Consider the following 72089-nt stretch of genomic DNA (forward strand, 5'->3'; position numbering starts at 1 on the left):
TCACCTATAGCCTTCCCTAAGGAATGTAGCTATTTGTGGTGTTTATCAATGATCAAATTTTCTCCTTCTCATCTTGGTGAAGAAGTTTTCTTCTCCTTGTTGATCTCAATCCAATCAACTGTTTCCGTAGTGGCAGAATTTCGCCTCTATCTTGAGAAGTTTCCATAAGCCCACTACAAGCTTATTCTTTTCATTGTTGGTTTTCCAACAATTCCATTCTAACCTTCTTGCGAGGATGCTATATCAAATTCATTTGAGGTAGAAGATGTTGTCTTCTACGTTCTTTTCATTCCACTCTTTCATTTCTTCCGGAGGCATTGTGATGTTGCTCTTTTCGACCCATCATCTTGTTTTGTCAAGATCATGTTCTTTTATTGCTTATCCGTTTAGCAGGAGTGTTGTGTCCGCTGCTCAAGTTCTTTTCATCTTATCAAGTCTTGCATCTCTTCTCAACCGGAGTGCGGTCTGAAATCTTTCTTACCCCTTGTGCCGTTTTTCAATAGTTTCGGAGGCAGTGTGTTGTTGAGTTCATCATGTATCATCCCATCTTCTCAAGTTCATGTTAATTCCTTCCATTTTCAGTCAGAGTGCTGCCCAAATTATATCATTCTTAATCCTACTCTATCTTGTTTTGACCGGAGTGGTTTCAAAATCTATCTTGTCCCCTAAGCTCTTGGTTCTCATCATGTTCTTTGTTCTTCTCTGCTAACGCAGTGTTTGCAATCTCGTTCACCTCCATTGTATTCTTTCTTTCGATTTGTTCAACCTCTCAAGGTTTGTGGGTTTCACTCGTTTGTCAAAGAAGCAACTTTGTTTTACCTCTTCCTCTTCCGCTTTTCTCTGGTGCCATCCTAGATCTCGGGACGAGATCCTCTTGTAGCGGTGGAGTGTTGTAACGCCCCGAGACCGACGCTCCAGACGGCTTCCATGTTTTTTCGTTATCGTTGTGCGTATTTATTTGTTTGTTGCATTCATCATCGCATTGCATCCGCATGTTTTCATAAAACTTGCATCCGCTCATAGTTGCCGCGTCCCCCCTTGCTTTCGTTGACCGCTCCGAGACCAATCAGATTTTGTTTCCCTCTTGCCTGGCTTCCTAACCTCTCTGCGCATCCTGCAAACCCTTTGCGTGCGTGTCTGAAACTTCCCCGAACCCAACCCGAGCGGTCGTGACTGATCGCCAGATCATCCTCAGACATCCCTCAAATATCTTCGGTTTCTCCATTGGCCCCCTAGCCTATTTATTCTTGACCGCCCGATTACGATCGGTGAGACCTTAAACCTCCTCCTCTATCTATAACTATAAATAGACCTCTAACCCTAGAATTTAGGAGCCTGTCCCATCCTCCCAGCCGCCGCCGCCTGTCCCATCCTCCCAGCCGCCGCCGCCTGTCCCATCCTCCCAGCCGCCGCCGCCAGTCCTCCTCCACATCGGGATCCCTCCCGATCCACCTGCCCAACCAGAGCACTCCCCTGCCTTCCTGATCCACCCATCGATCCACCCCCACCGAGCTCCACCTTGTTTTCCACACCGGACCAATCCATCGATCCATCTCCCACCTCGACTCCGGAGCACCACCGAGCCCAGCGCCTCTCCTCCAGTTCGCCTGCCGTCGTCTCCGGCGAGCAGGTCTGTCGCAGCCACCCGCAAGGCCACCACCACCTTGCTTCTCCTCTGCCTCGACCGGAGCAAGGCTTCCCCTGCTCATGGCGCCCGAGCACCCCCAGCGCCGGCAGCAGTCCACCCCACGTCCGTCCTCGCAGCCCCACGTCAGAAGCCCCTTCCCAGCGCCGGCAGCAGTCCACCCTACTAATCTTGGCATTAAACTCGATTATGCCTCCGTCTACCACCCGCAAACCAATGGTCAAGTCGAACGAGCCAATAGTCTTATTATGAGCGGCATCAAGCCCAGACTAGTGCGGTCTTTGAGAGAATCAGACAAGCACTGGGTTGAGGAGCTCGACTCCGTACTCTGGGGGCTGCGGACCACGCCCAACCGTACTACCGGATACACACCTTTCTTCATGGTGTATGGCGCGGAGGCTGTATTGCCCTGCGATATTATCCACGACTCACCTCGAGTGCGTATGTACGAAGAGAGAGAAGCCGAGCTCGATCGGAAGGACAACCTAGATGCCCTGGAAGAGGAGCGCGATGTCGCAAAAGCCCGTTCAGCATTTTACCAACAGCAGGCTCGAAGATATCAAAGCAGAGAAGTACGGGCCAAGACCTACAACATTGGCGAACTCGTTCTACGCCTGCCGGAGAAGAAAAAGGACAAACTCAAGCCCAAATGGGAGGGTCCCTTCATAATTGACGAAGTTCGCACCGGAGGGGCGTACCGTCTCTTTTCCGATTACTTTTTTCTTTCTCGCTTTAAAGCTTTTCGTACGGCTAGACCGCACACCCCTGACGCATACATCTTTAAATATGTACGTCCATTGTACCTGGGGGCTTCTTGGACAGAAGCTTTTTATTATTATTCCTTGAGCATCAAGCTCTTCACATATGAGTTTTTCCATATGTACCTTTTCTTCGCCACTATACGCATCGATATGACTTAAGTTTTGGCCAAGCTGGGTTGCCTGGCTCCTATGCTTATGCCCTACATTCCCGTTAGTTCGGCTAGGGCATAAAGGGAGCACCTCTGCGATTGTTACCGCCGGGTCATCCGGATGTGTACCTCAGACTGGGTGAAGCCGAAAGCTAGCGTTCTTAAGGGAATATTCAGTCGGTGAATTAAAGATGTTTTTTGCACTCACTCCATTGTGAACCCCTAGAAGCTATACACAATGTGATTTTCACATCACAATTCGGACATGTATACTAATGCATGCACACCCAGGGAAAGGAACCCTTAACGGAACTATTCTCTCTGGAAGATGTTTCTTACAATCTCAATGTAATATAACATAGCTAGCCGGATACAACTTGTCTGTTCAAGCAACTATGACCCCCTACGCCTAGTTTCCGCGCATACCCCGGTCTATTCGGCCGTGCGGGTATTCAGAAACACTCCGCACCTTCGGGTCCGGAGGTTGAAGTGAAAAGGTCTGCCATGACAAATGCTATACAATTCAGCTAGAGTTACACACATCAAGGAAAGTACATAGTCACTTGGACTTAAACACTTCCTCCCCTACACCGTCCAAAAGGCGGTCTAACTTACAATCCTGTTGGGAATATTTGGCGGCCACCTCTACTTGGTCATATACTAAACTAATGGGAATTTCTTCCCCATTCGACCCTAGCGGTCCGACATGGGCCATGTGATTAGGATCCAGCTTGGTATACCGCGTCTTCACCATGGCCCAGGCCTCTCGCGCACCCTCTCGGCAGTCCGATATCTTCCATAGTCGGATACGCCGCCGCACTCCTTTGAACAGCTCTACAAGCTCCTCCATACTTCCTGGAGGCGAGGTGGATGGCCATAGAGCCTTGGCAACACTCCACATCGCCAGCCGAGCCTGTTCGTGCACTTGCGACAGCCCTTGCAGCAGATCACTTGATGATCCGGACACCTGCTCTTCAGGATGGCCCGTCAATATACCTGCAATCATAACTATATCAGTTCCATTTATCTCTGAACTACTTTAAAAATAGTTTAGACACATACTGAATATGCTGCCCCGCAGCTTCTTGTTCTCCTTCACGGAGTCGGCTAGCTGGGCTCGCACATCTTTCAATTCTTCACCCAATGTAGTGTGGGAATCCTGTAACTTGTTTTTCTCCCCTCTGACTCGGGTCAACACACGCTCGCCTGCAGCGTGTAGCCTTTTCGCCTCTTTTTCTCCCTCTTGGGCGATCTTCAACTTCTCTTCAAGTTGATTGGGCGATCCTATTATGCGATCAGCAACAGTATTAGTACAGTTGGTATACAATTATTGTTCCTCGATGGAGGGGAATGTCACCAGAGGACGCCTTCTTGAAGTTTTCCAGTTCGGCAGTAGCAGAATTTAGCTGCGCCCAACACTGCTCCAGCTTTTGGGCTAGCAGGCCATTCTTCTCTGTAAGGACCTGGTTATACAACGATCCTTAAATCAGTTGTACCAACTGCTTTCAGTCTCGGGGGCTACGGGCATATGGTTATCCTTTTTGGACAAAGAAAAACTTACCTGCACATCTGTCAAATGTTGCTTTGTGGCTTTTTCTAAGCCCATCTCGAGCAGCTCGGATGTATGCGTCGGCCGAGCTGAAGGCATTGAATGCCTCTCCCGAGAACTTGGGGTCTCGTAAGACGGCCCTGCAGCGCCGATGATTCATGGCGCTCTCTACTTCCGAGTTGGTAACGGACATGTCTTCCGAACCCTCATCCGAAGGACAGTCCGGCGTTGTCCCCATAGCGGCCCCCACCTCTCCGGTGGGATCTAAATCCCGGTTGTTGAGAGTGTGACCGGCTGAATCCCCGGACATAGTCCGACGAACCTTTTTCCTAATACAGGACCAACATAACAATCACGGTTGGGTACGACTGCCAAAGCATACCTTTAAACCCATACCTCTTCGACGAAGGACCGGCCTTGTCTTCGCCGACCTTCCTTTTCGAGGCCTTGCTCGGCACGGGAGCCGCTCTTCTTGGAGTCATCCCCGGCGTAGCACGACGTGCTGAACGCCTCCCCTTTGAAGCATGAGACAGTGCGGTGGGTGAGGCAATGCGAGGAAACTCTTTCGAGGGGGATTTCTCCTGATTACTTACGTGGCAAGCTGGAAGAAGACCAGGATAATCGGCGATGATGGCCACTTCTGTGCCGTCATAGCTCACCTGGTAAAACACCCCTTCTTCGAACCCAGGATAAAGTTCCCGGTTGTGGTTCTCCGGTTGTGGGGCAGGGCTATTAAGCCCCTCGGTTACCTTCCGCCAGTGCTGTTTCAAAATAGACGGATTGGGAATTCGTTAAATATGGCCAGGAGAGCGGAGTGAATAAAAGCAAAGGGGTTAGGACTTACCCAGCTGGGAGGGTTGTACATGGAGTACCCGTCTCTGCGATTGATGCAGAGAAATTCTTCTTCCTCTCCTTTAAACAGCTCGGCCAGTATCTTGGCTAGAGCGGCTGGGGTGTCCGGACCTTTCTGACCATAATGGAAGGCATCATCCTCCCCATTGTAGTGCCACATAGGGAGCCCTCTGTATTGAAGTGGCTGAACCCCTCGCACTATGGAGTTCGCCATTACCTCTACTATTGTAAAACCAGACTGGGCAAGCATCCTTATCTTGCCCAGGAGCTGACGAACCTCCGCACTGTCCTCCTCTTCAAGACTTTGGGGACACCAGCTGTGACGTTTCTTCAATGGAACGCTTGCAAATTCTGGGAGACCCTTGTGAACTGGGTCGGGAAGAGTGACGTCTTCTATATAGAACCATTCAAAAGGCCATTCTTCAGATGCCTTCCTTGGTGTGCCGGATAGGTATCCGGTATCGGCGACGCGCCATACTTCGGCTCCACCCACTTCAAATATCGACCCCTGGTGGTTGCGCGGGACAAGACATAACAACTTTCTCCACAGTTCGAAATGAGCCTCAATTCCCAGGAACAGTTCGCACAAAGCGGCGTAGCCCGCGATATGCAGAATGGAGGCGGGAGTAAAGTTATGCAGCTGAAGGCCATAGTATTCCAGAAGCCCCCAGAGGAACGGATGGATTGGAAACCCAACGCTCCTTAGCAGATAAGGGACGAAACAAACTCGCTCCCCCAGATGGATTGGGAAAATCCTCCGCCTGGGTCTCACCGTTAAGGGAAGCTTGCCCTGCTCGAACAGGGATCAGATCTGCAGGGGGGAGGAATCCCTGCGTTTGCAGCTTCTTTAATTGGCTGTAGGCCACTGAGCACCTCTCCCACTTGCCTCTCTCCGAGTCGAAGGAGGAACTGGGAATGCTAGCCATGTTGGAATGGCCTCTCCTAGTAGTCTTTGGGGATTTTTCTCCGTGAGATATTGAATGGATCTGAGATCCGATCTCTTTAAATAGGCGCTCTTCTTGGCCTAAACGGGGTCTTATTTGCAAAAGTACCCTAACCCTCCACATTCGCTCGACACGTGGAAGACGAGGTTATTAAACGCGCAGAAGCCGAGGGGAGACATTGAATCTACGGCCGAATACAATACTTGGAAATCATTAAAGGAGGAACCCGCCTTGCAATGCCGAAGACAACTTGTGTGCCAAACACCTCGCTATTGAAGACTGGTTCGGGGGCTACTAAGGGAGTCCTGGACTAAGGGGTCCTCGGGCGTCCGGCCTGTTATCCATGGGCCGGACTGATGGGCTGTGAAGACATGAAGGCTGAAGACTGTACCCATGTCCGGATTGGACTCTCCTTGGCATGGAAGGCAAGCTTGGGACCAACTATGAAGATTCCTTCTTATGTAACCGACTCTATGTAACCCTAGACCCCCCCGGTGTCTATATAAACCGGAGGGAGTAGTCCGGAAAGGATATACTCATTACCGTAGTCATACAGGCTAGGCTTCTAGGGTTTAGCCATTACGATCTCGTGGTAGATCAACTCTTGTAATACTCATATTCATCAAGATCAATCAAGCAGGAAGTAGAGCATTACGTCCATAGAGAGGGCCAGAACCTGGCTAAAATCATGTCCCCTATCTCCTGTAACCATCGGCCTTAGACGCACAGTTCGGGACCCCCTACCCAAGATCCGCCGGTTTTGACACCGACAATGTGGCACATCGAAGTTGTGCATTTTGGGTATTCAACATATATATGTTTGGCCCACATGCAAAGCTGTGGTGGTTGTCCTCTCGCACCCACTTAAGCGGTTATCAACGATATCGATGCTTTCCATCTGTGGGCCCGCTTGGTCCATCACTTATTTTTGCCTGACAACAAGAGAGGTTAATTTGATTTAGGAGGGGATTATTATTTTTGCTCTAGGCTGACATGCATGATACACTTTGAGCACAAACATATGCATGTGTACGCATGAATCCCTCCCAACGAGTCGAAGTGGCTAGTACAACGACACCATCATGAACCGATCTCGCTCTGTGTGGGGAGCTAGTGTACGATTTTTGACACACGCGCCAGATCAATGTTGTGTATTCAAACATGCATGCATGCATCACCTCCATACATATGCATGTAGTGGTTGCCTTCGAACGATACACTCCCTCGCGTGGTTATCGGCAACAAGCCTATGTATTCGTGGGCCCGCATGGACATCCATGATCACCTTGACCAACAACAAGATAGGTTACCATGGCGGATTCTTCATTTGGTTAGTGTTATCGTAGTATAGGTCATGTTGAGATTCAGATCTAATTAAGTTTGAGTGCATATACTATGCACGCATGCATGCATATATGAATCCCCATCATTGGCTTGAAGTGTGGTGTAACATACATATGCATCGTCAACCTAACCCTCACTCAGTGTGGGGATTTCTAGTTCGAAATCACTGCCGGTGCCACATCAAAGTTGTTCATATGTTACTCAAAAACACACCTCTCCATACATATGTTTGGGCCACACGCATGCAGTGGTTGTCTTCGGGGACTAGCTACTTGCGTGATTATTGGCGAGCTAGCCCATCTCCGAGGTCGCATGGACATACATCACTTTGACCAACAACAAGAGAGAGGTTGTACGACCAAGGTGGATTATTCTTGGTCCGTTTTACGATCCATCTTGGGGAGATATATGCCTCTCTGGCCCGTCGACTGAAAGTGTTTGTGTGTGTGTGTGTGTGGGGGGGGGGGGTTGCTACATCGCACTTTGCTAGGTGAACCTCGGTTGGGGGGCATGCATTCATAGCTTAATTAGGATTCCCTTCGTGGCGACACGAGGGGGGGTGGGGGCTGCTAGCTACTTCACACTTTGCTAGGTGAACCTCGGTTGGGGGGGGAGGGGGGCATGCTCATAGCTTAGGATTCTCTTCGTGCCGACACGAGAGGGGGGGCTGCTAGCTACTTCGCACTTTTCTAGGTGAACCTCGGTTGGGGGGGGCATGTGCATTCATAGCTTAGGATTCCCTTCGTGCCGACATGAGGGAGGGGTGGCTGCTAGCTACTTCACACTTTGCTAGGGTGAACCTTGGTTGGGGGGGAGGGCATGCATTCATAGCTTAGCCAGGATTCCCTTCATGTCGACACGAGGGAGGGGGTCTGCTAGCTACTTCGCCCGTTGCTAGGTGAACCTCGGTTGGGGGGGCATGCATTTATAGCTTAGGAATCCCTTGATGCCGACACGAGGAGGGGGGGGGGGGCTGCTAGCTCTACTTCACACTTTGCCAGGTGAACCTCGGTTGGGGGGCATGCATTCATAGCTTAGGATTCCCTTCGTGCCGACACGAGAGGGGGGGGGGCTGCTAGCTACTTCGCACTTTGCTAGGGTGAACCTTGGTTGGGGGGCATGCATTCATATATAGCTTAGGATTCCCTTCGTGCTGACACGAGGGAGGAGGGGGGCTGCTAGCTACTTCACACTTTGCTAGGTGAAGCTCGGTTGAGGGGGAGGGGGCATGAATTCATATATAGCTTAGGATTCCCTTCGTGCCGACACGAGGGAGGAGGGGGTCTGCTAGCTACTTCGCACTTTGCTAGGTGAACCTCGGTTGAGGGGGAGGGGGCATGCATTCATAGCTTAGGATTCCCTTCGTGCCGACACGAGAGGGTGGGAGCAAGCAATACCGTGCGCTTTGCGAGAGAGGTGCCACATCGAAGTTGCATTTGGTATTTGAAAATCAAACCACCCTTTTGATACATAAATTTGGTCCACATGCAAGTGTGTTCGTGTTCTAACCCTCTCCCGCGTCATTTTTCGCCAAATTTATGAACATTAGAAAAGTCGGATGACGCAACAGACATGTTTCACTCAAACTAACCATGTGCCACGCTAGTGCACCTGTCACGCGCACATTCACACAGTACATTGTGTTCCACGAGGCTCCCCCTCTCAAAAATATCTGCCCGCTTCGAGGGTTTTTCTGTTTCGTAACACACGGTTGTTATCTCCGGACCGTGTGCGATGTTTCTTGTTCCCAATCCCGCCTGCATCGAAAATATCTGCCCCCCTCGAGGGTTTTTCTTTTTCATAACACACGGTTGTTATCTCTGGACCGTGTGCGATGCACTATCATCGAAATTTTCAATAGCCTGACATTTCACTCCCGCGTAGTAAAATTTTCAGTACCCGCGTCATTTCCTCAAACACCACGCGCCCCCTCCACACACACACACACCCAAAACCTCCTCGGGCGTGCGCGCACGCACACACACACACACCCCTCCCTCGCTCAAAACCCTAGCAAAGTCCCCGCCGCCGCCGCAAGGCCTCCATTGTCAAATCTGCCAGTTTGCCCGTGCAGCTTACCCACCGATCACCATACCCAGGCCGCCCTGAGTTTCTTAGATGACGCCTACCAAACGCCCCCTTTCCCACAGATCCCCATCCCCATCCCCCACTCTAGAGCGTCGCAGCCTAAGCCCGGCTACGCTTCTCGTGCAGCTCGAGGAGCGACTGGCCCAAAAGAGGTGTATAGCGGTCTCTTCGCCCGACGTTGCCGAGGAAGCTGACGACCATTACTGGCGGCAGGCACTCAAGCAGCGGGCTAGAGTATGCGGGCATGTCTCGTCCGCCGGCTACGAGATCGAGGTCATCGACAGCGATGCCCTGAGGCGGGCTGTGTCACAGGTTAAGTGGCCCACCCCCAACCCCTCGGGTTCAACCGCCGTCGATCTCATCCATGGCCCCGCGCTGATCTCCTCTGGCTCGCTGTCAACAATTTGCCATTCTACATCGCCAACGAGCCCCTTTTGTCATTTCTGAAGGACACGTTCTGCGACGTTGGCTTGGGATCCACAGCTTCCAAGTCAGACCTCATCGACGGCAACCACGAGGAGGGCACCCTCTCCAGCTCTTCCAAGGGGAAAGAGCCCATCTGCTCTTTGTTGGGGATATTACTACTGAGTATAAACCGGCCATGAGGGGCCGGGTTATACCCATAATGAATTATTCATATTTGAAGCCATGAAGACAAGGAGTATGGCGCTTTACGGAGGAGATCTGACACGGAGGCCCAGGGCCCAAAGACGGATTAGGGCATGTAGATGTAAACCGCCATATGATATGTAACTTGTGTTGTAAGATAGGAAAGGATAGAAACCGAGCCTAACATGTTTATGAGCCGACCTCGTGTAACATCCCAAATTTTGGAATGTTATATTAATTAAATAAGTTTTATTGTTGTGTGATTGATTGAGTGAAATTGGGTGGAATTTGAAACTTTTTGAAAGTTGAATGAGAGGGAATAAAAGGACTTTCCCAAACTTTCTTCTTTGCATTTGATCTCCATGAATTCAAATCCATTTCATCACAAAAACCCTAGAGTGAAGATGATATGACTTCTTCCATTTAATTAAATGAAAAGGGATTTGAATTTCATTTGGAAATATTTCAAATTCAGAAACTTTATGCAACTCAATGATTGTCATGAGAGAAGATAAAATGACTTCTTCAAATTATAAGAAATATAGGTTGGAAGTTAAAAGAATCAAATTGAAAGTCATTTGGAAGTATTTTGAAACCCACCTTCAATTTAGGAGTTATTTGCCTTCTTTTCAAATTATTTTTCTCCTAAAACTAAATAGACGGAAATAAGGGTAAAATGGTTCCCTTCAATGGAAAATTTGGAGAATTGTTTTTTGAAATAATTTTGGTATTTTAAAAATGATTTTTATTGGGTTTTATTGCAATAGCAGCACTGTTTGACATTTGTGAATTTTTGTGGATTTAATTTGAACTTGGAAAATAGTTCCTGTTGTGGGAAATATTTTTTTTGAAAATTTTGACATATTATATGACTATATGTAATTTGTTTTTATTTTGTTTCTTTCTTTTTGTTGTCTGTTCTTATAAAAAAACCAGCGCAGGCCGGCGCTAGCCGCCAGGCCCAGCCATCGCTCCCGAACCGCGGGCCACCTCCACTTGCGCCCCTCTCCAAAGCCAAAGCACTATCGCTCGGACGACCGAACCCCTCTCGCTCTCGCTCGCCTCTCTCTCTCTCACTGACAGCGGGGCCCGTGTCTTCTTCTTCATCAAGCCACGCCCTAATCCTGCACGCGCACAAGTTCGTTCCTGCCAACCCAAATCCTCGCGGGATTCACTCGATTCGTTGCCCCTCGCGCAAGCCCGCCTCCCTATAAATAATGCCCTACTCCTCCTCCTCTGATTTTCCGAAAAATCTCAATATCTCGTGCCCAAGAGCCTCACCTCGATCTCGCCGGAGTTCCGCCTCCAGGAGCTCCTATCACCGACCAACTCTGCCGCCACTGGAGGTTTTCCGAATCCCTATTTTCCTCTGTCCGCTCCTGCTTGACGCGCTTCATATCCCTGACCCTTTTCTCGCGCAGATCCGCACAGGAACGACGTCCTCGACGCCTCCCGCATCTCGCCGGCGCTGCCGCTGCTCCAGCCGTTCGCCACCGTCGCCACAGGCCGCCCCCGAAGCTCACGAGGTCACCCCCAAGTTCGCCTTCATGCTCCGCGCCCCGTTCGACCCTTCCCCGAGTCCGGCGACCACCAGGACGAGCGCCACGACCACGTCCGAACGACGTCGTCGTCATCTTCTCCAAGTCCAGCAACCCCGTCCGGTGAGCATCAACCACCACCGTCCGATCTTTGTTTTACGGCGTAGATTAGATCGGAGTCAATAGTTAGGGTTTTCTTAAGTAGATCGGTTTTATTTATGGTTTAAACTCGGTTTAAACCTGACCGGTTCGCCGGTTTTCTCTTATTAAACGCACGCGATCAGTTTAGTTAAGTTTCGGCCGAGCGTCTTTTAACTACCGATCACCCACCTGTTTAGCCTAGTAGCAATAGGCCACGTAGCTAGTGCCCGATTGTTTTTTTTTATTTTCGTTTCTGTTTTAAAAACATAATAGTTCTGATTTTATATTTCTTATAACTTTTATGTTTTAGATCCAAATTTGGTGTTTCTTTTTGCGTTAGTTTTATAATTTCTTGAAGTTTCTGTTAGTGCAATTGGATTTCATATTTGAGTTGTTTAAAATTGAATTTGATGAAATTTTTTCAAATTAGTAATTTGGCCATAACTTGAGCTTTATAAAATATTTTTGATTGATTCTTTTTGCTCCTGGTCACTAGGACCTTTAACTATCCAGTAGTGTTGAGTATTTTATTTTTAGTTTATTTTAAAATTAGGTTTTTATCAAAACAGTATGGTTTTAGTTATAGTTTTGTTTTAGTCTTTTCTTTATAGTTTTAATTGTTTTTTTCTTTGTCACTTTTGACAAACTCTTAGTTTTGTTCTGTTGGTCAACAAAATAAAAATTTATATTATCTTAAAATTTTATTTTATTTAGTTTTCGTATGAAAACTTGTTTAGGTCATAGTTAGTGTTTCATAAAAGCTTTTTATTTGTTTCCTTTTACAAATAAAATTTTATGAAAAATACTTTCTGTTAACTTAGTTGTTTGATATTTTTATTTTTTGTTAACTTATTAGTTTAGTGTTTTAGTTGTTGTTAAGTTTTACTTAGGACAACTATTTTGTGTTATGTCTTAGAGTTTTCTTTAGTAGTTTCGTGGTGTAGTTTTCCTTTGTTTTTATTTGGTGTCCCTTGTTGATGTGCATTTTATTTGTTGGTTTTTTTATGAGTGTTAGAATTGCTTGCTAGTATGTTTGCTTATATGAATGCTATGTTTGACTATATAGATTTTCAACGGAGTGACGAATAGTTCTACCAAGTCATTATTCTGAGAGCGTTATTATCTTCATCAAGTATTACCAGGCAAGTTCACTTTGACCATGTTTTTCATACCTATGTTTTTATTGCATTTAGTGTCATCTTTGCAACAGTCCCTCCAGTAGTGATATTGAATTCTTGTAGTTGATTAGTATGCATGAGGTAGGAACCCATCACCCTGTTACCAAGCCCGGGACGTTATTTATTTTAATGCTATGCTATAGTAGACGGGGTTTGTTACGAGTGCATGAGAGTGGTGTGAAGAAGGAGGACTCTACGTCGATGACGACAACTCCATGATGGCATCTGCAAGGACTGCATCTTCAAGGCCTCAAGACTTCAAGACTCGGACCTCAAGACTTCAAGACTCGAGACAAGAATTCAATACACACTACTGGGTGAAGGACAGTTGACGGGCACCCTGGAGAAACCAGTGGATGGCCGGGATGCATGGAGAAGCGCCATGACATCTTGCGGAAAGCTTCACCCAGACTCAAAGAGACGGAAGAATACTTCATGCCCGGAAGCTTACCTGTGCAACCGCAAGTCACTATGGGCTCTGGCTTGGTTGACCTTAGTTGTGACTCTGGCTAGGACGGTGCTAGCAGATGTAGAACTACGGTAGGATTGGATGAACACCGGACAGTGGTCAGGGGAACTCTTCGGAAGACCATGTTTCGGTCGTCTTGTTCTCAAACACCCTGAAGTGCGAGAACGTAAAAGAGGGGTCGAATCTTGCGGGTAAAGTGTACAAACCTCTGCAGAGGGTTAAAACCTAATCGATTAGCCGTGTCCCCGGTTACGGACAATTTGAGCCTCTGGACTTGGATCTATCTTGGAACTCTCCACACCAGACTGATAATTTAATTGTGGGCAACTTATGATGATTCGGGCAATGAGACATCGGTTGGCGGAACCATGTCATGATAGAAAACTCCGTAGTACAGACTCCTGATATTCCTTTGATGTAGGGAAAATAAAACCAGCTTTTACGCAAAACAAAACTCAGACATAGATCCACAAAGCCATATTGCATATAGAATAGTTTTATCATCTGCTTTCTCTTATTTTGATCTTGCCGGTCATTCAATGTACTGACCTACACGGCTGCAACGTATCATGTTGCAGGATTATCTCCTTGACGAGTGAGTTTTGTTGTTAGGTTATGGTCTACACTCAACCTGCTGATGGCGTTGATGGGACTCCACACCCGATTGTTTGTTTCCGCTGAGACTTATGAGGTATATATCAGTTTTATGTCATTTATACATGTGATTGCACTTTGATATATACATTGATGTACGGTGTGTGCCAACATACTGATCCAGGGATGGCACAGATACACAGAGGCTTGACCGTCTGAGGTCGGGTCGCTATAGATATGGTATCAGAGCACATGTTGACTGTAGGACGTGACCCTAGAAACTGGAAAGCCCTAGGATAGGATATCTCTAAAACTGTATTTTTAAAAAGACTCTTACTTCTCGTCTTCTCTAAAATTTTCAAGTAGTCCCTCTGACCTCCAATAGCCGGAGTATACCCTTTTCGCTTTTGACCACATGGAGGATCAACTGAAGCCGCTCCAAGAAGTACAAGATATTGTAACACCCCAAAAATTACCATATTTTGTTTATTAAAATTTTGCCAGGAAATTAAATTTTTATTTTCTGGATTTACCTTTTGATTTCAGAACCTCTCTTTTCTTTGATATTGTGAAGTTTTTACCCCAAGTGAAAACCTTCCAAAAATATTATTGGACTTGTATACCCTCTCAAGAAAACATTTCTTTTATCAGTGGGTTTATTTGCATAATTGTTTTTCCTGATCTTTATTCTTCTAAAAATGATTTTTCATAAGTTATGGAGCCTCTTTTGCACTGTAACCCTTTCAAATACTTCTTTAAAATTTCAACCAAAATTTGGGGATGTCATGTGATGTTTACACATCACTTTTATGCAAAAATATCTTTTGGTCATTGGAGATTTTGAGCTCTACACCAAATTTTCAAATCTGGTCCAGTTGGTAATTTTGCACTATAGCCTATTTAAATATTTCTTTAAAAATTCTTCCAAGTGTTTGGAGATGTCAGTAGATGCATATAATTCTCCACACTCCGGTGAAATCCGGCCAAGACCGAGGCCCTAACCCCCTCCCGTGCTCCCATCCTCCTCCCCTCGACCGTGCGGGGCTACCCAGCACCTCAGCCTCGATCGGGAGCCACCGTAGCTCGAAGCCCAAATCCACCAGAACCACCGTCCGCCGCGGAGCTCGCCGCCAGCGACCCCCTCCACCCCGCCAGCCTAGCAACCACCGGGAGGACCGCCCTGGACTGGCGGATCCATCCCCGCCATCAGAACCCCGCGAGGAGCCTCCGTTCGCCGACGGCGATCGCCGGAGCTCCGCCTCCGTTCGGCTAGAAGAGAGGAATGCGGGGACGACTGGTCAAACCTGACCAGTGGACCCAAGGGGCCCACTGTCAGTGACCCACGGGTCAGCCCGCACGGGTTAAGTGGAGGCGTAAAGCCCGAAGTACGTGTCCCCCTCTCGAAAGCGTATTTTGTACGAAACGTTTTCTTTTCTGTTTTATTTTAAAAACAGATTTCGACTGAAACTTTGACTGGCTATATCTTTTTAAATAAAACTCCAAATAAATTAATTCTTTTTCCGACCTCTCTCAAATTCCACCTAGTTGATTTTAAGATTTATTTCAAAAATATCTAGGACAACTTTTTGCGCTGTTTTTAAAGTATGTGTTATTTGAATATTTTTGAAAATAGGATTTTGGAGAGAGAAGAAAACTTTCAAAAAGTTTTTGGGATGCACCCTGCCTCTCCACAACTTGAAGGCAAGCATTTTGAACCCTGGCATAATATTTTTGTGTGTTGTTTGATACGGTTACAACACCACCTTGACATGGAGCATTCGTTATTTTATGTGACGATACAATCATACGCATGAGTGCATAATGAAGATCCTTTGCTGTTAGAAATGGATATGCTTGTGATAGTAATCATCTTCGTATGCCTTTCATGCCTACCGGAAGGAAGCCGGGAAAGTCTCTGTCTTGGGTAGACACGAGCTTGTCTCTAGTTCCTCGTCAAGACGGTTGTGTCCGGTATGGCATGATGAGGTATGATGAGTGGTGATTCTGTCTGTTGGTTGAAACACATTTGCTATGCTAATCATCCAGGGAATACTTAAACCTCCCGAGTCGGTCGTAGATCGAGTCTTGTTCCAGTAACCCCCATACTTGTTTCGTACTACCACTTGTCCCTGCCATAGGTAGGGTACGATTCAGTAAGTTGTCAAACCCTTACCTAGCACACACCATACAGAGAGGCCATGGTGGAAGATACCGGAGGCATCCGGTAGGCATGCCACCTGGTCCGGGGGCATGGGTGTTTCGGTTGTAGCCGAAGGGGTAGCTCCCCTAGTTTGCGCGCGGTATAAATTTTGTGATCCCATGCTAAGTCGAGGTTGTAGCCTCCCCACTTAGAGTTTCGCTTAACGGGTGTCGTGGGTGATTCCAGACACCGGTAAGTTAGGCTGGTGTGTGCGGTTAGGTGTGTTTTCAATTATAAGACCGTAGACGGAATTAGTCCCGATGGACTAAAGAAATCCGTTACCCGTGGGTAAAGAGTACACCCTCTGCAGAGATTATACATCTATTCGAATAGCCGTGTCCATGGGTAAGGACTACAGTCTGGGATGGGTCAAGTGTCGGTCTTAGTGTCGGTCTTCGGAAGAAAAATTACTAAACCAGAACATGGATCATGACTTGTGACTCATGGTGATTATGATCACTATTATTATGGACTAACCATTTACATTATTTGAATTATTGAGTATCCCTGGGACGGTTCTACCTCCTGGATATGCACTGTGATCATTCTCTTATAAGCCCTTTATGTGGTGTCGCTCAGACGCCCGACTGTGGCATGCTTGTTATTTAAATTACTTATAAGCCCTTTATGTGGTGTCGCTCAGACGCCCGACTGTGGCATGCTTGTTATTTAAGTTACTTATAAGCCCTTTATGTGGTGTCGCTCAGACGCCCGACTGTGGCATGCTTGTTATTTAAATTATTTATAAGCCCTTTATGTGGTGTCGCTCAGACGCCCGACTGTGGCATGCTTGTTATTTAAATTATTTATAAGCCCTTTATGTGGTGTCGCACAGACGCCGGACTGTGGCATGCTTGTTATTTCTATTATTTATAAGCCCTTTATGTGGTGTCGCATAGACGCCCGACTGTGGCATGCTTCTTATTTCTTTTATTTATAAGCCCTTTATGTGGTGTTGCTCAGACGCCCGACTGAGGCATGATTTATCTTATTGTCCTTTCGAGGCGTCGCTTCAGACACCCGATCGGTGCATTCTATTTCTACTCTCTGATTGCATACTCATGTTTTATATAAACAACCTGCTTGCGTGCATCATGGATTTTGATTTCGTGACTGACGTTATGATCATAGAATATTTCGGAGCATGATTATCCCTTGTTATATTATACCTGTGTTCATAATGTTTGCGAGTACATTCAAAAGTACTCACTGGCTTGTCCCTGGCTATTGTCTTGGCCAGATTTCTTGCATGGAGAAGAGCGTTGCGATGACAGCCCCGGAACCCATGCAAAGGTGATAGCAGCCTCGCGAAGATAGGAGTTATCCTGGTCAGCTGTTCCTGTGGGAAATGGAGTCCCATAGACGCAGATGAACCACAAACCGCTTCCGCCATCAACCACTAGAAACCAATTGTTGTACTCATAGGCCAGAATGGTCTTGTACTACATATTTTGTTTTTGCTTGGAATTTCTGTATCAAGATTGTGCCTCATCAGCTAACTGTAATCCTGGGGCTGGTGAGCACAAGGGCCGTCTTTTTGGGAAATTACTATCCCGAAAATCCGGTCCTGACAAACTTGGTATCAGAGCCAGGCTGACCATTGGCTAATCCTATCTTAGCCAGGTCGATAAACCTAGGTTAACCGACCCACTAGACCTTAACCTAACCCCGGCCAAGCTTCCCGTGTAAGATAGCCACACAGTGACCCCGACGCTTTTGGCAGTCGGTGCCCAACCTATCAGCCTAGCCTGTCGATCACGCGCCAGTTACCGACACCTAATTTGTCTCATTCGCAAGCGTGTGAAGGAAGACTCCGTCCCCTTTTCTATAAAAAGGGCACGCTAGCCTCAACACAGCACAACACAACCTCTTCCCCCAACTCGAGGCATAATGCCTGGCCCTATTGTGCACAATGAGACGACAGCCACCAACCTTGGAGGTTTTGTGACCGTGCTCGCAAACCTCACCCGCCGTGCCTATGCATTAGAAGAGCCCCCAGAATATGTTGTGTACCAAGGACCCATGAGCGGTGAGAGCCGTCAATTCTGGGCCACTGTACACATCTATGGTAGGGGTCTATCGCCAGAACGCCCCTACAGGTTCACTGGAAGGACAACTTCCTTTGAGCCACAAGCCATCCAGCTAGCAGCTCGAGAGGCTATAGTTCAACTCTGACACTTGTCGCCCAGAGTTAACTGTCGCTCGTTCTACTACTACCCTAGCCGTGACGGGTATGGTAGGCCGCCCCAGGTTGCCAACGGAGATCACGAGACGGACCCTGCATTGTTGCATCTGGTGCGCTATGTAAGTGCACTAGAGGAACTGTTCGATCAGACCACCCTTGATCTGATCGCAGCTCGTGGAGAACTGGTTCGCCGAGCCCCGGCAAGAAGAGAAGATGAGCCCGACGCCGACAACCCAGTCGTGCTATTCGGACAACCGATCGAGTCCTTGAGGACTTCCCCAGCCATCGGCCAAAGTGCTTTGGTGTCCCCAGGAGTGCTTCGTCGCCTTTTGGGAACACGCTCCAACGGGATTGTGGCCAACAACCCCCGCGATGGTCATCATCGCTACCCCGACCCTGCAACCCCTCAACCCGCTCCAGCTATCCGCGACGGTGAAGCCCATGGAGAAGCCTCGGCGTCCGCAAGACCCGCCCACTTAGATGTTAACGAGGTAGACTAAGTCACTCGAGTAGTGCCGAGCCTTAGTATTTTCTATGCCCTGTAAATGTGGGATCTTGTGTCGCCCTAATTAGATGATGTCTTCTTGTGCGCCCCTATTTAAATAATAGCCATGCATAAGTATCTTGGCATACGATTGCATTTTAAATTTCGGGCGTAACCTCCAAAAAACCACCAAGACGACGCCCACAGTGATACGTCACTTTTGTGAGATATGTGTATCTGTGGCTTTGACCCCGACTCCATTGAACAGAACCAACAAGACTAGTTGCCCTTACCGTGAGTAATAACCCAACCACGATACTATATAAAAGGCCACCTTGTGACCTTACCAAGCACCCCTCACCTTGTGCACAACTCTCACAGGCATTTCATTGCCATGCCGACCCCCAGTATTTATCTGAGAACACCAGATGCAACCCCAGGTAGTTTTGTCAAAATATTGTGGGACTTTACCTGCAGTACCATGAGTGCCATCCATCCACCCCAGTACGAGTTGCTCACATCGAGGATCACCCGATCCACCTCGAAATATTGGGCAGTGGTGCACATCCCTCCCACAAACCCAAACCAAGACCCACCGGAAGTCTCCTTTGTGGGGAAATCTATGCCAACTCCGCAAATGGCCATAGAAGCTGCTGCATACGAAGCACTTGCTCGCCTTCGATTTGCGGTGCCCTATGCCAGCGAACGGGGGTATTATTATTTCCCGAGCCGTGCGGCACCCGGAGAAGTAGCATCTTTTCCCGGGACGAATTGAGAGTGACCCGGTACTGGCCAACCTTGCCCAGTATGTTATTGCTCAAGAGCGTTTGACGCACCTGGTAATGGGTTATCTCCAGAGCCTCGCTGATTTAAATCCTCAGATCGCTATTGGCAGACCACTGAGGCCCGACCAGGAGAGACGCATTCATCGACTAGTCAATCCGCTTCCCCTGATAGAAGAGGAGTGTGCCCCAGTACCAGAGACGTTTTCTCAAGACCCTGTCTATTTACCATTTTCATTGTAGACATCACTGCTATGTTCATTGTCCCAGCATTTATTTATGCGTTGCAGCTTATGCGTCGTACCCTAAGTTTGTGCTATGAGTAAACTGTTTGGTTTCAGCTAATAGGAGTATTTTTTTTTCAAAACAACCCTTAGCAAATCTCGAGGACGAGATTTTTCTGAAGGGGGGTAGTGTTGTAACACCCCAAAAATTTAACCATATTTTGTTTATTAAAATTTTGCCAGGAAATTAAATTTTTATTTTCTGGATTTATCTTTTGATTTCGGAACCTCTCTTTTCTTTGATATTGTGAAGTTTTTACCCCAAGTGAAAACCTTCCAAAAATATTATTGGACTTGTATACCCTCTCAAGAAAACATTTCTTTTAACAGTGGGTTTATTTGCATAATTGTTTTTCCTGAGCTTTATTCTTCTAAAAATGATTTTTCATAAGTTATGGAGCCTCTTTTGCACTGTAACCCTTTCAAATACTTCTTTAAAATTTCAACCAAAATTTGGGGATGTCATGTGATGTTTCCACATCACTTTTATGCAAAAATATCTTTTGGTCATTGGAGATTTTGAGCTCTACACCAAATTTTCAAATCTGGTCCAGTTGGTAATTTTGCACTACAACCTATTTAAATATTTCTTTAAAAATTCTTCCAAGTGTTTGGAGATGTCAGTAGATGCATATAATTCAACTTTATGCAAACACCCATGAGTGTTCTTTGAAAAATTTGAGCAAAACATCCTCTTTTGCTCTCTGGCTCAGTTTGGTATTTTCTACTGCAACCATATTTTAACTTGCCCTTTTACCCTTGATTCTTTCTCCTGCTTATAGTCCTCCCTGCAAAACCCTTAAGTCCAGGAGAATGGACCCATTGGAGTATTTTTGGTCCATGAAACTATGCCCTTTACTTTCTGTCCAGAATTGGTTTTCTCAAAAGCTTACACTAACAAGTTTCTGGTGGTTGCCCAACTAGCCTTGCCATCATCACCTACATCTAAAGAGACCCCAGCCTGGAAACTTTGGGCCAGCAGAAGAGATGCCCTAGGTAGCCTTGGCATTTCACCAAACAGTTTAAGTGCATGGCCAGATTTGGCATAATTTCTAGTTTACATTAGGAACCTGCTTGCTTTGCCTAACCAGCATGTCTCAGGGCTCTACACTAGTCTATAGCTCCACACTGTTAAACCCCATGTGGATTAAAGCCCTCCATCACGCGTTGTCATTTCATCGAGCGCCTGGCGTGCGTGCTCTGGCGCGCCCAGAGCGCATGTTTTGCACGCGCGCACCCGAGCCACCGCGTCCCGCCCCTGGCCCTTGCTCTCCTGCAGAGCCACGCCCGTCCTCGTCCACACATCAGAGTGCTCCAAGCTTCCCCCTGGCGCCCTACAGCGCCGCCGTCAGAGCCCCTTGGCGGCACGCCGGCGTCTGCGGCAGGCCCCTGCCATGGACGGCGCCGCCCGAGCCACAGCCGCTCGCCAGCTCGCCTTTGGAGCAGTCCAAGCTTATCCGCGAGCTCGTCCACTAGCGCCCGTCGCCGCCACGTCGTCCTGCAGGCTACAGAACGTCGGTTCGCCGATCCTATCTCCGCCCGCCGCGGAACCGACCTCGACTGCCTATATAAGGAGCCCCCGAGCTCGTCCAGACCCTCAAGCAGCCTCATACCTCCTCTCTAGAGCCCCCACAGTCAGCGATCGACGGGAGGAGGTCGTCTTCCTCACCTCCGGTAGGTTCGGCCGCCGCCACACTCCGGTGAAATCCGGCAAAGACTGAGGCCCTAACCCCCCTCCCGTGCTCCCATCCTCCTCCCCTCGACCGTGCGGAGCTACCCAGCACCTCAGCCTCGATCGGGAGCCACCGTAGCTCGAAGCCCAAATCCACCAGAACCACCGTCCGCCGCGGAGCTCGCCGCCGGCGACCCCCTCCACCCCCGCCAGCCTAGCAACCACCGGGAGGACCGCCCTGGACTGGCGGATCCATCCCCGCCATCAGAACCCCGCGAGGAGCCTCCGTTCGCCGACGGTGATCGCCGGAGCTCCGCCTCCGTTCGGCCAGAAGAGAGGAAGGCGGGGATGACTGGTCAAACCTGACCAGTGGACCCAAGGGGCCCACTGTCAGTGACCCACGGGTCGGCCCGCGCGGGTTAAGTGGAGGCGTAAAGCCCGAAGTACGTGTCCCCCTCTCGAAAGCGTATTTCGTCCGAAACGTTTTCTTTTCTGTTTTATTTTAAAATCAGATTTCGACTGAAACTTTGACTGGCTATATCTTTTTAAATTAAACTCCAAATGAATTAATTCTTTTTACTACCTCTCTCAAATTCCACCTAGTTTATTTTAAGATTTATTTCAAAAATATCTAGGACAACTTTTTGTGCTGTTTTTAAAGTATGTGTTATTTGAATATTTTTGAAAATAGGATTTTGGAGAGAGAAGAAAACTTTCAAAAAGTTTTTGGGATGCACCCTGCCTCTCCACAACTTGAAGGCAAGCATTCTGAACCCTGGCATAATATTTTTGTGTGTTGTTTGATACGGTTACAACACCACCTTGACATGGAGCATTCGTTATTTTATGTGACGATACAATCATACGCATGAGTGCATAATGAAGATTCTTTGCTGTTAGAAATGGATATGCTTGTGATAGTAATCATCTTCGTATGCCTTTAATGCCTACCGGAAGGAAGCCGGGAAAGTCTCTATCTTGGGTAGACACGAGCTTGTCTCTAGTTCCTCGTCAGGACGGTTGTGTCCGGTATGATGAGTGGTAATTCTGTCTGTTGGTTGAAACACATTTGCTATGCTAATCATCCAGGGAATACTTAAACCTCCTGAGTCGGCCGTAGATCGAGTCTTGTTCCAGTAACCCCCATACTTGTTCCGTACTACCACTTGTCCCTGCCATAGGTAGGGTACGGTTCAGTAAGTTGTCAACCCCTTACCTAGCACACACCATACAGAGAGGCCATGGTGGAAGATACCGGAGGCATCCGGTAGGCATGCCACCTGGTCCGGGGGCATGGGTGTTTCGGTTGTAGCCGAAGGGGTAGCTCCCCTAGTTTGCGCGCGGTATAAATTTTGTGATCCCATGCTAAGTCGAGGTCGTAGCCTCCCCACTTAGAGTTTCGCTTAACGGGTGTCGTGGGTGATTCCAGACACCGGTAAGTTAGGCTGGTGTGTGCGGTTAGGTGTGTTTTCAATTAAAAGACCGTAGACGGAATTAGTCCCGATGGACTAAAGAAATCCGTTACCCGTGGGTAAAGAGTACACCCTCTGCAGAGATTATACATCTATTCGGATAGCCGTGTCCATGGGTAAGGACTACAGTCTGGGATGGGTCAAGTGTCGGTCTTCGGAGGAAAAATTGCTAAACCAGAACATGGATCATGACTTGTGACTCATGATGATTATGATCACTATTATTATGGACTAACCATTTACATTATTTGAATTATTGAGTATCCCTGGGACGGTTCTACCTCCCGGATATTCACTGTGATCATTCTCTTATAAGCCCTTTATGTGGTGTCGCTCAGACGCCCGACTGTGGCATGCTTGTTATTTAAATTACTTATAAGCCCTTTATGTGGTGTCGCTCAGACGCCCGACTGTGGCATGCTTGTTATTTAAATTATTTATAAGCCCTTTATGTGGCGTCGCTCAGACGCCCGACTGTGGCATTCTTGTCATTTAAATTATTTATAAGCCCTTTATGTGGTGTCGCTCAGACGCCCGACTGTGGCATGCTTGTTATTTAAATTATTTATAAGCCCTTTATGTGGTGTCGCACAGACGCCCGACTGTGGCATGCTTGTTATTTCTATTATTTATAAGCCCTTTATGTGGTGTCGCATAGATGCCCGACTGTGACATGCTTGTTATTTCTTTTATTTATAAGCCCTTTATGTGGTGTCGCTCAGACGCCCGACTGAGGCATGATTTATCTTATTATCCTTTCGAGGCGTCGCTTCAGACACCCGATCGGTGCATTCTATTTCTTCTCTCTGATTGCATACTCATGTTTTATATAAACAACCTGCTTGCGTGCTTCATGGATTTTTATTTCGTGACTGACGTTATGATCATAGGATATTCCGGAGCATGATTATCCCTTGTTATATTATACCAGTGTTCATAATGTTTGCGAGTACATTCAAAAGTACTCACTGGCTTGTCCCTGGCTATTGTCTTGGCCAGATTTCTTGCATGGAGAGGAGCGTTGCGATGATAGCCCGGAACCCACGCAATGGTGACAGCAGCCTCGCGAAGATAGGAGTTATCCTGGTCAGCTGTTCCTGTGGGAAATGGAGTCCCATAGACGCAGATGAACCACAAACCGCTTCCGCCATCAACCACTAGAAACCAATTGTTGTACTCATAGGCCACAATGGTCTTGTACTACATATTTGTACTTTGCTTGGAATTTCTGTATCAAGTTGGTGCCTCATCAGCTAACAGTAATCCTGGGGCTGGTGAGCACAAGGCGTCATTTTCTGGGAAAATATATCCCGAAAATCCGGTCCTGACAAACTTGGTATCAGAGCCAGGCTGACCATTGGCTAATCCTATCTTAGCCAGGTCGATAAACCTAGGTTAACCGACCCACCAGACCTTAACCTAACCCCGGCCAAGCTTCCCGTGTAAGATAGCCACACAGTGACCCCGACGCTTTTGGCAGTCGGTGCCCAACCTATCAGCCTAGCCTGTCGATCACGCGCCAGTTACCGACACCTAATTTGTCTCATTCGCAAGCACGCGAAGGAAGACTCCGTCCCCTTTTCTATAAAAAGGGCACGCTAGCCTCAACACAGCACAACACGGCCTCTTCCCCCAACTCGAGGCATAATGCCTGGCCCTATTGTGCACAATGAGACCACAACCACCAACCTTGGAGGTTTTGTGACCGTGCTCGCAAACCTCACCCGCCGTGCCTATGCATTAGAAGAGCCCCCAGAATATGTTGTGTAACAAGGACCCATGAGCGGTGAGAGCCGTCAATTCTGGGCCACTGTACACATCTATGGTAGGGGTCTATCGCCAGAATGCCCCTACAGGTTCACTGGAAGGACAACTTCCTTTGAGCCACAAGCCATCCAGCTAGCAGCTCGAGAGGCTATAGTTCAACTCCGGCACTTGTCGCCCAGAGTTAACTGTCGCTCGTTCTACTACTACCCTAGCCGTGACGGGTATGGTAGGCCGCTCCAGGTTGCCAACGGAGATCACGAGACGGACCCTGCATTGTTGCATCTGGTGCGCTATGTAAGTGTACTAGAGGAACTGTTCGATCAGACCACCCTTGATCTAATCACAGCTCGTGGAGAACTGGTTCGCTGAGCCCCGGCAAGAAGACAAGATGAGCCTGACACCGACAATCCAGTCGTGCTGTTCGGACAACTGATCGAGTCCTTGAGGACTTCCCCAGCCATCGGCCAAAGTGCTTTGGTGTCCCCAGGAGTGCTTCGTCGCCTTTTGGGAACACGCTCCAACGGGATTGTGGCCAACAACCCCCGTGATGGTCATCATCGCTACCCCGACCCGGCAACCCCTCAACCCGCTCCAGCTACCCGCGACGGTGAAGCCCATGGAGAAGCCTCGGCGTCCGCAAGACCCGCCCACTTAGATGTTAACGAGGTAGACTAAGTCACTCGAGTAGTGCCGAGCCTTAGTATTTTCTACGCCCTGTAAATGTGGGATCTTGTGTCGCCATAATTAGATGCTGTCTGCTTGTGCGCCCCTATTTAAATAATAGCCATGCATAAGTATGTTGGCATACGATTGCATTTTAAATTCCGGGCGTAACCTCCAATAAACCACCCAGACGATGCCCACAGTGATACGTCACTTTTGTGAGATATGTGTATCTGTGGCTTTGACCCCGACTCCATTGAACAGAACCAACAAGACTAGTTGCCCTTACCGCGAGTAATAACCCAACCACGATACTATATAAAAGGCCACCTTGTGACCTTACCAAGCACCCCTCACCTTGTGCACAACTCTCACAGCCATTTCTTTGCCATGCCGACCCCCAGTATTTATCTAAGAACCCCAGATACAACCCCAGGTAGTTTTGTCAAAATATTGTGGGACATTACCTACAGTACCATGAGTGCCATCCATCCACCCCAGTACGAGTTGCTCAAATCGAGGATCACCCCATCCACCTCGAAATATTGGGCAGTGGTGCACATCCCTCCCACAAACCCAAACCAAGACCCAACGGAAGTCTCCTTTGTGGGGAAATCTATGCCGACTCCGCAAATGGCCATAGAAGCTGCTGCATACGAAGCACTTGCTCGCCTTCGATTCGCGGTGCCCTATGCCAGCGAACGGGGGTATTATTATTTCCCGAGCCGTGCGGCACCCGGAGAAGTAGCATCTTTTCCCGGTGGACGAATTGAGAGAGACCCGGTACTGGCCAACCTTGCCCAGTATGTTATCGCTCAAGAGCGTTTGACTCAGCGGGTAATGGGTTATCTCCAGAGCCTCGCTGATTTAAATCCTCAGATCGCTATTGGCAGACCACTGAGGCCCGACCAGGAGAGACGCATTCATCGGCTAGTCAGTCCGCTTCCCCTGATAGAAGAGGAGTGTGCCCCAGTACCAGAGACGTTTTCTCAAGAGCCTGTCTATTTACCGTTTTCATTGTAGACATCACTGCTATGTTCATTGTCCCAGCATTTATTTATGCATTGCAGCTTATGTGTCGTACCCTAAGTTTGTGCTATGAGTAAACTGTTTGGTTTCAGCTAATAGGAGTATTTTTTTCAAAACAACCCTTCGCAAATCTCGAGGACGAGATTTTTCTTAAGGGGGGTAGTGTTGTAACACCCCAAAAATTTAACCATATTTTGTTTATTAAAATTTTGCAAGGAAATTAAATTTTTATTTTCTGGATTTACCTTTTGATTTCAGAACCTCTCTTTTCTTTGATATTGTGAAGTTTTTACCCCAAGTGAAAACCTTCCAAAAATATTATTGGACTTGTATACCCTCTCAAGAAAACATTTCTTTTATCAGTGGGTTTATTTGCATAATTGTTTTTCCTAAGCTTTATTCTTCTAAAAATGATTTTACATAAGTTATGGAGCCTCTTTTGCACTGTAACCCTTTCAAATACTTCTTTAAAATTTCAACCAAAATTTGGGGATGTCATGTGATGTTTCCACATCACTTTTATGCAAAAATATCTTTTGGTCATTGGAGATTTTGAGCTCTACACCAAATTTTCAAATCTGGTCCAGTTGGTAATTTTGCACTACAGCCTATTTAAATATTTCTTTAAAAATTCTTCCAAGTATTTGGAGATGTCAGTAGATGCATATAATTCAACTTTATGCAAAAACCCATGAGTGTTCTTTGAAAAATTTGAGCAAAACATCCTCTTTTGCTCTCTGGCTCAGTTTGGTATTTTCTACTGCAACCATATTTTAACTTGCCCTTTTACCCTTGATTCTTTCTCCTGCTTATAGTCCTCCCTGCAAAACCCTTAAGTCCAGGAGAATGGACCCATTGGAGTATTTTTGGTCCATGAAACTATGCCCTTTACTTTCTGTCCAGAATTGGTTTTCTCAAAAGCTTACACTAACAAGTTTCTGGTGGTGCCCAACTAGCCTTGCCATCATCACCTACACCTAAAGAGACCCCAGCCTGGAAACTTTGGTGGCCAGCAAGAGGCCCTAGGTAGCCATGGCATTTCACCAAACAGTTTAAGTGCATGGCCAGATTTGGCATAATTTCTAGTTTACATTAGGAACCTGCTTGCTTTGCCTAACCAGCATGTCTCAGGGCTCTACACTAGTCTATAGCTCCACACTGTTAAACCCCATGTGGATTGGAGCCCTCTATCACGCGTTGTCATTTCATCGAGCGCCTGGCGTGCGTGCTCTGGGCGCGCCCAGAGCGCACGTTTTGCACGCGCGCACCCGAGCCACCGCGCCCCGCCCCTGGCCCTTGCTCGCCTGCAGAGCCACGCCCGTCCTCGTCCACACATCAGAGCGCTCCAAGCTTCCCCCTGGCGCCCTACAGCGCCGCCGTCAGAGCCCCTTGGCGGCACGCCGGTGTCTGCGGCAGGCCCCTGCCATGGACGGCGCCGCCCGAGCCACAGCCGCTCGCCAGCTCGCCTCTGGAGCAGTCCAAGCTTATCCGCGAGCTCGTCCACTAGCGCCCGTCGCCGCCACGTCGTCCTGCAGGCTACAGAACGTCGGTTCGCCGATCCTATCTCCGCCCGCCACGGAACCGATCTCGACTGCCTATATAAGGAGCCCCCGAGCTCGTCCAGGCCCTCAAGCAGCCTCATACCTCCTCTCTAGAGCCCCCACAGTCAGCGATCGACGGGAGGAGGTCGTCTTCCTCACCTCCGGCAGGTTCGGCCGCCGCCACACTCCGGTGAAATCCGGCCAAGACCGAGGCCCTAACCCCCTCCCGTGCTCCCATCCTCCTCCCCTCGACCGTGCGGAGCTACCCACCACCTCAGCCTCGATCGGGAGCCACCGTAGCTCGAAGCCCAAATCCACCAGAACCACCGTCCGCCGCGGAGCTCGCCGCCGGCGACCCCCTCCACCCCGCCAGCCTAGCAACCACCGGGAGGACAGCCCTGGACTGGCGGATCCATCCCCGCCATCAGAACCCCGCGAGGAGCCTCCGTTCGCCGACGGTGATCGCCGGAGCTCCGCCTCCGTTCGGCCAGAAGAGAGGAAGGCGGGGACGACTGGTCAAACCTGACCAGTGGACCCAAGGGGCCCACTGTCAGTGACCCACGGGTCGGCCCGCGCGGGTTAAGTGGAGGCGTAAAGCCCGAAGTACGTGTCCCCCTCTCGAAAGCGTATTTCGTCCGAAACGTTTACTTTTCTGTTTTATTTTAAAATCAGATTTCGACTGAAACTTTGACTGGCTATATCTTTTTAAATAAAACTCCAAATGAATTAATTCTTTTTCCTACCTCTCTCAAATTCCACCTAGTTTATTTTAAGATTTATTTCAAAAATATCTAGGACAACTTTTTGCGCTGTTTTTAAAAGTATGCGTTATTTGAATATTTTTGAAAATAGGATTTTGGAGAGAGAAGAAAACTTTCAAAAAGTTTTTGGGATGCATCCTGCCTCTCCACAACTTGAAGGCAAGCATTCTGAACCCTGGCATAATATTTTTGTGTGTTGTTTGATACGGTTACAACACCACCTTGACATGGAGCATTCGTTATTTTATGTGACGATACAATCATACGCATGAGTGCATAATGAAGATTCTTTGCTATTAGAAATGGATATGCTTGTGATAGTAATCATCTTCATATGCCTTTCATGCCTACCGGAAGGAAGCCGGGAAAGTCTCTGTCTTGGGTAGACACGAGCTTGTCTCCAGTCTCCGTCGAGACGGTTGTGTCCGGTATGGCATAGTAAGGTATGATGAGTGGGATTCTGTCTGTTGGTTGAAACACATTTGCTATGCTAATCATGCAGGGAATACTTAAACCTCCTGAGTCGGCCGTAGATCGAGTCTTGTTCCAGTTACCCCCATACTTGTTCCGTACTACCACTTGTCCCTGCCATAGGTAGGGTACGGTTCAGTAAGTTGTCAACCCCTTACCTAGCACACACCGTACAGAGAGGCCATGGTGGAAGATACCGGAGGCATCCGGTAGGCATGCCACCTGGTCCGGGGGCATGGGTGTTTCGGTTGTAGCCGAAGGGGTAGCTCCCCTAGTTTGTGCGCGGTATAAATTTTGTGATCCCATGCTAAGTCGAGGTCGTAGCCTCCCCACTTAGAGTTTCGCTTAACGGGTGTCGTGGGTGATTCCAGACACCGGTAAGTTAGGCTGGTGTGTGCGGTTAGGTGTGTTTTCAATTAAAAGACCGTAGACGGAATTAGTCCCGATGGACTAAAGAAATCCGTTACCCGTGGGTAAAGAGTACACCCTCTGCAGAGATTATACATCTATTCGAATAGCCGTGTCCATGGGTAAGGACTACAGTCTGGGATGGGTCAAGTGTCGGTCTTAGTGTCGGTCTTCGGAGGAAAAATTGCTAAACCAGAACATGGATCATGACTTGTGACTCATGATGATTATGATCACTATTATTATGGACTAACCATTTACATTATTTGAATTATTGAGTATCCCTGGGACGGTTCTACCTCCTGGATATTCACTGTGATCATTCTCTTATAAGCCCTTTATGTGGCGTCGCTCAGACGCCCGACTGTGGCATGCTTGTTATTTAAATTACTTATAAGCCCTTTATGTGGTGTCGCTCAGACGCCCGACTGTGGCATGCTTGTTATTTAAATTACTTATAAGCCCTTTATGTGGTGTCGCTCAGACGCCCGACTGTGGCATGCTTGTTATTTAAATTATTTATAAGCCCTTTATGTGGTGTCGCTCAGACGCCCGACTGTGGCATGCTTGTTATTTAAATTATTTATAAGCCCTTTATGTGGTGTCGCACAGACGCCCGACTGTGGCATGCTTGTTATTTCAATTATTTATAAGCCCTTTATGTGGTGTCGCATAGACACTCGACCGTGGCATGCTTGTCATTTCTTTTATTTATAAGCCCTTTATGTGGTGTCGCTCAGACGCCCGACTGAGGCATGATTTATCTTATTATCCTTTCGAGGCGTCGCTTCAGACACCCGATCGGTGCATTCTATTTCTACTCTCTGATTGCATACTCATGTTTTATATAAACAACCTGCTTGCGTGCATCATGGATTTTTATTTCGTGACTGACGTTATGATCATAGGATATTTCGGAGCATGATTATCCCTTGTTATATTATACCAGTGTTCATAATGTTTGCGAGTACATTCAAAAGTACTCACTGGCTTGTCCCTGGCTATTGTCTTGGCCAGATTTCTTGCATGGAGAAGAGCGTTGCGATGACAGCCCCGGAACCCATGCAAAGGTGATAGCAGCCTCGCGAAGATAGGAGTTATCCTGGTCAGCTGTTCCTGTGGGAAATGGAGTCCCATAGACACAGATGAACCACAAACCGCTTCCGCCATCAACCACTAGAAACCAATTGTTGTACTCATAGGCCAGAATGGTCTTGTACTACATATTTTGTTTTTGCTTGGAATTTCTGTATCAAGATTGTGCCTCATCAGCTAACAGTAATCCTGGGGCTGGTGAGCACAACGGCCGTCTTTTTGGGAAATTACTATCCCGAAAATCCGGTCCTGACAAATATCGGACAACTGATGGTCATTTCAGTTTAAAGAGGATTTCTCCATGCGTTGGAAGAAGTGCAGCTGCAACAACAGAAGACTCCGAAGACTTTGGAAAACTCCGAAGATTTATTTGACCCTTAGAAGACCAAAACCCCTGTTATATACTTACGTTAGATGCGACGATTTGTGAGCTGTCATTTGTTTGATGTTTTTTCGACAGCCACAAAACAAAACCTGTTTCTTCAAAACTATTGTTTGTATTGCGTGCATCTCCCCCTATGTTCCGTATCGCATCCCAAAAACACTTGGATCCAATAGATGATGAATGAAGATGGATGTGCATTTCCGAGATTGATGACACAGCCGGAGGTAGCACAGTGGATACGGAACATGGAAGATCGCATGAAGGAGCACTGTATTGAAGGAGAGTATATGGTTCCATACACCCTACCATGGATCACACAAGGTGCTGCAATATGGCGAGAGATACATCAAGCTATACAAGGATGGAATGGAGCAAATGCTTGGGAAGAATTCAAGACGATTCTACTGAGGTCTCGTTTTATCCAGAAGCCCGGTGACAGTAAAATGAAGCAAGCTTGTGCATGCAAGATATGTGGAGAAATAGGACACACCCAGGAGGAACACAAGGATGGATGCCCACATTGTGAGGAGAATCACCTAGCCGAAGAATGCCCAACTGGGCAAGTTACTTGTTTCCTGTGTGAAGGAACTACACACTACCCTGGTCAATGTCACATTTACCGCAAGGTACAAGAAATTACCAAGCAGCAGAAAGAAGCCCTTAGGGAAAGTTTAGAGGAACCCGTGATGAAGGAAGTTATTGAAGACCCTGATGGTGAAGGCCTAAACAGATTTTTCGCCCAAGCCTGCTATTCATGTGGAGAAGAAGGACATTTTTCAGAGTATTGCACGAAGGAAAGCCAAGAGTATCTCGAAGACTTCTCGACAGCAGAAGTGAACTTTGACCCTCAGGAAATAGAAGCTCTGATCATTACAGACAAATCTTGGAAGAGAAAACGAAGGCATCCTCAGAACAACCCAATTTCTGCAGAGAAGGACCTCAGTCATATCACTTGTTACAGGTGTAAGGATTTAGGTCATTACGCTCATAAATGTCCAGAAAAGAAGCTAAAATCCAAGGAGCATACATAATCATCAAGAAGCCTCGAGACTTGACGGAAGTCATTTGCTTTCGATGCAAGGAAGCCGGAACTGAGTAGTTGGAAATTTGATATTGGTAATAAGTGTAGTAGGAAGCAATTGTTTCCATAAGGATATGGAGTTGAATTTATGTAGTGAGCGCTCAGATATTGTAATGAATTCATGAAATCGATAAAGTGTCCAAAATCCATATGTTGAATTGTATGATTTGTTACGCTATGAACTCAAATCTGGACCAGTTTCGAGGATATGAGAAATATGGTCTATGGATGAAATTCTGCATTTCATTTTTAAGGCTGGTAGTACTCTCTGAGAACACCTAATTTATGGAAAGGAAAATTTATTCCGTGGAGCGTAGTTTGGACAAAATGAGTTGGAGTTTTGGTTTTTAACATGATGGAATGAAGTGAGGTGTAATGTAGAAATATGGAAACAAGAGTTACTCCAAGGATGAGTTAAAGTTGTACAAGTGTTGAAGTGGGCCAGAACCCACAGGCCCAGGAATTAATAAGGATCAAGTACTCCCTGGAAGAAGAAATTTTGGAAGAAGCTGTGATTTCATCAGCAAACGTTTCATAGGAGATTACGCAAAAACCTAAGAGTTGTGAAGAACGATAGATGTTTTGTTCAGCTTGCGGAATTAATGGATATACCCGAACCCAGTTCGAGGACAAGAGAAATTCTGCAATGCTTGAATGCCCGAGTGTTAGAAATGCGAGATCCGCTAAACCTTATACAAGGTAATGATTCGGGTGCGGAATGGGTTAATCACCATACCGACTTACTCTTGTCATTCGCTCTTGCTATTTGGAATGGTAAATCAGACTCACCCATAGTAGAGAGACGACGATGTCAAACCTTGTTTAAACCATAGAATGGTAGGACGATTTATCCATGTACACGCAACCGCTGCCAAATACGATGAGCTTTAGCCCAGACCCATTTGCTGCAGGAAAACCATGAATGGCTCACCACCATGAGGTTCCGATAGGTTCTTAGCATTGGCGACAGACCGGTCAGCTAAGAAGACCCAGTCTCGGAAGAACCTCACCAGGATGAAAGGACAAGTGTTTTAGGAAAAGGGACCCCAGAGTGGGAATTATCATGAAGATATGAGAAGACCGACACCGTCAACCCAAAGGATGGAGTACATGAATTTTGTCGGAACCATAACCATGCTTCTAAGTGTGGTAGACTAGACCATACCGATCAATGGATTTGCTAGAAGACCCCCAAACCCCAACCTTTCTTGCTAGCCTCTTCGAATCTCGAGGACGAGATTCATTTTAAGTGTGGTAGGTTTGTAACGTCCCAAATTTTGGAATGTTATATTAATTAAATAAGTTTTATTGTTGTGTGATTGATTGAGTGAAATTGGGTGGAATTTGAAACTTTTTGAAAGTTGAATGAGAGGGAATAAAAGGACTTTCCCAAACTTTCTTCTTTGCATTTGATCTCCATGAATTCAAATCCATTTAATCACAAAACCCTAGAGTGCAGATGATATGACTTCTTCCATTTAATTAAATGAAAAGGGATTTGAATTTCATTTGGAAATATTTCAAATTCAGAAACTTTATGCAACTCAATGATTCTCATGAGAGAAGATAAAATGACTTCTTCAAATTATAAGAAATATAGGTTGGAAGTTAAAATAATCAAATTGAAAGTCATTTGGAAGTATTTTGAAACCCACCTTCAATTTAGGAGTTATTTGCCTTTTGTTCAAATTATTTTTCTCCTAAAACTAAATAAACAGAAATAAGGGTAAAATGATTACCTTCAATGGAAAATTTGGAGAATTGTTTTTTGAAATAATTTTGGTATTTTAAAAATGATTTTTATTGGGTTTTATTGCAATAGCAGCACTGTTTGCCATTTGTGAATTTTTGTGGATTTAATTTGAACTTGGAAAATAGTTCATGTTGTGGGAAATATTTTTCTGAAAATTTTGACATATTATATGACTATATGTAATTTGTTTTTATTTTGTTTCTTTCTTTTTGTTGTCTGTTCTTATAAAGAAAACCAGCGCAGGCCGGCGCTAGCCGCCAGGCCCAGCCGTCGCTCCCGAACCGCGGGCCACCTCCACTTGCGCCCCTCTCCAACGCCAAAGCACTATCGCTCGGACGACCGAACCCCTCTCGCTCTCGCTCGCCTCTCTCTCTCTCTCACTGACAGTGGGGCCCGCGTCTTCTTCTTCCTCAAGCCACGCCCTAATCCTGCACGCGCACAAGTTCGTTCCCGCCAACCCAAATCCTCACGGGATTCGCTCGATTCGTTGCCCCTCGCGCAAGCCCGCCTCCCTATAAATAATGCCCTACTCCTCCTCCTCCGATTTTTCAAAAAATCTCAATATCTCGTGCCCCAGAGCCTCACCTCGATCTCGCCGGAGTTCCGCCTCCAGGAGCTCCTATCGCCGACCAAGTCTGCCGCCACTTGAGGTTTCCCGAATCCCTATTTTCCTCTGTCCGCTCCTGCTTGACGCGCTTCATATCCCTGACCCTTTTCTCGCGCAGATCCGCACGGGAACGACGTCCCCAATGCCTCCCGCATCTCGCCGGCGCTGCCGCTGCTCCAGCCGTTCGCCACCATCGCCACAGGCCGCCCCCGAAGCTCACGAGGTCACCCCCGAGTTCGCCTTCATGCTCCGCGCCCCGTTCGACCCTTCCCCGAGTCCGGCGACCACCAGGACGAGCGCCACGACCACGTCCGAACGACGTCGTCGTCGTCGTCTTCTCCAAGTACGGCAACCCCGTCCGGTGAGCATCAACCACCACCGTCCGATCTTTGTTTTACGGCGTAGATTAGAGCAGAGTCAATAGTTAGGGTTTTCTTAAGTAGATCGGTTTTATTTACGGTTTATACTCGGTTTAAACCTGACCGGTTCACCGGTTTTCTCTTATTAAACGCACGCGATCAGTTTAGTTAAGTTTCGGCCGAGCGTCTTTTAACTACCGATCACCCACCTGTTTAGCCTAGTAGCAATAGGCCACGTAGCTAGTGCCCGATTGTTTTTCTTTTTTTGATTTTCGTTTCTGTTTTAAAAACAGAATAGTTCTGATTTTATATTGCTTATAACTTTTATGTTGTAGATCGAAATTTGGTGTTTCTTTTTGCATTAGTTTTATAATTTCTTGAAGTTCTGCTAGTGCAATTGGATTTCATATTTGAGTTGTTTAAAATTGAATTTGTTGAATTTTTTTCAAATTAGTAATTTGGCCATAACTTGAGCTTTATAAAATATTTTTGATTGATTCTTTTTGCTCCTGGTCACTAGGACCCTTAACTATCCAGTAGTGTTGAGTATTTTATTTTTAGTTTATTTTAAAATTAGGTTTTTATCAAAACAGTACGGTTTTAGTTATAGTTTTGTTTTAATCTTTTCTTTATAGTTTTAATTGTTTTTTTCTTTGTCACTTTTGACAAACTCTTAGTTTTGTTCTGTTGGTCAACAAAATAATATTTTATTTAGTTTTCATATGAAAACTTGTTTAGGTCATAGTTAGTGTTTCATAAAAGCTTTTTATTTGTTTCCTTTTACAAATAAAATTTTATGAAAAATACTTTCTGTTAACTTAGTTGTTTTATTTTTTTATTTTCTATTAACTTATTAGTTTAGTGTTTTATTTGTTGTTAAGTTTTACTTAGGACAACTATTTTCTGTTATGTCTTAGTGTTTTCTTTAGTAGTTCCGTGGTGTAGTTTTCCTTTGTTTTTATTTGGTGTCCCTTGTTAATTTGCATTTTATTTGTTGGTTTTATTATGAGTGTTAGAATTGCTTGCTAGTATGTTTGCTTATATGAATGCTATGTTTGACTATATAGATTTTCAACGGAGTGACGAATAGTTCTACCAAGTCATTATTCTGAGAGCGTTATTATCTTCATCAAGTATTACCAGGCAAGTTCACTTTGACCATGTTTTTCATACCTATGTTTTCATTGCATTTAGTGTCATCTTTGCAACAGTCCCTCCAGTAGTGATATTGAATTCTTGTAGTTGATTAGTATGCATGAGGTAGGAACCCATCACCCTGTTACCAAGCCTGGGACGTTATTTATTTTAATGCTATGCTATAGTAGATGGGGTTTGGTACGAGTGCATGAGAGTGGTGTGAAGAAGGAGGACTCTACGTCAATGACGACAACTCCATGATGGCATCTGCAAGGACTGCATCTTCAAGGCCTCAAGACTTCAAGACTCGGACCTCAAGACTTCAAGACTCGAGAAAAGAATTCAATACACACTACTGGGTGAAGGACGGTTGACGGGCACCCTGGAGAAACCAGTGGATGGCCGGGATGCATGGAGAAGCGCCATGACATCTTGCGGAAAGCTTCACCCAGACTCAAAGAGATGGAAGAATACTTCATGCCCGGAAGCTTACTTGTGCAACCGCAAGTCACTATGGGCTCTGGCTTGGTTGACCTTAGTTGTGACTCTGGCTAGGACGGTGCTAGCAGATGTAGAACTACGGTAGGATTGGATGAGCACCGGACAGTGGTCAGGGGAACTCTTCGGAAGACCATGTTTCGGTCGTCTTGTTCTCAAACACCCTGAAGTGCGAGAACGTAAAAGAGGGATCGAATCTTGTGGGTAAAGTGTACAAACCTCTGCAGAGGGTTAAAACCTAATCGATTAGCCGTGTCCCCGGTTACGGACAATTTGAGCCTCTGGACTTGGATCTATCTCGGAAGTCTCGACACTAGACTGATAATTTAATTGTGGGCAACTTATGATGATTCGGGCAATGAGACATCGGTTGGCGGAACCATGTCATGATAGAAAACTCCGTAGTACAGACTCCTGATATTCCTTTGATGTAGGGAAAATAAAACCAGCTTTTACGCAAAACAAAACTCAGACATAGAGCCACAAAGCCATATTGCATATAGAATAGTTTTATCATCTGCTTTCTCTTATTGTGATCTTGCCGGTCATTCAATGTACTGACCTACATGGCTGCAACGTATCATGTTGCAGGATTATCTCCATGACGAGTGAGTTTCGTTGTTAGGTTACGGTCTACACTCAACCTGCCGGTGGCGTTGATGGGACTCCACACCCGATTGTTTTTTTCCGCTGAGACTTATGAGGTATATATCAGTTTTACGTTATTTATACATGTGATTGCACTTTGATATATACATTGATGTACGGTGTGTGCCAGCATACTGATCCAGGGATGACACAGATACACAGAGGCTTGACCGTCTGAGGTCGGGTCGCTACACCTCGGGATTCTGTAAACCGACGGGCGTCAACCTATGTATATAAAGGGACGACCCGGCGGCGGTTTAGGGACAAGAAACAACAACTCGAGAGCCAGGCATAGCGGATTCGCTCCCTGGTCATCGAAACCCTAGCAATTCCACATCAACTGGATTAGGCCTTTACCTTCACCGCAAGGGGCCGAACCAGTATAAACTCCCTGCGTCCTTTGTCCGCTTTAACCCCTTTAAGCTAACCCGTCGCAATGGCTCCATGACTAAGTCCTTTCACTAGGACATCTGTGGCGACAAAACCACGACAGTTGGCCAAGTTCTTAGAGGGCAGCAGGCTTATTCATAAAGCCGCGAGAGGATTCATTCCACTCCCCGCCCAAGCCGGAGTTACAGCAGGCATATGGATGAACCGGCCGTGTCGAGCAGTGCGCGGAATCGTAATCCGCCTCATGGCCATAACCTGGCGGGTGGCGGTGTTGATGCTCAGGACGTGGTGGATCATGCTAGGGCACGTCGAGAGGCCGAGTTAGCGGCGCAGTATGCGGCCCGTCAGCTTACTCCGGTTCGTCCAACAACTTCGGTGGAAACCAGGGGTTACCTCAAGTTCTTTGGGGGTGCCGTGTCTCGTCCCGGCGCTACACAATGTACGGCTGCCCAAGGATTTCAAGGGCCCACGTAAAGTACCGAATTACACTGCCGATTTATCCTCAGAGTCATGGGTCGAAAGCTATGAGATGGCAATGGAGATGCTGGATGTGGATGATGCGGCATGTGCTAAATATTTCACCATGATGTTTGAGGGAACAGCTCGCACATGGTTGAAAAACCTGCCAGCTAACTCCATTGGGTCATAGGCCGATTTAAGGGCCCAGTTTATCCAGAATTTCAAGGACACGTGCAAGCAGCCCATGTCAATTGTGGACTTAGCTGCCTGTGTCCAGGAGGAAGGAGAATCAACAACCCATTGGGTGCGCCGGGTTTCAGAAATCTTGCATTCATCTGACCGCATCAACGCTGATACAATAGTATTAACATTGGAAGGCAATTGCCGGTTCGCACCTCTGAAGCTGAAGTTGGGACGGTCAAACGTCACTGCAATGACATGGGGACGCTTATGGCAGCTCTGGTTAAGTATACCGACTCCGATAGTACCAAGGATCCTGAGTCTGACGAAGAAAGGACAGGAAAGGGAAAGAAGAGTGGCAGTACCAAGGGGCAGCAACATAACTTGGCGTTTCATGGAAACAACGGCAAGCGTAAAGCGGATAACAATTTAGATTTTGTGGCTAACACCAATACGCAGGATAATGGTCAGCGTCGTAAGGGTAAACCGCCCCCGCGGGGTGGGGGATCAGGTCTCAACCTTGAGCACCTGTTAAACCAGCCTTGCCCAAAGCACGGGTCGCGAGAAAGGCCAGCCATGCACCTCTGGAAGGACTGCTTTATTATGCAGGAGTTCAAAAACTCAGATCTTTTCTGATATGATCATGGACCGTTTGGCAGTTCAGGACCCAGTTCTCATGGGCCGGGTTATGGTGGAAGCAATTCTGGCTCAGGATTTCAAGGTAATCAAAGCGGACACGGCAATCAAGGCAGTCAGGGCAACCAAGGTGGCTATAATCACCAGGGGAGTCAGCAGCAGCAGTCGGGTTACCAGAGCAACCCGAAGCAGTTGAATAGTGGGCAGTATCATGTCTTCACCACTAGCCTGTGCAAACGCGATTAGAAGCTTCATAAAAGGGCAATGAACTCCATTGAACCGGCGGTGCCCGGTTACTTGCGCTGGTCTGAACAGCCCATTGTGTGGAGTCGGGAGGATCATCCACCCCTGGTTGATAATCCGGGTCATCTGGCTTTGGTGGTGGCGCCTCAGGTCGGAGGATATAAGTTCACCAAAGTACTCATGGATGGGGGAGTAGTATCAACATCCTTTATTATGAAACCTTCCGTCGCATGGGGTTAACAGATAAAAATCTTAAACCGCCGAACACCGTTTTTCATGGTGTGGTGCCTGGTAAATCGGCGTATCTAGTTGGTAAGATAGCTCTGGGGGTTGCTTTTGGGGATGATCATGATTCAAGATCAGATACATTGACCTTTGAAGTGGTAAAAATCAAGAGTTCGTATCATGCCTTATTTGGACGGCCAGCTTATGCTAAGTTTATGGCAAGGCCCTGTTATGTCTATCTGCAGCTCAAGATGCCGGGTCATAAGGGGACCATCACAGTACATGGGAGCCGTAAGATCGCTTTGGAATGTGAGGAAGGTGATGCAGCTTATGCTGAGTCGGTTTGTGCAACAGAGGAGTTGAAGTTCTACAAAGACAATGTTGATCCGGCGGATATGACCTCCTTGAAGAAGCCAACTACAGAGCATGATCCGGCCTTGAAGTTTAAATCGGCTGATGAGACTAAGTTGGTTGATTTTGTTCCTGGCGATTCATCCCAGCAGTTTAGCATCAGCGCTAACTTGGACCCGAAATAGGAAAGCATGCTCATCGAGTTCATCCGTGAGAACCGGGACATCTTTGCATGGAAACCTTCTGACATGCCAGGTGTACCGAGGGAACTCGCTGAGCACACTCTTAATGTTGATCCCAAGTTTAAACCGGTCAAGCAGTTTCTCCGCCGCTTCAATGAAGAAAGGCGCAAGGCTATTGGTGAGGAGGTCCAGGCTCTTGGCGGCTGGGTTTATCATTGAAGTATTTCATCCAGAGTGGTTGGCTAATCCGGTGCTAGTACTCAAGAAGAACGGCACTTGGCATATGTGTGTGGACTACACAGATTTGAACAAGGCTTATCCAGCAGATCCTTTTGCTCTCCCTCGTATTGATCAAATCATTGATGCTACGGCGGGTTGTGAGCGTTTGAGCTTCCTGGATGCTTACTCCGGTTATCATCAGATCAAAATGGCAGTTAAGGACCAGGAGAAGACAACTTTTATAACTCCCTTTGGAGCCTTCTGCTATGTGTCTATGCCTTTTGGGCTTAAGAGTGCATAGGCGACTTATCAGCACTGTGTGCAGAATTGTCTTGATAATCAGATCGGGCGCAATGTTCATGCTTATGTGGATGATATTTTGGTGAAGTCCAGAAAAGAGGAGACATTGATAGATGATTTGAAGGAGACCTTTGATAACCTTCGGGTTTATAAGATGATGCTTAATCCGGCTAAGTGTGTCTTTGGTGTACCGGCGGGCAAGCTCTTGGGTTTTCTGGTGTCTAACAGGGGCATTGAAGCTAATCCGGAGAAGATCAAGGCTATTACCTCACTGGCTAAACCGAAGTGTGTGAATGATGTTCAACACTTGGCAGGCCGGATTGCAGCCTTAAGCCGGTTTATCAGTCGCCTTGGGGAGAAGGCCATCCCTTTGTATCAGATGCTGAAGAAGACGGATGATTTCGTCTGGAGTGATGCCGCCAATGAATCATTTGAGGATCTAAAGCGGCAGTTAGCTGAGCCGCCTGTCCTTGATGCTCCTGTTGATAAAGAACCCTTGTTGTTATATGTGGCTGCTAATGCCTGGGCTGTTAGCGTGGCGATTGTGGTGGAGCGCAAGGAGGCTGGAAAGGAATATCCGGTTCAGTGGCCGGTTTATTATATCAGTGAGGTGCTTATTGAGTCTAAGCAGAGGTACCCACATTGGCAGAAGCTGGTGTATGGAGTTTTTATGGCGATCCGGAAGCTTAAACAGTACTTCCAGGGTCATCCTATCACTGTGGTCAGCTCTGCCCCTTTGGGGGATATAATCCAGAACAGGGAAGCAATTGGCCGGGTTGCGAAGTGGGCCATTGAGCTTGGACCTCATGGGTTGAAATATATGCCTCGAACAACAATCAAGTCCCAAGCGTTGGTGGATTTCATCAATGACTGGACAGAGTTACAGGCGCCAGAAGAGAAGCCGGATCATACTTATTGGACTATTCATTTTGATGGGTCCAGGCAATTGGAGGGCTCGTGGGCTGGAGTCGTGTTAACTTCCCCACGAGGTGATAAGTTTTGTTATGTTCTCTGTTTAATGTTCCCTTGCACTAACAATGCAGCTGAATATGAGGCCTTGCTCCATGGTCTTCGGATGGCTAAGGAGATGAACTTAAGCCGGGTTAAGTGCTTCGGTGACTCTGACCTGGTGGCTCAACAAGTATATGATACTTGGGATTCCAAGGACCCGCTCATGGCAGCATATCGTCGAGAGGTGGATACTGTTGCTGGTCACTTCAAAGGTTATCAGGTTGACCATGTGGATCGGCGAAAGAACAAAGCGGCGGATGCTTTAAGCCATTTGGGTTCCCAACGTAAACCGGTTCCACCCAATGTTTTCCTGGATGTTTTACATAACCCGTCGGTCAAGCTACCTACAGAGGAGGATTTGGCTGTTCCTGATCCGGAGGCTCAGCTGGTGGCGGCTCTTCATGTCATCCCGGATTGGACGGTCCCATATTTAGCGTATATGAACCGGGGCGAGTTACCGGAGGATGAAACTTTGGCCAGGCAGATAATCCGGCGGTCCAAATCAATGACTATTTTCAATGGAGAATTACATCATTGCAGTGTAACGGGGGCGTTTCAGCGTTGCGTGTCTCCTGAAGAAGGCCGTGAGATTTTGCGGGAGATCCACGAAGGAGATTGTGGTCACCACGCCGGTTCAAAGTCTCGGGTGGCCAAGGCTTTTCATCACGGTTTCTGTTGGCTGACGGCTCATGCCGATGCTGAGGACTTGGTCAAAAAATGTGATGGCTGTCAAAAATTCTCACGGCGTGCTCATGTACCGGCTCAAGAGTTGAGGATGATTCGATCACTTGGCCGTTTGCGACTTGGGGGCTGGATATGGTTGGGCCCTTTAAGAGATCTAAGGATAAGAACTTCTGGTGGCGGTTGATAAGTTCACTAAGTGGGTGGAGGCAGAGCCAGTTAGTAAGTGTGACGCAGCTACGGCGGTTCAATTCATCAAGAAGGTGATTTTCCGGTTTGGCTTTCCACACAGCATTATAATTGATAATGGCACTAATCTGTCCAAGGGTGCTATGAACGAATTTTGTCAACGAGAGCACATCCGGCTTGACGTGTCATCAGTGGCCCACCCCCAATCTAATGGTCAAGCGGAGAGAGCCAATCAAGAGATTTTGAGAGGCATCAAGCCCCGGCTTATGGTTCCACTGCAGAGGACGCCGGGTTGTTGGGTGGAAGAGTTACCTTCCGTGTTATGGAGCATTAATACCACCCCCAACAGATCTACGGGTTACATGCCTTTTTTCATGGTTTACGGAGCAGAGGCGGTTCTCCCTAGTGACATCCGTCATGACTCGCCTCGTGTGGCGGCCTATGTCGAAGCTAACAATGAGAAGGCACGACGGGAAGCACTTGACCTGTTAGATGAGGAGCGTGACATTGCAGCAGCTCGTTCGGCGATTTACCAGCAAGATCATCGTCGCTATCACAACCGTCGGGTTAGAACCAGAACTTTTCAGGAAGGCGATCTGGTGCTCCGAGTCATCCAGGATTAGACTGATATGCACAAGTTATCCCCGCCTTGGGAAGGACCCTTTGTGGTCAGCAAGAATCTACATAACGGGGCATACTACCTTATCGATGTTCAAGAGCACAAAGACTCACGTAAATCGGAGGAGGAGACCCACCGGCCGTGGAATATCGCTGATCTTCGGCCTTATTATACTTGAGCCACATGCTCTTCTTATGTACATAGTTATGACAATGTATATATTATGATCAATATAATAAACCGGAGCCTCAGCTAAAGCGGGGTCTCCGTTGTTTTTTTACATCATGTGCGGTTACATGGGGGCTTCTGTTTATAAAGCGGAGTCGAGTTTACCCATTGATCCGGCTTATAAAGCCATATATATAAATCACTTGGGGGCTTGGTCGTATTCGAACCATAGCTACACCTCTTGATCGGCGTAAAGCCACCAAGGAAATCCCTTGGGGGCTTGGTCGTATTCGAACTATAGCTCCACCTCTTGATCGACTTAAAGCCAAAAGGAAATCACTTAGGGGCCAAAGAGAGTGTTGCAAAAGCACAACTCAAACATAGGCACCCACTGAGCACAACTCAAAATATTGCTTGGGGGCTCTTTGCTTCTCAAAGAACAAAGAGTCTACACCCTTGTAATAGACTACCAAGCCAGGCTTGGAAGCCAGGTGTATTCACCTAAAACCCCGGGTTATCCTGCCACTTTAAGTAAGCCACTCCGTCCAGGTAATCCTGGTATGACCCGTCGAACGTTTGACAAGTCAATCTCATAGACCCTGAACTTGTTAAAGTTAAAACGATGATTGGTTAATGTGAGGTCCATCTTAAAAGGCTTTGTAAAATGGTTTAACTCAGTGGCCTGGCAGCCCATGAAAAGCCTCGAATTTGGGCCTGGCAGCCCATGAAAAGCCTCGCATGCTCTTTTTTGATTTATTTGCCAAAAAATTTCTCCTTTGATGAGGTCTATAATATTTTATGATAGACCGGCGTTTATTGACCCGGCTTGGCTTTCAACTACAAGTTGTGAGTACATGATCAATTATAATCCGGCGTTTATTAACCGGGTCTGGTTTTGACTATAAGTCGCTAGTATTATATATGGTTAATTTGGTGTTTATCACAACCCGGTACGGTTTTATCATAAACCGGCACAATATGGAAGGAGTTATCAGTACTCAAGATTGGGGTTATCACCCTTACTACAATAAAGTTGGCGAACCAACGATGTGATTCAGTGTCGCATGTATCATCTATTTCATATTTGATTATTTTCACACACAGCCTTGGTTATAAACCCTGGCTGTATATTTGGGCATCATGACCCGTCCGGCGATAAACCGCCAGGACACTTTCAACTTCTTGTATGCAGGAACAGCTTGAATAAACCGCTATGGATTATGAACATAATATATCCGAAGCATGGCGGATTAACAGTGTCACGCAAAATAAGTATGCACGATGGCATAGCAGACCAAGTGTTTGAACTAGCCTATTACAAGGTGCTTTAATGCCCAAAAGGATAATTTTTTTCAGCAAGTGTTGCAGTATGCAGAAGGCTAAACCGGCCTCCGGATCATGACTCATCACCAGGATGACTTGACGGCTGCGGATCACCTTGCGCCGGTTCATCCTCCTCCTCTCTACCCAGTGGCTGGAAGTCAATGGTTGCCCAATCGATCCCAGTTAGGGCTTGGATACAGCTTCATCGCTTATAAGTGTGGACGGTTCAACGTCAGGGGCATAGGTATGCTTACGGATTGGCGGGATAATATTTTGAGCATCCGGAGTTGGTGCAGCAACCCGTTTATTGTTGACGTCATAAATTGCATGATAGTATGACAAATCAGTTTCTTTAGCCAATTGGCAAGCCAGTGGACGCACTTCTTTGGTTATGGCTCGGAGGGCATCATTGTCAAAATCTGATCCGTCTTCCTTTAAGCTTGGATACCCTTTACCCACATCCACCGGATCAAGATCAGGTACCCATGCTTTAGCCCGGGTTAGCGCGGTCAGAGCACCTGCCCTTGCAGCCGATCTTTTTAACTCTTCAACCCGGGCAGGCAACATTAACAACCGTTCTAATGTTTCCTTGATTAACGTTGGGGGCGGCTTGTTGTGAGAAGCAGTGTAGATGATCCGTTGCGCGCCGGTATATAATTGTTCTATCAGAGTATAGGCAGCCTTCAATTTCTTCCGCATGTCAGCACCCAGATGGGTAATGCGAGTTCCTGCATCATTACGAGCATCAGTAAACCGGCAGCTGATAGGTTAATATATGTTAAAAACCTAAAGTGAGGATACTTACCAAACACAGCAGTGGTCATAGCATTTATCTGCCGCTTCAAGCCGTTCAGTTCTTCTATCACCGGTTTAAGGGCTGCTTCTGCATCCTCAGCCCTTTTTTGCAAAGTGGATTTCTCTATATCCCAATCCGCCCGCTCCTTCTTGAAATTTTCCTTCAGCTTCTCCATGGCTAATAAGGCACTGGTCAGCTCATCTTTGGCTTTGGAGGTTTCTGCTTGCTGGGACTTGATGTTTTCTTGAAGATCAGCGGTTTGGGCTTCTTTTTTGCTCAGCTCAGCCTATAAAGATAGACATATCATGAGTTGACAATACATATTTGAAGTACCAAGCACATAACAAGTTATACACTTGGTACTTGGGGGCTAATGCCTATTTGCTTATTATCAGAATTTTTTACAAAGTCCCAAGCGCAATACAAGTATTATTCTTGGCACTTGGGGGCTAATGTATATTTGCTCAAAGTAAACAGTAGTAAAAGTCCCGGTTCAGCTTGGAAAGATAAACTGGCCCATTGGGGACTACACAGGCGAAAGTGACCAGATTATTATTCTAAAGTCCCGGTTCATCTTAATACGTTAAACCGGCCCTTGAGGGCTACGCAAGCAAAGTTGAAGTATTCTAAAAGTCCCGGTTTAGATTGATATCATAAACCGGCCCTTGGGGGCTACTGGAGTTAACATTGGACAAAAGAGGAACAGATATGCAGAGTTCAGCGGCAGTTACCTCATATCGTTCTTTCATCAAGTTCACTAAGCCGGCTTCATAGTCGCGGCTTGTGTACAGACGGTTCAAGAAGCCAGAGTGAATATCTTGGGCGTTGAGATGGGCGTAGCTTGACAGATCTGTATTCCATTTGCCTTTGTTCAGGACAGAAGCTTCTTCCTTGGCACTATGCTTTGATAAAGCGACAGGATTGCCAGGGGTGGTATGACCGAAGCCGGTAATCATAACATCATCCGCCTTGTCATCAGCAGCCTTCACTGGACTTGATGGTTTATCAGCAGCCTTAACTGGGCTTGACGGTTTATCAGTGTCTCGGACCGGGCTTGTCGGTTTATCAGACTGGCCTGTTGGGTCAACCTCCACTTGTTCAACAACAAAATCATAATCTTGCGGCGGTGGGTCATTAAGCATGGCATCGGCATTTGTATCCTCCAGATCTAGAGTTTTTTCCGGTTCAATAGCTACATTGTCGTCAGCCGGTTTATTTAACCGGGCCTTCTTGTTGGGTCAAGGTTTGGCACTGAAGAGAACAAACATAAAGGTCAATACATCGGACAAATATAATATATCAAGGATAAAATTAAAACATAACTCACCCAGGAACCGTCTTGAGGGGTGGAAGTTGTGTTGCCGTTGACTCGCCAGAGGATGAATGAGGGGTTCCCTGATAATTCAAATCAGACGGATGAAGAGGCTGTCGGAAACAACCCGCCTTGGGGCAAGAAGTATCAGGAATATAAGAGACCTCTGATCGACGTTTCCGGACTGGAGTGTTCGGTAAACCGGCGGTGGTAACTACCTGGCCACTGTGCCAGGTTGTGCGGCGAGCTTCGTGTTGCTGCTTCTTCAAAAGAAAGTTTGGGTCCAAGTGAGCTAGGGGGTCAAAAAATCTTACTTTCCGGTTTGCTTGACGGATTTTTTGTGTTGGCAGAGGATCTGAGCCGGAGGAAAGAATAATTACCTCTACATCGTCAGCATGGCTGCCTTCAGCGTCATCCTGATAATAGTCATTGTCAATGAGGTGTATGAAAAACGAACCAAGAGAGTCAAGTTCTACGTCTGAATCCCGATTATCCAGATCATCATCAGCATTTGGTTCAGAGGACTCAGTGGTTTTCTTCTTGGCAGGTTTTTTAGTAACCTTGGTCTTGGGGCGAGATGTCTTGGCCGGTTTATCCTGTGATTTTTTCTTCCAGAACGGATCACCACCCTGTCAAAGATTAACACAATTTTGAGGGAATATTTAAAGGGACCAAGTTAAAGCAGGAGTTATATGATTCTTAGAGCTGGCGGTTTATTGGAGGTACAGAAGGGGTTCAGCCCTGTTTTGCTGCAGACAGCCACCGATTCATCTAATATCTTCTTAACAGCTTCAATAACTTCATCTTCTGTTAGCTGAATGTCGATATGTCGTTGAGGGTCTTTCAAATCCCCTGTGTACTCACACATTAAACCGGGGCGTCGGCTTAAAGGCAGAATGCTCCAGGAGATCCAGCAACGAACAAAATCGACACCTGTTAAACCGTTTGCAACGAAGGCCCGAGGCTTTGAAAGCTGTGGTGCGTACTTGGATCGTTCCTTGGTGTTAAGACGTTGGGGAAATGGATGTGTATTGCTAAGCCGGTGAGGACGATAACCCGGCAGAGGATTTTCGTCAGTTGGAGACGTATCTCGGCAGTAAAACCAGGTCTGATTCTAGTCCTTTGGGTGACTGTGATGCTTGGCGTGACGGAAGCTGACATCTTTCCTCTTCTGAATTTCCATCCCGCCAAGTTCAGTATTGGGTAAATTCTGTGCGACGGTTCAAGTGGAAGAAATCCCTAAACATTTCAACTGTGGGCTCCTCTTAAAGATAAGCCTCGCAAAATACTTGGAAGTTGCAAATATTGGACACAAAGTTTGGTCCAATGTCTTGAGGATGGAGTTGGAAGCTAGCAAGCACATCTCGGAAATTTCTTGATCTGGGAGGGCTAAACCCTCGACCCAAATGATCAACGAACACAATCACTTCTCCGTCCTTAGGCTCAGGAGGATTTTCCGGGCCAGGGACCCTCTAGTGGATGGCCTCCTTTTTTGCTAAAGCGCCCATGTTGACTAAGTTGTTCAATTGTTCCTCGGTAACCCGGGACGGAACCCAATTGCAGGAGTAAAATTGCTTGGCCATTTCAAGGAAAAGCTAAAAGACTGAATGCCGGTTTAAGATTTATGACGAACAAGCATAAAGCGACGCAAGATCAGAAGGAGAAGACAGAGGCATATACACATTGTTAAACCTGAGTCTGATATTAGAGGGGTTATAAGGATAAACGAATTGGCGGTTTAAAGAGGGGACTAATGGTACCTGCCGGATTATTATTTTCTAAAAGATAAACCGCCTACATTGGTGTGGAAGGTACAGATCTCAAATATCTAAGTAAGGGAAAAAACAAGTTTCACAGATTGATACGGTAATTTCAGATCTGCAGCGGATCAATAAATCAAAATATATTCAGACTTAAAATACAGGTGTTTAAGTAGTTCATCTGGTCCAGATGAGTTTTTTCTATACGAAGAAGATGTTTTAAGGAGGAAAAAGGGGATTATGACTGCGACTGCGTAAGAAAATATCGGATCTGAGGTCGCCGCTTGCACTACGGAGATGAATAGAGAAGAATATCTTCGAGTTTTGATGAACACCGAAACCCTAATGGCGGATCTAGAACAAGGAAAGGGGAGTCTTACTGTTGCTGACGGAACAGCGAAGGCGCGCCGCGTTTCTCTGGTATGTTCAGGTTGATGCAGCGGCCGGAGATGAGGTTGAGGGTGGAGCTTGATGGCGGCGGCCGCGTGTGAGGGTCAGGTCGGCGCAAGGAGGAAGAAGAAGTGAGGGGGCAGGGGGGAATGAAAAGGACCCCCTGGTCTTATTTCTTATTTATAAGGCGAAGGGATAAGTGACAGGCGCGAAAATCGAGGAGCCCAAAAGTTGGATATGTGACAGAGTTGTCGCCTCGATTGTCGGAGGCCCATTAATTAAGGTGAGGTATATACCATTTTTTATAACAGGTGACATCATGGCGGTTTATTGTGATCTTGGAAGATGACGTCATGGCGGTTTACAAGATTTACGTGAAGGTGCTGAAGGAGGAATTTTACAAGTGTTGAAGATTGACATGAACAGGTTCAAATCAATCTGGGGCCTAATGTTGGGGCTATTACTACTGAGTATAAACCGGCCATGAGGGGCCGGGTTATACCCATAATGAATTATTCATATTTGAAGCCCATGAAGACAAGGAGTATGGCGCTTTACGGAGGAGATCTGACACGGAGGCCCAGGGCCCAAAGACGGATTAGGGCCTGTAGATGTAAACCGCCATATGATATGTAACTTGTGTTGTAAGATAGGAAAGGATAGAAACCGAGCCGGACACGTTTATGAGCTGGCCTCGGGATTCTGTAAACCGACAGGCGTCAACCTATGTATATAAAGGGACGACCCGGCGGCGGTTTAGGGACAAGAAACAACAACTCGAGAGCCAGGCATAGCGGATTCGCTCCCTGGTCATCGAAACCCTAGCAATTCCACATCAACTAGATTTGGCCTTTACCTTCAGCGCAAGGGGCCGAACCAGTATAAACTCCCTGCGTCCTTTGTCCGCTTTAACCCCTTTAAGCTAACCCGTCGTGATGGCTCCACGACTAAGTCCTTTCACTAGGACATCTGCCGTGACAAAACCACGACACTCTTCCAAGGGGAAAGCGTTCGTCTACGACATCAGGGAGGGCACCCAACAGCTGTGCTCTTCCAAGGGGAAGGAGCCCATCTGCGACAACATGGAGCGCATCCAGGGTCCATGCTCTTCCCACGGGAACGAGCCCATCTGTGACAACTGAGGCAACCCATGATTTGTTTATTTCAATTGTTCACAATGTGATGCTCCATATGTGCAATTATTTACTGTGCAGTACATTTCATCAATCCAGTTTTAAACATACCGATAGGAATGCATATATTTGCTTGCTGTTAAGCCTAATGTTTTTTGATTGTTTGATTGTTTGTAGTTAGCATATGTTTAATTTCAAATGCTATCTTTGGTTGTTCGTAGTATGCCTTGTTTATTCCACTTATTCACAACGTGATGTTCTATATGTGCAAGTATGAACTGTGCAGTTCAATTTCATCAGTACCAGTTTCAACAATACCACTATGAATTACTACATTTGGTTGCTGCATCTTGTAGTTAACACGCCTTTCCATTTTTATTTAACCATAACCAGTGTACTTAGACTGGCACAATACCAGTTTGAATGACCATGTTTGCTTGTTGTTAAATGTTAGGCCTGTTGCAGTTAGCACACCTTTCCACTTGTTTTGATTTACTAGCGTGCTTAAACCTGCACACTGAAGCTATCTTTTGGAGATTATTTTGTCTGCCATGTGTAATTTTGGTCGATGTTTAGCCTGTTGTGCTTAACATGCTTCTTGATGTACCTACACAGGACAATTTTGGGAACGACTACTGTTTTCCATCGAGGTTAGCTTCATCCCATGGCTTATATCTGCTCACTGTTCAGGATATCCATAGCTAGTACCATATAGGCCGGCAGCTGATAAGGGACTAATCGGTGAATCGAACTTTTAACTGAATATATCTGCAACCCATTTTTCCTTAGGTTAACTAGGGACATATGTAATATATCTGAGGCTACATAGCAACATGCACTATACTTAATGTCTAAATATGCAATCCTAGGCTACATAGCAACAAGGAAGAGTGTTACATTAATGTTCTAATGATGTCTAGATATACGTAGAAGAGCAGTAGCATCAACAGCAACAACACAACCCTGTTTGGATACTCAACTTAGCTAGAGGTTAGAGTTAGTTTCTAGCTCATTACTAACCCTAAACTAACTCCATCCAAAGAGTTGTTTGGATGGCAGGGTTAGATTGACAATAAATGCACTAGGAGAACTAGCTCCAATTAGCACCTCTTGGGTTGGATACTAGTTTTTTTGGGTGGGTTATAGATGCAACTAGCTCAAACTAGCCCTTATGTTTAGATATAGTTTAGGGCTATTTGAGCCCGAACTAGCTCAAACTAACTGTAACCCGTGGATACAGCAGCAGATAATTTTTAAGAACGAACTAAACTCCTTCCGGCCCATAATATAAGATGTTAATTCATCTAATATGTGAGTATATTGGATGTTATAAGATACTCCCTCCGTTCCTAAATATTTGTCTTTTTAGAGATTTCAAATGGACTACACATACGGATGTATATAGACATATTATAAAAGAGTGTTGTACTACATCATTGTGCCATTGCTGTTTAGCTTCTAATATTAACTTGGTGCTTTTAGGTACATATGTCATTGGTAAAGATCCGCGTTTCGACCCTTTCTGCGTATGGGGTAATGAGATATAGATGAACCAGCATCAAGTGAGGAAGCTGATAAAGATTGTTAGTAAAATGGGTCCAAAGATGGCAATTAAACTATTTGTTTACACTTTATCCACAACAACAGCGAACTGCAGGATGGTAAGTAAGAACTCTGCAACCTTCTTTTTACTGCCCATAATGAGTTGTGTTAGATGACAATGTCTGAAATCTTATTCCTTTGTAGTGGTTGCCAAAGCAGTTTACTCAAGATTACCTCTCAAACTACATGATTGGTGGGCATGCAAAGGTTAAAGTATTTCTACCAGAACACGATGATTATCTAGATGTTTTCATGAAGACCGTGGAGGATGGGCGGTCGACCATCACAAGGGGATGGACTAGAGTCGTGCGTGCCTTCTGCATGGAGGAGGGCACAATATGGGCATTCTGCTTCACCTTGTTCAGCAACCAGAATATATTTCGCCTCTTTCTTTACCGTCTTTAATAGTACAAGTATACAACTATGGTTCATCATTCTTTATTTGGTTCTTATGTAATTCTTGAACATATGTACCTATGAATCAAATAATGCATTGGTTGTTTGAACCCGATGGATATGAATAACGCTGTAGCATACATTCAAATTCAAATCCAAATCCGATACAATTTGGAAAAGCAGCAATTAAATTACGGTGAAATTACGGTCTCCAGGTTGTTACGGCACACATAGTTGGTAAAACACAAACGTTTGCGATATGCACCATAATCCGAGACGGTTCACAGAGAGGAAACGTGTGCAAGTATGCACACAGTTGCCGTTTGCAAAGCGTGTGCAATGTCAGACAATATCACAAACGATGCGGGCAAACTAAACATTTGTGTTAGTTGCCTTATCGTACACGATTCGCAACCATGAACTGTTTCTGATGAAGTATGCATCGTAAATGTTTCACCTAAGAATAGTGTGTGCGATAGTTGTCGTGTACGACGATTAGCTAATCTTCTTAATGGTGAACCATTTGTGATGGGCCGCGCATCATACATGCTCTATAATAGTGAACCGTTTGTGATGGGCCGCGCATCGTAAACGTAGCACAACAGAATACCGACTGCCATGGCCATGCGAGCAGAAACGAGTAGGAGTACTGTAGGGGCCCTATCCCCGACGGTTTCTGGGTCGTGTGGGAAGGACCCCCCATCGCCCACACTCACTTGGCGACGGTTCCAAATGTCATCACGGAAAGGTGTTTTAAACCGTTTGTTTAGGACCGACGCGCACCAGTGCTAGTCAAGTAGAGGAATACTAGGGACACTCTGTTCGTCTATGTATTCACACATGTACTAAGTGTCCGGTTAATACAATTCTAGAATGAATAATAAACATTTATCATGATATAAGGAAATACAAATAACGACTTTATTATTGCCTCTAGGGCATATTTCCTTCAGTCTCCCACTTGCACTAGAGTCAATAATCTAGATTACATAGTAATGATTCTAACACCCATGGAGTCTTGGTGCTGATCATGTTTTGCTCGTGAGAGAGGCTTAGTCAACGGGTTTGCAACATTTAGATCCGTATGTATTTTGCAAATCTCTATGTCTCCCTCCTTGACTTGATCGCGATGGAATTGAAGCGTCTCTTGATGTGTTTGGTTCTCTTGTGAGATCTGGATTCCTTCGCCAAGGCAATTGCTCCAGTATTGTCACAAAAGATTTTCATTGGACCCGATGCACTAGGTATTACACCTAGATCGGATATGAACTCCTTCATTCAGACTCCTTCATTTGTTGCTTCCTAAGCAGATATGTACTCCGCTTCACACGTAGATCCAACTGACAGCTCCACCATTCAATATAAATACGTATCCGGTTTGTGACTTAGAGTCATCCGGATAAGTGTCAAAGCTTGCATCGACGTAACCATTTACGATGAGCTCTTTTTCACCTCCATAAACGAGAAACATATCCTTTGTCCTTTTCAAGTATTTCGGGATGTTCTTGACCGCTGTCCAGTGATCCACTCCTAGATTACTTTGGTACCTCCCTGCTAAACTAATAGCAAGGCACACATCAGGTCTGGTACACAGCATTGCATACATGATAGAACCTATGGCTGAGGCATAGGGAATGACTTTCAATTTCTCTCTATCTTCTGCAGTGGTCGGGCATTGAGTCTGACTCAACTTCACACCTTGTAACACAGGCAAGAACCCTTTCTTTGACTGATCCATTTTGAACTTCTTCAAAACTTTATCAAGGTATATGCTTTGTGAAAGTCCAATTAAGCGTCTTGATCTATCTCTATAGATCTTGATGCCCAATATATAAGTAGCTTCACCGAGGTCTTTCACTGAAAAATTCTTATTCAAGTATCCTTTTATGCTATCCATAAATTCTGTATTATTTTAAATCAACAATATGTCATCCACATATAATATTAGAAATGCTACAGAGCTCCCACTCACTTTCTTGTAAATACAGGCTTCTCAAAAAGTCTGTATAAAACCATATGCTTTGATCACACTATCAAAGCGTATATTCCAACTCCGAGAGGCTTGCACCAGTCCATAAATGGATCACTGGAGCTTGCACACTTTGTTAGTAACTTTTGGATCGACAAAACCTTCTGGTTGCATCATATACAACTCTTCTTTAAGATATCCATTAAGGAATGTAGTTTTGACATCCATTTGCCAAATTTTATAATCATAAAATGCGGCAATTGCTAACATGATTCGGACGGACTTAAGCATCACTACGGGTGAGAAGATCTCATCGTAGTCAACTCCTTGAACTTGTCGAAAACCTTTTGCAACAAGTTGAGCTTTGTAGACAGTAACATTACCGTCAGCGTCAGTCTTCTTCTTGAAGATCCATTTATTCTCTATGGCTTGCCGATCATCGGGCAAATCAACCAAAGTCCACACTTTGTTCTCATACATGGATCCCATCTCAGATTTCATGGCCTCAAGCCATTTCACGGAATCTGGGCTCATCATCGCTTCCTCATAATTTGTAGGTTCGTCATGGTCAAGTAACATGACCTCCAGAACAGGATTACCATACCACTCTGGTGCGCATCGTACTCTGGTTGACCTACGAGGTTCAGTAGTAACTTGATCTGAAGTTCCATCATCATCATCATTAGATTCCTCACTAATTGGTGTAGGAATCACTGGAACTGATTTCTGTCATGTACTACTTTCCAATTCGGGAGAAGGTACAATTACCTCATCAAGTTCTACTTTCCTCCCACTCACTTCTTTCGAGAGAAACTCCTTCTCTAGAAAGGATCCATTCTTAGCAATGAGTATCTTGCCTTCGGATCTGTGATAGAAGGTGTACCCAACAGTCTCCTTTGGGTATCCTGTGAAGACACATTTCTCCAATTTGGGTTCGAGCTTATCAGGTTGAAGCTTTTTCACATAAGCATCGCAGCCCCAAACTTTAAGAAACGACAACTTTGGATTCTTGCCAAACCACAGTTCATATGGTGTCGTCTCAACGGATTTAGATGGTGCCCTATTTAACGTAAATGCAGCTGTCTCTAAAGTATAACCCCAAAACGATAGCGGTAAATCAATAAGAGACATCATAGATCACACCATATCTAATAAAGTACGGTTACGACGTTCGGACACACCATTACGCTATGGTGTTCCAGGTGGCGTGAGTTGCGAAACTATTCCACATTGTTTCAAATGAAGACCAAACTCATAACTCAAATATTCACCTCCACGATCAGATCGCAGAAACTTTATTTTCTTGTTACGATGATTTTCCACTTCACTCTAAAATTCTTTGAACTTTTCAAATGTTTCAGACTTATGTTTCATTAAGTAGATATACCCATATCTGCTCAAATCATCTATGAAGATCAGAAAATAACGATACCCGCTGCGAGCCTCAACACTCATCGGACCGCATACATCAGTATGTATTATTTCCAATAAGTCAGTTGCTCGCTCCATTGTTCCGGAGAACGGACTCTTAGTCATCTTGCCCATGAGGCATGGTTCGCAAGCATCAAGTGATTCATAATCAAGTGGTTCCAAAAGCCCATCAGCATGGAGTTTCTTCATGCGCTTTACACCAATATGACCCAAACGACAGTGCCACAAATAAGTTGCACTATCATTATTAACCTTCCATCTTTTGGCTTCAATATTATGAATATGTGTATAACTAAAATCGAGATTCAACAAAAATAGACCACTCAAAATGGTGCGTGACCATAAAAGATATTACTCATATAAATAGAACAACCATTATTCTCTGATTTAAATGAATAACCGTCTCGCGTCAAACAAGATCCAGATATAATGTTCATGCTTAACGCTGGCACCAAATAATAATTATTCAGGTCCTGAAGGTAAATGTAGAGGTAGCATGCCGACGGCGATCACATCGACTTTGGAACCATTTCCCACGCGCATCGTCACCTCGTCCTTAGCCAATCTTCGTTTAATCCATAGCCCCTATTTCGAGTTGCGAATATGGGCAACAGAACCAGTATCAAATACCCAGGCGCTACTATGAGCATTAGTAAGGTACACATAAATAACATGTATATGAAATATACCTTTCACTTTGCCATCCTTCTTATCCGCCAAATACTTGGGGCAGTTCCGCTTCCAGTGACCAGTCCCTTTGCAGTAGAAGCACTCAGTTTCAGGCTTAGGTCCAGACTTGGGTTTCTTCACTTGAGCAGCAACTTGTTTGCCGTTCTTCTTGAAGTTCCCCTTCTTCCCTTTGCCCTTTTTCTTGAAACTAGTGGTCTTGTTAACCATCAACACTTGATGCTCCTTCTTGATTTCTACCTCTGTAGCCTTTAGCATTGCGAAGAGCTCGGGAATCGTCTTATCCATCCCTTGCATATTATAGTTCATCACGAAGCTTTTGTAACTTGGTGGCAGTGATTGAAGAACTCTGTCAATGACACTATCGTCAGGAAGATTAACTCCCAGTTGAGTCAAGTGGTTGTGATACCCAGACATTCTGAGTATATGTTCACTGACAAAACTATTCTCCTCCATTTTGCAGCTATAGAACTTAGTGGAGACTTCATATCTCTCAATTCGAGCATTTGCTTGAAATATTAACTTCAACTACTGGAACATCTCATATGCTCCATGACGTTCAAAACGTCTTTGAAGTCCCGATTCTAAGCCGTAAAGCATGGCACACTGAACTATCGAGTAGTCATCAGCTTTGCTCTGCCAGACGTTCACAATGTCCGGAGTTGCTCCTGCAATGGGTCTTGCACCTAGCAGTGCTTCTAGGACGTAATTCTTCTGTGTAGCAATGAGGATAATCCTCAAGTTACGGAGCCAGTCCGTGTCGTTGCTACCATCATCTTTCAACTTAGCTTTCTCTAGGAACGCATTAAAATTCAAGGGAACGGTAGCATGGGCCATTGATCTACAACAACATAGACATGCAAAAACTATCAGGTACTAAGTTCATGATGAATTAAAGTTCAATTAATCATATTACTTAAGAACTCCCACTTAGATAGACATCCCTCTATTCATCTAAATGATCACGTGATCCAAATCAACTAAACCATGTCCGATCATCACGTGAGATGGAGTAGTTTTCATTGGTGAACATCACTATGTTGATCTATCTACTATATGATTCACGTTCGACATTTCGGTCTCATTGTTCCGAGACCATATCTGCATATGCTAGGCTCGTCAAGTTTAACCCGAGTATTCTGCACGTGCAAAATTGGCTTGCACCCGTTGTATGTGAACGTAGAGCTTATCACACCCGATCATCACGTGGTGTCTCGGCACGACGAATTGTAGCAACAGTGCATACTCAGGGAGAAAACTTATACCTTGTAATTTAGCGAGGGATCATCTTATAATGATACCGGCGTACTAAGCAAAATAAGATGCATAAAAGATAAACATCACATGCAATCAAAATATGTGACATGATATGGCCATCATCATCTTGTGCCTTTGATCTCCATCTCCAAAGCACCGTCATGATCTCCATCGTAGCGTTGTTGTCGTCTTGCCAACTATAGCTTCTACGACTATCGCTACTGCTTAGTGATAAAGTAAAGCAATTACATGGCGATTGCATTTCATACAATAAGGCAACAACCATAAGGCTCCTGCCAGTTGCTGATAACTTTTACAAAACACAATCATCTCATACAACAATTTATATCTCATCATGTCTTGACCATATCACATCACAATATGCCCTGCAAAAACAAGTTAGACGTCCTCTACTTTGTTGTTGCAAGTTTTACGTGGCTGCTACGGGCTTCTAGCAAGAATCGTTCTTACCTACGCATCAAAACCACAACGATTCTTGGTCAAGTGTGTTGTTTTAACCTTCAACAAGGACCGGCCGTAGTCAAACTCGATTCAACTAAAGTTGGAGAAACAGACACCCGCTAGCCACCTGTGTGCGAAGCATGTCGATAGAACTAGTCTCATGAACGCGGTCATGTAATGTCGGTCCGGGCCGCTTCATCCAACAATACCGCCGAATCAAAGTAAGAGGTTGGTGGTAAGCAGTATGAAAATTATCGCCCACAACTCGTTGTGTTCTACTCGTGCATATAACATCTACGCATAGACCTTGCTCAGATGCCACTGTTAGGGAATGCAGTATTTCAAAAAAAATTTACCAACGATCACGAAAGATCTATCTAGGAGATGCATAGCAACGAGCGTGGAGAGTGTGTCCACGTACCATCATAGACCGAAAGCGGAAGCATTTAGTAACGCGATTGATGTAGTCGAACGTCTTCGCGATCCAACCGATCCTAGCACCGAACGTACGACACCTCTGTGTTCAGCACACGTTCAGCATGATGACGTCCCTCAAGCTCTTGATCTAGTTGAGGACGAGGGAGAGTTCCGTCAGCACGACGGCATGGCGACGGTGATGATGATGTTACCGGCGCAGGGCTTCGCCTAAGCACTACGACGATATGACCTAGGTGTGTAACTGTGGAGGGGGGCACCACACACGGCTAAGAGAAGACTTGTTGCGCGTTTGGGGTGCCCCCCTCCCACGTATATAAAGGAGGGGGGAAGAGGAGGCCAGCCCAAGGGGGGGCAAAGGGGGGAGTCCTACTTGGACTCCCGGTTCAAGTAGGATTCGCCCCCTTTCCTATTCCAACTAGGAGAAGGAGGGAAGGAGGAAGAGGGGAGAAGGAAAGAGGGGGGTGTCGCCCCCTCCTAGTCCAATTCGGACCAACCATGGGGGGGGGGGGCAGGCGCGGCCACCCCTTGAGGTCCTTCTCTCCTTTCCCCGAAAGTCCATTAAGGCCCATTACTCTCCCGGGGGGTTCCGTTAACCCCCCGATACTCCGAAAAATACCCAAAACACTTCGGAACCATTCTGGTGTCCGAATATAACCTTCCAATATATTGATCTCTACCTCTCGACCATTTCGAGACTCCTCCTCATGTCCGTGATCTCATCCGGGACCCCCAACAAACTTCGGTCATCAAATCACATAACTCATAATACAAATCGTCATCGAACGTTAAGTGTGCGGACCCTACGGGTTCGAGAACTATGTAGACATGACCGAGACACATCTCCGGTGAATAACCAATAGCGGAACCTGGATGCTCATATTGGTTCCTACATATTCTACGAAGATCTTTATCAATCAAACCGCATAACAACATATGTTGTTCCCTTTGTCATCGGTATGTTACTTGCCCGAGATTCGATCGTCGGTATCATCATACCTAGTTCAATCTCGTTACCGGCAAGTCTCTTTACTCGTTCCGTAATGCATCATCCCGTAACTAATTCATTAGTTACATTGCTTGCAAGGCTCATAGTGATGTGCATTACCGAGAGGACCCAGAGATACCTCTCCGATACACGGAGTGACAAATCCTAATCTCGAGCTATGCCAACTCAACAAACACCATTGGAGACACCTGTAGAGCATCTTTATAATCACCCAGTTATGTTGTGACGTTTGATAGCACACAAGGTGTTCCTCCGGTATTCGGGAGTTGCATAATCTCATAGTCAGAGGAACATGTATAAGTGATGAAGAAAGCAATACCAATAAAACTAAACGATCATTATGCTAAGCTAACGGATGAGTCTTGTCCATCACATCATTCTGTAATGATGTGATCCCGTTCATCAAATGACAACACATGTCTATGGTCAGGAAACTCAACCATCTTTGATTAACGAGCTAGTCAAGTAGAGGCATACTAGGGACACTCTGTTTGTCTATGTATTCACATATGTACTAAGTTTCCGGTTAATACAATTCTAGCATGAATAATAAACATTTATCATGATATAAGGAAATATAAATAACAACTTTATTATTGCCTCTAGGGCATATTTCATTCATGGCCTCCATGGCGGTGGACGGGTAGGAGCCCCTCCGAGATTGGATCTCCCTCTCTGTTCTCTTCTGTTTCGCGTTCCCAAGATCTGGCCCTTCACGGTTTCTTAAATTCCCGGAGATCCGTAACTCCGATTGCGCTGAAATTTTTACACGATTTTTTCCATAAATTATCTTTCTTGTGCCAAAAGAAGGGCACCAACCGCCTTACGGGGTGGGCACAAGACACCTAGGTGCATCAGGGGGTGCCTGGCACGCCCTAGTGGGTTGTGGAGGCCGTGGGCCTCCATTAGCGTTGATTCCAAGTCCCAAAAATCAAATATATTCCAAAATAATTCACCGCAAATTTTTATCGCATTTGGACTTCGTTTGATATGGATTTTCTGCGAACAAAAGACATGCAACAAATAGGAACTGCCCTAGAAACTGGATCAATATGTTAGTCCAAATAAATCATATAAAATGTTGCCAAAAGTTTATAGAAGTTGTATAATATTGGCATGAAACAATAAAAAATTATAGATACGACGGAGACGTATCATGGTGATCGCCGGCGATGCGGCTCGACGTCGTCCTAGGCGAGCTCCGGCGAGGGCACGGGCGGACGCGGCGTTCGACGATGAGTCCAGCGGTGGTCGAGGTGGCGTCATAGGTGGACGGAGGAGGTCAGCGGTGATAGCGTTCGAGCTTCGGCGTCGACAGAGCTCCGGTGGTCGCCGGCGGCTGCGCTGAGGTCGTGGCGGTGCGGCCCTTCAAGCCGCACTCGTAGGTGGTGTCGATGGTGGAGGAAGTCGATAGACAGCATCGAGGCAAGGTGGCGGAAGATCGGGTGAGTTGTAGCTCCGACGAGGCTCGGGCGTCGTGAGCGACGGTGTTCCGGTGGACGAGGGAGTAGGCTAAGACATTGGGGCATTGCGTCTCGACAAGGGCGTTGCGGTGGTGGAGTAGGTGGTGGTTGGGGACGACGCAAATGAGCGGAGCGACGGCGTCGGGACTCGGACAAGCTGCGGCTCCGTCGAAGTGCGGGCGAGGTCGTGCAACTCCCTGTAAATGGACTGGGGGCACCAATTATGTCAAATCGAAGCAGGCTGATGATATAAGCCATCTGGCAGAAGAGGGGGCAAGGGGAGGCTCACCAGCGTCGGAAACAACGACAAACGGCTGCGGTTCCAGCGATATCCGAACAACATGGGCGTGCAGTCGAGAGGGATTTGGGAGAGGGTTTCGAAGGGGGTCGAATGAGCAAACCCTAAGGTATTTATAGGGCATGGTCTTGTGCGAGGGGAAAGGTGAAGGACGCGATCCCGAGGAAACCGGGATTTCGGCGGTGGCACGGGCGCATTCTGGCTTGGCATTACGTGGAGAGGAAGAAGAAGACATGCGGGCCCGGCGGTCAGTGGGAGAGAGAGGGATTAGCGAGAGGGGGAGGGTTCGGGCGGCCGGCTCGTAGCGGTTCACTCGCGCGGATGGGCTGGGCGCGGCAACTAGTGGGCTGCGGATGAGATGGGCCGAGGAGAGAGAGAGAAGGAGAGGTGGGCCTCGGTGGCTTCGGCCTTCTCTTTTTTTGACACACATAAAAGGAAAAAGAAAAACAAGATAAAGTGAAATATTATATAGGCATATAATATATTAAAAGTTTCATAAAAAGAAATACTAAAACATGAACATATTTTCAGATGCAAATAGAATACACAAAAATTTAAATAAAGCAAACAGTGTTACTGTTGCATTTAAAAATCAAATAAAAATATTTTTAAAATACCAAAATGATTTCAAATTTATTTTCTCCTAATTTTCCATTGAAGGGAATCATTTTACCCTTATTTCCATTTATTCATTTTTAGGAGAAAAATAATTTGAATAAAATCCAAATAACTCCAACTTGAAAGTGGGTTTCAAAATAACTTCAAATGGACTTTCAATTTGATTCTTTTAAACTTCCAACTCATATTTCATATAATTTGAAGAAGTCATTTTATCTTCTCTCATGAAAATCATTGAGTTGCATAAAGTTTCTGAATTTTAAATACTACCAAATGGAATTCAAATCTTTTCAATAGCCTGTTCATTTATTTAAATGAAAGGAGTCATATCATCTTCACTCTAGGGTTTTGTGATAAAATGAATTTGAATTGCTTGAGATCAAAATGCAAGGATGAAAGTTTGGGAAAGTCATTTCATTCCCTCTCATTCAACTTTCAAAAAGTTTCAAATTCCACTCAATCACACAACAATCAAACAAACAATCATAAATATTTATTTAATATAACATTCCAAAATTTAGAATTTTGGGATGTTACATATACAAGTTTTATGTAGGATTTTATGACTAACCATGTGAACGACCAATTCCTGTCAACTCTCTAAATAGATATAAGTGAAGCATGAGAGTTTAATTCTTTCTACAAAAGATATGCCCACACTCTAACAAATATAAGTGAAGCAAAAGAGCATTCTACAAATGGCGGTTTTCTATGTGTGGAGAAACAGGCAATCCAAACTTCAAATGATATAAGTGAAGCACATGAAGCATTCTATAAAGCCATACTCAAAAGATATAAGTGAAGTGCATGAAGCATTCTATAAATCAACCAAGGACTATCTTATGCCAGCATGGTGCATAAAAGGAAAAGGAAAAATAAAAACAAAAGACGCTCCAAGAATTTGCACATATCATGTGACGAATAAAAATATAGCTCCAAGTAAAATTACCGATGGTCGTTAGAAGAAAGAGGGAATCCCCAAGCTTAGTTGCTTCGGAGTCCTTGAATATTACCTTGGGGTGCCTCGGGCATCCCCAAGCTTAGGCTCTTGCCACTCCTTATTCCATCATCCATTGTGATCTCACCCAAAACTTGAAAACTTCAATCACACAAAACTTAACAAAACCTCGTGAGATCCGTCAGTATAGTAAAGTAAATCACCACTTTAAGTACTGTTGTGAACTCATCCCAAATTCATATTAGCATTATATCTACTGTAGTCCAACTTCACCAAGGTTCATACCCCTCGATACTACCCATAGATTCATCAAAATAAGAGAACAATGCATAGAAAACAAAATCTGTCAAAAATAGAACAGTCTGTAGTAATCTGAACATCTACCATACTTCTGTAACTCCAAAAATTCTGAAAAATTAGGACAAAATAAACTATTTGTATATCAGTACTGTGCAGCAACTTTTGACATTCCAGTAAAAAAAATGTAAATTCACGTGCTACAGCCAAAGTTTCTGTTTTTCCACTACACATACCAAACAAGCAATCTAACCGTCCTAAAGGAAAAACTTGGCACATTATTTTATAATACAATGGATTTGTACTAGGGGATAATTATTTTTGTTGAAAAGTTTCTGTAATTCAAGATTTGCAAAGTTTCCATAGGCATGAATAAAGTTCAAGGAACTCCCCCACTTCAACGGTGCTCGTCTTTCTTACTTCCACTTTTCTTTTTGAAATTTTTTAGGTTCCCCTCTATATTTATTTTGTTTTCTTAACCTTTTAAAAGCACACAACAGAATAAAATGACTCTCTAAAACTTCCGGGTTGTCTCCCTGGCAGCGCTTTCTTTAAAGCCATTAAGCTATGCATATAGTGCTCAAGTAATGGATCCACCTGGATCCCAAGGTATATCAAAGCCTTTTAATTAACAATGATTTGTAATTTAGCAGCGAGCACAAAGCAACATATATCATGCAATGACAAAGTCTAACTCTCTTCCTATGCATCGGCATGTCATAAACGAACATTTCATGCACACAAAGTAAAGGCCAATACATAGCATAAGGTGTTTCTTGCAATTTTATCATACTGGAAACAAGGAGAGGCAGAGATGTAGTTCCTCTCTCATAATAATTGCAAGTAGGAGCAGCAAGCACATGCATATTATATTCATCAAAATCATCATGTGTAGTAGTAAAACGCAACCCATCAATATAATCCTTAATAAGCGCAAACTTCTCTGGTATAGTGTAGTTGGGAGAATTCAAAAAGATAACTAGACTATCATGTGTGGGTGCAATAGCAACAATTTCATTCATAACATAAGGAACTATAGCAAGTTCATCTCCATAAGCATCATTCATATTGGCATCGTGTCCACAAGCGTAGGAAGCATCAAGTTCATCAAAAAGGGATATTTCAAATGAATCAACGGGATCATAGCAATTATCATAGCAATCATCCTTCGGTAAGAACGAAGGGAAATTAAACAATGTATGAGTTGAAGAGTTACTCTCAATAGAAGGTGGGCACGGGTAGCTAATCCGCTCTTCCTCCTTTTGTTCTTTGCTCTCCTCATCATCTTTTTCATCTAACAAGCTCATAGTGTCAGCAATTTCTTCTTCCATAGTTTCCCGCAAAATATTATTCTCTTCTTGGACAACGGAGACTTTCTCAATAAATGCATCAATATCAGCATTGTATTCATAATTATCAAAGCAATATTTAAGTATAGCATAATTTCCAGGTCTGTAAACAACATCATCATAATTTTCACTCTTTTCAAACAAAGATTCAATTTCATAAGCACCCTTAAAAGCAACAATTTCTTCTATTTGTTCCACATCATAGTAATCATATATACCATTAGCATAAGAAGCCAAGGTTTTATTATCATTAAATTTACATGAAAATGGAAGGTGTGGAGCCTTCATCCTAGAGCAACAAGTATAACCATATCTCAAGCATAGTTCCCGAGCATACCAATGCAACATATGAATTTGATCCCATAATAGTTTCCATTTTTGAGTCAAGCGATAATCCCTAAAGTATTCATGTTGATCCAACGTGTCTTCCATTATCAAGTTGAATGGGGTTTTCTTAGGACTATTAAAGTAGTGTTTAATATTTTCCACATAATGAGCATCGAGGGTTTTAGGAGGTTCCCCATCTCTATGAGTAGCAAGTACACCTATTTTTTTGGTATTTCATGTTCCATATCCATAAGTAAAGATAGAGAACAACTTAGAACAGCAAATAAAATCTACTTAGTGATAACGCAAACAAGCACACACAAGAATATTCACCCCACGCTATTGCTCCCCGGCAACGGCGCCAGAAAAAGGTCTTGATAACCCACAAGTATAGGGGATCAGCTGTAGCCTCTTTCGACAAGTAAGAGTGTCGAACCCAACGAGGAGCTAAAGGTAGAACAAATATTCCCTCAAGTTCTATCGACCACCGTTACAACTCTACGCACGCTTAACGTTCACTTTACGTAGAACAAGTATGAAACTAGAAGTACTTTGTAGGTGTTGTAGGATAGGTTTGCAAGATAATAAAGACCACGAAAATAAAAACTAGGGGCTATTTAGATAAAGAAACAGTTACGTTAGTTTAACGGGTGTGGAAAAGTGGTGGTAGGAGTTGCAGAATGTCCCTAAGCAATTGACTATGTTACTAGACCGATAGCAAGTTTTATGTGGGAGAGGCCACTGCTAGCATGTCATCCCTTACTATTAATTTTATGCACTTATGATTGGAACTATTAGCAAGCATCCACAACTACTAAAGTTCATTAAGGTAAAACTCAACCATAGCATTAAGATATATTGGTCCCCCTTCAATCCCGTATGCATCAATTTCTATGCTAGGCTGAAGCTGCTATCACCCTTGCCCTCCAATACATAGTCCTATCAACATACAACTAACCTTATGGTGTGATCCACACGCATGCTCATATGATGGGCACCAAAGGACAGCAACATAACCACAAGCAAAATAAACGAATCATAGCAATTCACCAATCACCGATAGGACAACAAAAATCTACTCAGACATCATAGGATGGCAACAGTGCATAATATGAAGCATAAAGCACCATGTTCAAGTAGAGGGTACAACGGGTTGCGGAAGAGCGGACCACTATAGATGGATGGGAGAAGGTGATGAAGATGTTGGCGAAGATGATGGAGCTGTTGGTGTAGATTGCCGTCACACGATGATTGCCGCGACGGTGTTTGATGACCCACAAGTATAGGGGTTCAATTGTAGCTCTTTTTGATAAGTAAGAGTGTCGAACCCAACGAGGAGCAGAAGGAAATGACAAGTGGTTTTCAGCAACGTAATGTCTGCAAGTGCTCAAATCGTAAGTAACAGAGTAGTTTGATAGGAAGATATTATGTAACAAGCAAGTAATGATAATAGTAGAAAAAGTGCAGCAAGGTAGCCCAATCCTTTTGAGGGAAAGGACATGCCAAAACGGTCTCTTATAGTAAGAAAAGCATTCTTGAGGGTACACGGGAATTTCATCTAGTCACTTTCATCATGTTGGTTCGATTCGTGTTTGCTACTTTGATAATTTGATATGTGGGTGGACCGGTGCTTAGGTGTTGTTCTTACTTGAACAAACCTCCTACTTATGATTAACCCTCCCGCAAACATCCGCAACTATGAGAAAAGAATTAAGAATAAATTCTAACCATAGCATTAAACTTTTGGATCCAATCGGTCCCTTACGGAATGGCGCACAAACTGGGGTTTAAGCTTCTATCACTCTCGCAACCCATCATCTATTTAATACTCCACAATGCATTCCGTTAGGCCCAAATATGGTGAAGTGTCATGTAGTCGACGTTCACATGACACCACTAAGGGAATCACAAAATACATACTATCAAAATATCGAACACATATCAAGTTCTCATGATTACTTGCAACATGATTTCTCCCGTGACCTCAAGAACAAAAGTAACTACTCACAAATGATAATCATGCTCAAGATCAGAGGGGTATTAAATAGCATATTGGATCTAAACATATAATCTTCCACCAAATAAACCATATAGTAATCAACTACAAGTAATCAACACTACTAGTCACCCACAAGCACCAATCTATAGTTTCAGTAACAAGATTGAACACAAGAGATGAACTAGGGTTTGAGATGAGATGGTGCTGTTGAAGATGTTGATGGAGATTTCCCTCCCCAAGATGGGATAGTTGTTTGTGATGATGATGACGATGATTTCCCCTTCTAGGAGGGAAGTTCCCCCCGCGGAATCGCTCCGCCGGAGGGAAAAAGTGCTCCTGCCCATGTTCCGCCTCGAGACGACGGCGCTCCGTCCCGAAAGTCCTCTCCTTATTTTTTCTAGGTCAAAATGACCTATATACCAGAAGATGGGCACCAGAGGTGGGTCTGGGTGAGCACAACCCACCAGGGCGCGCCTGGGCTCCCTGGCGCGCCCAGGTGGGTTGTGCCCACCTGGTGGGCCCCCTCTGGTACTTATTTGTTCCAATATTCTTCATATATTCCATAAAAATTCTCCGTGAAGTTTCATCTTGTTTGGATTTGTGCAGAATAGGTAGCATGACGTAACTTTTCCAGGTCCAGATTTCCAGTTGCCGGAATTCTCCCTCTTTGTGTGTACCTTGCAAATTATGAGAGAAAAGGCATTAGAATTACTCCAAAAAGCATTATTATGCATAAAAACATCATAAATAACAGTAGGAAAACATGATGCAAAATGGACATATCAACTCCCCCAAGCTTAGACCTCGCTTGTCCTCAAGCGAAAACCAAAATCGAAAAACATGTCCACATGCTTAGAGAGAGAGGTGTCGATAAAAACAAAATGCAGACATAGAAGCATCATGTAGATTATTATAACAGCAACAAACTTAAACATAAGACTTCTATCATAGAACTTTTATCATAGACTTCTCATGAATAAGTGACAATTCATCACACTATCGAAGTATAAGCAAAAACTCTATTGGAAACCAACAAAACTATGTTCTCGGTCAACTTTGCAACTACAATTCATCATCTTTTCAGGAAGGGTCATGTATCTGAGTCTTTAGGAAAGTCCACATACTTAGCCATCATCTAGTCTTCTATGATTGCTAACACTCACCGCATACACATGAGCAAAATGTTTCAACCGGACACATAGAAAGATAGGGGCTTATAATTTCGCCTCCCAACTTATTCACCTCAAGGGTGATGTCAACAATAATAACTCACACTACCCATATTCAACTGGACATATGTGCCTAGATCTTTCCTCACCATATGATGCTTGCCAAAGGAGAAAATAAAAAGGAATAGAGAGAAAACTTTTGACTCTTTGCATAAAAGTAAATACATAAAAGTAAAATATAGGCCCTTCGCAGAGGGAAGTAGAGGTTGCCATGCGCTCATTTGTTTGTATGCTCAACCCCTTAGTGCAAAAGAACGTCACGTTGTATTGCCCCTTGTGATGGCAATCTTTATTATGCAGTTTGTTGCTTTTATTCTTCACCATCACAAGTTCGTACAACGCTCAATTTTCTCTTACACTAAATGATCTCACACTTTTAGAAGCAATTTTTATTGCCTTATTACACCGATGACAACTTACTTCAGGGATCTTGCTGAACCCCTAGTTAGGTATGATGGACTCTTGAAAAATAAGATTTGGGTTTAAGGGTTTTTGGATGCACAAGTAGTATCTCTACTTAGTGTGGAATTTTTGGCTAGCAAAGATAGGGGGCAAGCACCACATGTTAAAGGATCTATGACAATATGACTTCTATGTGAATATGAACAAACATAAATCATTAAGTTGTCTTCCTTGTCCAACGTCAATAATTTTGGCATATAATATTTTGATGGGGGCTCACAATCACAAAAGATTTCTAGGATGGTATATTTATATGTGAATGTTCTCTTCCCTTATTAATTCTTTCATGAGTTGCATCATTGACTAATGCTATGTTTGTCAATCTCTAATAAAATTTTCTACTTATATTTTTCCTTATGTGGTGTCATCACCTACCATAAGATTAGCATACGATCTTCTTGATTTATTTATTTTCCTTTTATTTATTTCCTTTCTTTTTATTACAACATGAAAGTAAAGAAAGCAAAAACTCAAACTAAACTTTATTATATATCTCGCACATGATTACAAGGATAGATCACTAAGCAAATTCCCTCAAGTAAACTTTATTATATATCTCGCACACGATTACAAGGATATATCTCGCACTCAAAAAGAAAGGAACTAAACTTTTATTAATCTAAAGCAAAAGATTGAACTAAAATAAGTAAAGGCAAAAGATAGTGGGGATGATACGATACATGGGCACCTCCCCCAAGCTTGGCAGAAGCCAAGGGGAGTGCCCATACCCGATACTAAATTTTCCTTTGGTGATGAACAAGAAGGTGGTGGTGAAGATGATGAAATCTTGTCCTCGGGTTCCCATGGCAGAGGTCCACCATCATAAGAGGAGGAGTGAGTCTCACAGGTCCTGCAACTGGTAGCCAAACTCATACCTTTAAACCTCGCCTCATATTCAAAGACTTGGTTTTGGAGATCGTAGACCTGGCTTTGGAGGAAGTTGATTTGCTCGTTGAGGGTGAAGACGATGTCCTTCATGGGCTTGCCATCCACCTTGAGATCACGGGAAAGGTCCGTGATCATGAGGTGATTGGCATTGAGTCCACGCTCCACCATCCCCTTGCATCGGAAAACCTCCTGCTCCATAGATTCAAGCCTGGCCTCCATGGTTCCCGTCCCCTTGGGAACTTGCACATCGCGGATGTGAAGCACCCCCTCATGCATCTCGATGGCTTGAGGGTGCTGCACCACCTCCCGGAAATACGGGTTGATGACGTTTTTGAAGAACTTTTCCTTGGAGGACCTCGAAGCGGCCATGGTAGATGGGACCTGACTGAAAATAGCAAGAAAATAGAAAAGATGATTTCTCTGTGATACGGCGGTCAATAGGTTCGGGGGGTATATAAAGATTTTTTATCTTGGGAAACAAGCAAACGGAAGAAAAACAGAGTGCAGAAGGTACCCGAGGTGGGCACAACCCACCTGGGCGCGCCTGGCGCCAGGCGCGCCCTGGTGTCTTGTGCCCACCAGGGTACGCTTCCTGATTGTTTCTTATTTTTCCTAATTTTCTAAATATTCCAAAACTGACAAAAAATATTTTTGCGGATTTTTCGGAGTCCGTTTACTTACCGTATCATGTACCTCCTTATTTTCACGATTCTGGAGTGTTCCGGAAGGACTCTTTTATGTGTTCTTCCGGTGTCAAAGTTTGTATAATATTACTTTCAACATTAATGGGCATACCTGAGATATAATGTTTTATTACCTTCGGCATTATTTATTTTGATAGCTCCAGACTTATAAACCTCCTCGATAACATAGGGCCTTCCCATTTTGAGAGGATTTTTCCTGCAAAGAATCTGAAATGAGAGTTGTACAAAAGAACACATTCTCCAACTTTAAACTCACGCTTTTGAATTCTTTTATCATGCCATATTTTAAATTTTTCTTTAAATAACTTGGCATTTTCATAAGCTTGGGTTCTCCATTCATCTAATGAGCTAAATTAATTAACCTCTTTTCACCAAAAAGTTTGAAATCATAGTTGAGTTCTTTGATTGCCCAATATGCTTTATGTTCTAACTCAAGAGGCAAATGACAAGTTTTTCCATAAACCATTTTATAAGGAGACATACCCATAGGATTTTTTATATGCTGTTCAATAAGCCCAAAGTGCATCATCTAATTTCTTAGACCCTGTCGGAACCTATTGACAGTCTTTTGCAAAATTAATTTTATTTCTCTATTGCTAAGTTCAACTTGACCACTAGACTGAGGATGATAAGGTGATGCAATTCTATGGTTAACATCATACTTGGCAAGCATTTTATGGAAAGCACCATGAATAAAGTGTGAACCACCATCAGTCATTAAATATCTAGGGACTCCAAACCTTGGGAAAATAACTTCCTTAAGCATTTTAATAGGGGTGTTGTGATCAGCACTACTGGTTGGAATAGCTTCTACCCATTTAGTAACATAATCAACATCAACTAAAATAAGTGTATATCCATTAGAGGAAGGAAAAGGTCCCATGTAATCAAATCCGCAAACATCAAATGGTTCAACAGCAAGTGAATAATTCATAGGCATTTCTTGATGCTTACCGATATTACCTATTCTTTGGCATTCATCACAAGATAATACGAACTTACGGGCATCTTTGAAGAGAGTAGGCCAATAGAATCCGGATTGGAATACCTTGTGAGCAGTTCTATCTCCAGCATGATGCCCTCCATATGCTTCGGAGTGACATTTTCAAAGGATTTGTCCCTATTCATGCTGAGGTACACAACGTCTAATAATACCATCTACTCCTTCTTTATAAAGATGTGGGTCATCCAGAAAGTAATGTCTTAAATCATAGAAGAGTTTTTTTCTTTTGTTGGTATGTAAAGCTAGGTGGTAAATATTTAGCAACAATGTAATTAGCATAGTCATCAAACCAAGGAGTGTTATGAGCAACATTTATTGCAGCTAACTGCTCATCAGGAAAACTATCATCAATAGGTAGTGGGTCATCAAGCACATTTTCAAGCCTAAACAAGTTATCAGCTACGGGGTTCTCAGCTCCTTTTCTATCACTGATATGTAAATCAAATTCTTGTAGCAAGAGAACCCATCGAATAAGTCTAGGTTTAGCGTCTTTCTTTTCCATAAGATATTTAATAGCGGCATGGTCGGTGTGAACAATAACTTTTGAATCAACAATGTAAATCTAAATTTATCACAAGCAAACACCACTGCTAGGCATTCTTTTTCAATAGTAGCATAATTTCGTTGGGCACAGTCTAGAGTTTTACTAGCATAATGAATAACATTCAATTTCTTATCAACTCTTTGTCCTAGAACAGCACCAACTGCATAATCACTAGCATCACACATAATTTCAAAAGGCAAGTTCCAATCAGGTGGTTGAACAATAGGTGCAGAAATGAAGGCTTTCTTGAGTGTTTCGTAGGCTTCTAAACAATCATCATCAAAAACAAAAGGGACATCCTTTTGCAAAAGGTTTGTAAGAGGCCTAGAAATTTTAGAAAAGTCTTTGATAAATCTCCTATAGAAACCAGCATGACCTAGGAAACTACGAATACCTTTTATATCTTTAGGACATGGCATTTTCTCAATTGCATCAACCTTAGCTTTGTCCACTTCAATACCTCTTTCAAAAATTTTATGACCCAAGACAATACCTTCATTAACCATAAAGTGGCACTTCTCTAAATTCAAGACAAGATTTGTTTGTTCACATCTCTGCAAAATTCAAGACAATCATCAAAAGACTTCCCATAATCAGAGAAGTCATCCATGAAAACCTCAACAATATTTTCACAAAAGTCAGAGAATATAGCAGTCATACATCTTTTAAAGGTAGCATGTGCATTACATAAACCAAAAGGCATATGTCTATAAGCATAAGTTCCAAAGGGACAAGTAAAAGTGGGCTTTTCTTGATCAGGTTGAGAAACAGGTATTTGTGAAAAACCAGAATATTCATCAAGGAAGCAAAACTGTGTGTACTTAGATAATCTTTCTACCATTTGATCAATAAAAGGCAGAGGGTAATGATCTTTTCTTGTTGCTTTATTTAATTTTCTGAAATCAATTACCATTCTATAGCCTGTAACAAGTGTTTGTGGAATAAGTTCATTCTTATCACTAGGAACAACAGTAATACCTCCTTTCTTAGGG

This window comes from Triticum aestivum, chromosome 2D, assembly GCF_018294505.1.
Source record: "Triticum aestivum cultivar Chinese Spring chromosome 2D, IWGSC CS RefSeq v2.1, whole genome shotgun sequence".
Lineage (NCBI taxonomy): Eukaryota > Viridiplantae > Streptophyta > Magnoliopsida > Poales > Poaceae > Triticum > Triticum aestivum.